Source organism: Hesperophylax consimilis, chromosome 20 (assembly GCF_061612785.1).
Source record: "Hesperophylax consimilis isolate HC1 chromosome 20, BYU_Hcon_1.0, whole genome shotgun sequence".
Classification (NCBI taxonomy): Eukaryota; Metazoa; Arthropoda; class Insecta; order Trichoptera; family Limnephilidae; genus Hesperophylax; species Hesperophylax consimilis.
This window is the reverse complement of record NC_142855.1, coordinates 11900047-11959893: the sequence shown is the minus strand read 5'-3', so window position 1 is coordinate 11959893 and position 59847 is coordinate 11900047. Positions and strand designations below refer to the sequence as shown.

At 36.9% G+C, this 59847-nt stretch overlaps 2 protein-coding genes across 2 annotated transcripts; one reads left to right on the top strand and one right to left on the bottom strand.

Annotated features, from left to right (window-relative positions):
- Positions 1 to 17819: 17819 nt before the first annotated feature.
- Positions 17820 to 35006, bottom strand: LOC149414093 (transmembrane emp24 domain-containing protein 5-like). Its single transcript, XM_089644318.1, has 5 exons — positions 34871 to 35006; positions 32325 to 32492; positions 26319 to 26495; positions 23749 to 24048; positions 17820 to 20420 (listed from the first exon to the last, which is right to left on the bottom strand). Exons 1-5 carry the CDS (start codon positions 34874 to 34876, stop codon positions 20340 to 20342), a joined length of 732 nt encoding a protein of 243 aa, XP_089500444.1. The 5' UTR covers positions 34877 to 35006; the 3' UTR covers positions 17820 to 20339.
- Positions 35007 to 36256: 1250 nt separating this feature from the next.
- On the top strand, positions 36257 to 57143 carry LOC149414092 (ribosome biogenesis factor Nop53). Its single transcript, XM_089643631.1, has 8 exons — positions 36257 to 36431; positions 39169 to 39370; positions 40991 to 41189; positions 42454 to 42617; positions 47225 to 47344; positions 53932 to 54140; positions 54823 to 55013; positions 56935 to 57143. Exons 1-8 carry the CDS (start codon positions 36292 to 36294, stop codon positions 57099 to 57101), a joined length of 1392 nt encoding a protein of 463 aa, XP_089499757.1. The 5' UTR covers positions 36257 to 36291; the 3' UTR covers positions 57102 to 57143.
- The last annotated feature ends 2704 nt before the right edge of the window (positions 57144 to 59847 follow it).

Below are 59847 nucleotides of genomic sequence, written 5' to 3'. Positions count from 1 at the left end.
TATTGTTGACGTCGGTTGATTTCCCGCCAAGCCAATCGCTTCATCCAGTTTTCGAATTTTAATATTCTACATAATATATCCTTTACACTAGCTTGTGATAGTTACTGGTAAGTCGATTGCTGATATTTTCTACACGAGTTCACTAATCACGCTGTTCATTTTGGTTTCGTCCTCGCTTGTTGTTCTAACTCTAATGCCCAATAGCCCAATTTCCACGCCAAACCTTTTAACAGCCAATCGATACACCTAAGTTAGAGAATCTATTTGAAGTAAAATTTGTACAGTGGTTTTTATTAATACCATATTATTCCTCAAAGTATTAATATGGAAACGCCAATGAATCCAACTATACTTATCCCATTTTTATGTTGTATACATTTGGCACATAATGACAAGCGGTCGCTCAAAACGTTTTACAAATTGGCCATAAAATGCCAAAAATCACTCGAGTGGAAAACAACTATTTGCCTTATAACAGTTGCCGTGTTTTGACCACCCTCAATGCTTTTGACAGATCAATGTTTTGTCTTTTTTGTGTTGAGTTTGAAGGTTAGAAAATACGCATAAATTATTCAAATAACCGGTAAATATTGGGGATCGCTTGGCATGTTAGTTGCTTAGTTAATTGTTGTAAATAATTCGTTTCATTCAACGAAAGCGCTATGATTAAAAATCTCCGAATTGCAGTTAGTTGCCTTTTATAATAATTAAGGTGAATCAAAACGTTTTATTTAAAAAAAATCGTATTAATCGTGGCCAGCGATCCTCCAATAATTACCAAATTACCCAAATTAAGAACAATAAACTATTTCGTGCGTGTTTAAACATCTCGCCCGACTAGTTTTATTCCAGTAGTAATTCAGTTGAAATAAATTGTCATCTTATCATTTGTTGCGTATTAAGCGCGAGACGGAATTTGACAACTTTATTGTAATGTCTTAACTTCAAGGTCAAGTTATGTCCACATTTTCTAATAGTAGTTACACACAGAAACAAAACATCTAAGCACATATAAAAGAGTTCCTTTTCTATACTGTGTGTTTCAGGTTTATTGTGTTGGGCTTGAAACAATTTCAATAATCGTACCACAGCAGTGCCACCAAATCCATTGAGATGGAACCAGGATCCCAGGAGGGAATGCTGTATAAGGATATAGAGATCGTCTACCTCCCGGAAGTGAAGAAGGAATGTTTGCAGTATTCAGAAAGTACTCCGATAGCCAGTAAGACGCATTGCATATTATGTAAAAAATGCAGGATGTCCATTTTGAAATGTTGCACAAACAGGACATGCTTGTTCACATCATTATCTCTTGCCGTCCATATGTTACTTTGGTATTTGCCTCAAAATGTATCTTTACATGAAACTACAGGGCTTTCCAATAAGAGGTGTTATTTTGATATTCAAAGAAAATGCCATTTTTTAATATAAATGATCGAATGTTTATTTCATTATAAAGAGGAAGGTATGCCGTTAATAGTGAAAAATAACATCAGTCAAATGACCACCTCAACCACGCCTACAGGGCTATATCCTTTTTATGAAATTTTCCATAACCAAATCGCAAAGTGGCTGCCTTATGTCCACGATAGCCTCACGATTTCCATCTTTGAGGTCTTGAATCGACGCTGGGCTGTTGGCGTAGACCTTCTCTTCCACGTGGCCCCAAAGGAAGAAGTCGCAAGGTGTTAAATCACAAGATCTCGGTGGCCAATTGTGATCACCTCTTCGAGAGATAACACGTTCCGGAAACTTTTCCCGTAAAAGATCAATGGTTTCGTTGCTTGTGTGGCACGTAGCGCCGTCTCGTTAAAAGTAAACGTTGTCCAGATCAATACCATCCAATTCCGGCCATAAAAAAATCATTAATCATCTCTCGATAGCGCAATCCATTCACCGTAACTGTTGCTCCAGCCTCATTTTCGAAAAAGTAAGGTCCAATGACTCCGCCGGACCATAAACCGCACCAAACAGTCACACGTTGAGAATAGAGAGGCTTTTCAACAATAACTCTTGGGTTTTCCGAGCCCCAGATGCGACAATTTTGCTTGTTGACGAAGCCACCGAGGTGGAAATGGTCCTCATCACTCAAGATGATTTGCATTTGATTCACTCAAGTGAATTTTAATAATTTCAATGCGTTATTGAAGCGTGTATCGTTCCATTTTTATTAATGGTGTAGTTTCTACTTGTCAAATGTCAAAAAATGACTGTTTCACAAGTAACATCTACCGAAATAGCGGGATATTCAAAATAACACCTCTTATTGGAAAACCCTTTATATGCAATTATATTTGCAACACATTATGTTTTAAATAACAGAAGTGTATGTATGATTGGATGTATGAATGTGAATGAAGCAATGAGGGTGTGGCGGTCCATCCAATCTGCCTCACTAAACGAGAAGAAAAATAAAATTAACAGAAATGTTGTTTTTTTCCAGGTAACTTTAATGTGGAGATTGATCCCATCAAGATAGAACCAGGACTCCGACAAGATGGAGCAGGAAGTTCTTATACGGAAATTGACATAGACCTCCCCGATGTTAAGACATGCTTCGAGCCCTCTGATAGAATCACCGAAGCAACGGGTAAAACTGACTTTTGTTTGTTAAAGTTAATTTCTCTCCTCATTTTTTATGAATTACTGTACTGACTCACACTATTTTTTTTTATTTTTTTTATTTTTTTTTTATTTATTCATTTATTCAAACAGTTTTTTACATAAAAAAAAACATACTCTGCACATCTCACTAGGGCATTCCTGTATCAAGATGTGCAGCTTTACAATAATATCATTTAAAAAAATACATATATGTAAACTTGAAATAATAAACATTAAATTTAAACTAAAAAAAGAAAAGTTTATGACACGTTCGTTTCGAGACCGGTAGACAAAATAAACAAAATTTTAGTAACAAATGTTGAAAAAATAAAAACAAAAATGTCAACAAAAGAAGCTTTGGTAAGTAAGTTGGCAACAATAATATTCTTCTGTTAACTAAAGTACAAGGTACCTGTGCTGGCTTATCAGACACAAGCACAGGGTAACCATACTAACAATTACAACATGGATAGTATGAATAATAAATTATAAGAAAAAATAAAATAACTAAATAAAAATAGGTAAATAATAACCGATAGGTAAGTAAATAATATTATAATAAAAGTAAGTAAGTAAATAAATTAGCTAGACAATAATTAAAGTAAATAATAATACGAGAATTAAGTAGATAATAATAATAATAAGTAACATAATAATAAATAACCAAAAGTTATTTTAGAAGTATGTAAGTACATGCGCAGTAAGTAAATAAGGATTGTATCGAAACAGAGCTTCCACAAGGAATTATGATATAAGCGACAACATGGGTGATCCAGAATCATCACTCTCAGCTAGTACGGAGATTTTGACCATTTTCTTGAATGAATTTAACGTACCTATAGTTTTTATATTTTCTCCCAGCATATTATATAGCAACGGAGCTTTATATGAAAACCTCCTTTGTCCGAAGGATGTTCTGGTATACACCGGCTGATACATTAAAGAAGAACCCATTCTAGTGCTGCGCACTTGTTGAGATCTTTTAGCAGTAATAGTGTTGTTGAAAAATTTACAGAGAGCCTGTATTATGTACAACTGCCTTATTAAACTTAATCTGTAATCTTTTTCAGACTTGTTGACAAACCTGAAGACGCATCCTCGGGGAAAACGTACCTATTCCCGCTCGGGAAAACGGGGCCGGTTCCAGGACATTTCGCGCCCTGTACAGTAAGTTCCGATGGCGGACGTCATTCTTTATACCACCGAACGCTTGGCGCCCACATTGTGGCTTCGCACAGCCCGCTTCTGTGATCAGACATAATGCTTTCACCGTTATTTAAGAGATGGCACTCATCCGTTTCCAATGAACTTATGTGTTTTAAATTACATATTATATAGCAGTGTATTTGTAATTGTTTGATATATATAACTCGTGTGATTTAAAAATGAGAATGTTTTTGACCCAAAAATGCCATTTCTGCTTCATGTGTTTTTACCGCATTTTGAGGCATTATTTTTTCAATCCTAGATAAAATTACTTCATCTATAGTTAGAGATGGCAAAATTTCGTTTTAACTAAAAACGCGAAAAAATATTTATGTTTCGAAAATAGGGCATTTATAAGTTTTCTTTGCGTTTCAAGGCATTTGAAAGTGTTTCCAGTGATTTCTATTTCGCGAATTAACGCGAAAAACGTGATTTTGGCCGTATTTCAGCTAAATTATTCTATTTAGCGAAATAGGCGCGAATTTCCCGAAAATACCGGGTATTAAAATAATATGTGAGAATTTAAAAGAATCGATATTTACATTACGATTTTTTATAATTTTGTTACTATTTTATGTGAAAATATTTAATATTTTTGTACTGTAGGCTAAAATTGCCTTTTGACATTACACAAATTGTGCGAAATAAATTACGCCTATTGATGTTAATCGCAATCTGCATTTGTTGTGTTTGTGTTCGACCCGTACTTAGAGTTTTCTTCCTTATTAATTTAATATTAAAATTAATTATTTATAATCTTTCTCATGGAAATACTTGCAAATGAAGGTAAACATATATTTTACCAAAAATACTTAAAATATGCGCTAAAAACATTCAGGAAATACATTTTTTTCTATTTTGCTACAAAACGCTAAATCATGCCTCAAAATGCTATAAAACGCTAAATTTCCAATTTTGCTAAAAAATCTGAAAATTAATGCTAAATTTTGCCATCTCTACCTATAGTATATTGTTCATAATGAAGAAAATTCATTTATCTGGAATTATTTTCAGCCTAGTAAATTACAATTTAATAATTAAGGCTTCGATATTAAAAAATATTAATATTTCGGTAATCGGACAACTCATCACAATGACTTTTCAAAATACCTTTCAAAAGTGATATAAAGTGATGATACATAAACTAGGTTAGTCACATCACTTTTTAAAGGTGTGTTGAATTGTCATTTTGTTGAGTTACCATAGAACCGTTCGCTATATCACTTTATTTTGAAACTTTGATTCAAGTTTGATTTTCAAGTTCTGTGAAGGTTCTATTCAAGTTCTGTAATTATTTCAGTTAACTGAATCAACTGGCCAATAATGATATAATAACAGAAAATGAATAGAACCTTCACAGAACTTCCCAACAACCCGTCCTTACTGTTGTAAAGTTCCTCTCAAAAGCATGCGGAGTTTTGTCACAACTGGTGACAGCTTGTCTGACAAACCAACTCAAGTGTGATACTAAAAGCAGTAAATTTCAAGTATGTCCACTGGACCTACTTCAGTGGAAACACACGCGTTGTCTCAGTCACATATCTTCACTTTTTAATTCATCTAAGGGTAAATGAAGTATTTTTAATACATTATAGTGTACCACTTACTGCGGTGGACGCTGTAGAGGAAGAGGGACAGTAGGGCAGAGGTTTATTATTTTCATTATTACAGTGCTGCGCCAGTACTGGTTGTAGGTGCCGGACCGCCAGCAGCCGGACGAGGTGCTGCAACTGAAGCTCGCTCTGAAGTGTTAATTTATTTGCTTTTCGCACAGAGATCCTGCTTTGCAAAGGGTGCGGGAGGAGCGCGTCAGGGCCCAAAAGGCGGTCAGGAGCCTGTCTGCTTCCCACCAGATGGAATTCCTCCAGCGGAAGTGGGTGAAGCAGGTGGCGCGCTCCTCGATCCCAACCGCACCCGAGAGGAGGACAAAAACAAGGTAATCCAGTTAGCAAGGTTTGTCTTCTCAGCTTACTTCTCGTTTCCGCTTCCTTCAGCTTTAAAACACAGTACCTACCCCAAATAGAGGAGCCACAAAATGACAAACCCATGATGGGGCCTTAAAGAGTCGGCGATGTGTGAATGTGGTGTGATGCAGACCACCGAACATGTGGTCAACGAATGCCCGCTCCATTCATTCCCCGGCGGGATTGATGAGGTCCACATGGCGACGCCTGAGGCCCTAGACTGGCTCGCAGACCTAGATGTCCCCCTCTGACCCCCCCACCATACGAAACAAGAAGAATAGATCTCTTGGATGGTACTTCGACTCTAATTTGTAACAGCAGAGCAACTAGTTCCTCTTCATTTTGAAAAAATAACCTCATCAGGTCAGCGCTTGTCAGAGGCTTGTCGCTGATCAGATGCTCATTTACAAAATTATTAACTCATAAGTCGATTGTCCGGAGCTGGTAAACAAAACAAATGTTCACGCACCGCTTCGGTAGAGCAGACAGAAAACCCTTTTCTGTATTGACAAATGCAACACCAACTCCAATCAAAACGAATTCATGAACAGAACCTGCAGTTGGTACTACAAAAACCTTGCAAATATAGACATACATGCTGACATATTCACTGCTAGTTACTATCGTTACAGAAGTTTATTGTATCACATTTTAGGTATGAATAGCACAAAATCATAATGATTTGATTAAATGTACCTTATTTTATCTTTAAATTGCTAATTTTTTAATTTGACTTGCGCGGTAACATTCCCTCATCCCTTTCCTCTCCCATCCCACTACAATGCCAAAACCTCCCACTCCCACATCCATCCTGTATACCAGGGCTTCCCTAACTGTGAGTCATCAACAGGGATCATCCCAGGGGCGTCGTGAGGCAATCTTTATAGCGTCTTCCACACGCACACTTCGGAGAAAAATTAAATGATCTCATAAGTCCTAGCAGGGAAATAATACTCACATATTACAACTGGCAGATAAAATCACTTGGTTTCAGAAGAAGTTGCTCTTATGGAAAAGAAAATTAGAAGAAGATCAAGTAAAAACTTTTTTTAATCAACATTAAAAAGTGTTTTTTTCAACTTTGAGGATTTAAAAAAAAAATCGCAAGTTGCGCCACAATACGAAGTATGTCAAAAAAATACAAATAAATAGTAGTATATCTGTGTGTAAGGATAGAACGGCCAACCTTATGATTCCAGAGATAGCCTCATTTTTAATGTCAGTGCCATACAAATTTTTCTTTAAAAAATGATAACTCCTTCATTTGTACACGCAATTGCTTCGTACGAAATTTTATAGCATAGTAATGATCAGCAGAATCCATTTCTAGCCAAAAAAAATACCCTTGAAAATTCAAGTCTCTATGTCTATGAAAGGCGATTTTCAGCCAACTGTGCGGCGGCCAGTAGGAACACTACGTAAGACAAAGTGTTTTGCGAAACAAAAAAACGCCCCGAAGTTTCCAAGACTGCATTTATTATTATTATTATGTGCAGAGCAGGCAGCATTCTGCTGATGCGCTCATATCTGATTTCACAACAAGTTTGCCAGTAATTGAGTTGTTTTAAGTTTGAACTAAGTCCTTTCTTCTCTCCAAATGTGAATCCAATAGAGCTTTGAATTGAAAAATTGGGTATTTTTTCTGGAACATACTTGTGTCGATCGCTACATATTTAATTAGTAAAGATACCTCAACACAGATTCTCCTAGTGAGGAGTTCACAAAACAACACCACTGACATATTTACATATAGTTACTGATTATTAACATTTTCTGTATAACTGGAACTTATTATCTAAGTAAACTGACATCTGTAAAATATATGTACTAGAATAGAAAGAAATAATAAATTAAAATCCAAATAATGTGATGTATATGTTTGCAGAATTCTATCTCCAGAAAGGAAGGCGTGTGCCTTTTCCCAAGGGACACCTTTAACCTTGCCTTCGCCCGCTGTCCCAAAACGGCAGGCCACTCCCGTACTGACCCAACTGACAGTGGATTGGGAGCCGTTACCCGGGCCATCGCGGGGTGAGGAACACTCCGAGCCGGAGCCTCCCTATCATAGAGCGCTGTGGCAAGACGTAGCGCTCTTTAAAGAAGAGTTAGCGATTGGGAACCGTAAGTTTTTATTAACCAGAGGCGGTCTGTAATTGAAATATAGGCGCATTAAATACATTAGTGGAAGCATGCAACAAACTTCCACAACATGTCATTGATGCTACTAACACAACCAATTTAAAGATTGATTCTTAATGCTGCCTGCTCATTAAATTATAATAGTAAATTAATGTGTGTTTTCTATTGTTTCAGAACTAGACGTTGACGAAGCGAGCGACTTGGATGACGGAGCAAGCAACGTGGGCGACGAAACGAGCGATATGGACGACGGAGCGAGCGACGTGGACGACGGAGCGAGCAACATAGGCGACTGTGCGAGCGACGCGGAATTGGAGGAGGATCTTTTATGCATGCCCCCAGCACCTTCTTCTCGTAGTATCGATGTCACATCACCCGCATTTGAAACCCTTGAACCCGAAATGAGCACAGACTTACAGACACTTCAAGACCAGGAAGATATAGAGGCAATGCGTGCGATTCTGCCACCTGATTGTTACTCTTTCGATTGGTCCAGTGATGTCTCGCGTTTTCATGGGATAAGAGAGACCTTCACAGGTACGCCAGGACCAACATTCAATATTGCTGAAATGGACAAACCTGTGGACGCTTTCCTTAAAATCTTTGACGCAGATTTCGTTGAACTGATTGCGAGAGAAACTAACAGGTATGCTGCTCAATGCATCGCAAAAAAAACCTTTAAGCAATTTGCGCGCGTTAATAAATGGGCTCCCACAAATAAAGAGGAACTTTATGTATTCTTGGCACTTTTAATGCATCAAGGTATCAGTCCCCTAATTGTTGAAAAAGACTTCTTCTATTCCAATAAAATCTCCTCCATGCCTTTTTTCAGTCGATTTATGGACTACAGTCGTTTTCTTCTCTTGAAGAAATTCCTCCACTTCACCGACAATGAAAGTCTTTCTTCCGATGTACCATTACCTGTGCGAAGGTTACAAAAAATTCAGCCCGTCTTGGATCACCTCTCGCAAAAGTTTGAGAGTTTATACCTGCCCGACCAAGAGATCTCTCTGGATGAGTCCTTACTCAGAAACAAAACCAAAGCAGCCGGCGCAGGTATAAAGTCGTGTGAGCTATGTGAGTCCAAGTCTGGCTATCTTTGGAAATTCCAAATTTATACTGGGAAGACCAACTATCAGGCTAAAGAGACAGAGACAAATCCAGATCAGGAAGACTTGACTGACACACAGACAGGGGCAGACCGTCTTAACAGACAGACACACGTTTCTGGTGCTCCCAAAAACTGCCCAGTTGGGGCTACCGCAAAGATATTACACGACCTGGCCCGCCCTCTATTTAACAAGGGGCATACGCTAATAATGGACAGTATTTATAATAGTCCATTATTAGCTCGATGCCTCAAAAGAAATGGAATGGACTGCATGGGCACATTGCGGTTAAACCAAGGATTTGTGCCCAGTGCTTTAAAGTCCAATCCCAGAAAAGAATTGAGGGAGGGGGAGGTGGTATTCTCCAACTGCGGAGACCTCAATATTATGGTTTGGCTGGGCAAAAATCTGGTCAGTATGTTGTCCACCTACCATAGGGCAGAAATGGGGGCGCATGAGAAGTACGTAACCTGGACATACAAACCCAACATGGTACTGGACTACAAAAGGGTGATGAAAGGTGTTGACCGAAAGGATCAGCTTTTGGCAGCCTTCCCCATTGAAAGACTACGAAACCTGGTCTGGTACAAAAAGCTTTTCAGGAGACTATTGAATGTGTCGGTTCAAAATGCATTTATATTATACAGCTTTAAGCTGCGCACAGAAAATAAACGCATTTTGCACCAAAAGTTCAGGGTTGAGGTTGCGGATAACCTCCTTGGACTATTCTGTCGCAGTCAAATTGACATGACTGTGAGGACCATCGGCACAATACCTGTTGGAAGGACTTTGCGACCTATCCTGAAAGGCAACCACTTCTTGGTCCATATCGGGAAAAGAGGAACATGTGCGTGGTGTAAAATTCTTAAGAAAACTAAAAGGTCCAACACAAAGTGTAATGTGTGTGATGTGACATTATGCTTCGACTGTATGATGCCATATCACACAGAATTATTGAATAGTTGAGGGCTTTTTTGTTTGTTTTAAGGTGTTATTATAATTTGCCTTGCTTTGTTTGAACATCAATAATGATGGCAACTGGGCCAAGTCCTGTCTTTCTGCATACTTACATCTCATGAAAATGTTGTAACGACAAAGCCCCTGAAGGTTCAACTTTCGGGTTTTATTGGAGAACGTTCGGTGGATATTTGATATATATATTTCAATTTTGATCTTTTAAATATACATATTAAAATATGCATATTCTCATGTTTCCCTGTATTGTACACATTAAAACATGCATAGGTATTCTCATGTTTCCCTGTATTGTACACATTAAAACATGCATAGGTATTCTCATGTTTCCCTGTATTGTACACATTAAAACATGCATAGGTATTCTCATATTTCCCTGTATTGTACACATTTAAACATGCATAGGTATTCTCATGTTTCCCTGTATTGTACACATTAAAACATGCATAGGTATTCTCATGTTTCCCTGTATTGTACACATTAAAACATTTATTTATTTATTTTTCATGTTCTCCGTAAAACGGTTATTCACCAATACATTATGGAGAAGATTACAAATTAGACAAAAAGTATAGCAAAACACATAAAAAGGTCAGTTTCACTACTTTGTGACATACGTCAAAAGATAATTGTTAAACTGCCTGTAGGTTACGTTAAAAATGTCGATGGTCAATGCAGACTCGTTGAGCAGTTCAGTCGCTCTGTTGACTGGGGCGTTCTGATAGGCAGAAGTCCTCGCTTTTGGAGCATAAAAAAGGGTATGGGACCTTCCACGAGTATACTTGTCTGGGACATATAAGTTAATCTCTTTCAAAATAGGTGGATTATGTATAGTTCCAGAGATTATCTTAAAAAAATGTTTTCCTAAAAATATTTTTCGGCGGGCTTCTAATGTATTAAGATCGAGCATTCCTGCTAAGAATAAGGATGGATACAGGAAAGGGTAGTACATATATTCCCTCATATATAGGTAACGCATGATACTCTTTTGTACTTTTTCTATTTCGAGAATATGGTTTTGCTCAGAAGGGGCCCAAATAATGGAGCTATATTCCAAGATACTGCGAACAAGTGCTTCATACGTTCTTCGGATTGCGATTCCGTTGGTAAATGATCTTGAATTACGAAGAACAAATCCAAGCATTTTGTTGGCACGGGAGACAATATCAGATATATGGGATTTGAAAGAGAGATTTGCTTTTTTTTTATTAAAACACAAATAACATTGTTTACATCACTTTATTTCGATACAAAATCTCAACATGTTTCATGAACCAAGTTCACTTCATCAGGAGCACAAGTATACTAAAGTTATAATTAAAATTAGGTCTAGAAAGAAGAGGTAGAAGGAGCGGGGAGGGGTAAGAGTGGGGGAGGGTTATTCAAAGTAGGAATTAAAATGTCATTAGACGGGAAAGACCGGGTAATTGGGAAAATATTTAAAATGGGGTTTATAAAAATTTTTTGTTTATTAATAATATCTGCTTTCATATTCACGTGTTTTCTTATTTCTAGGATTTCAAAATTATTGATTTGAGATACCTTGTAACCAGAATGTAGTATTTTAAAACCTGAATTAATATCGAAAGTATGGTCATTATTTAATAAATGATCCGCAAATTCTGATTCACAGTTTCCCTTTAAAGCCCTAAGATGTTCTTTAATTCTGATCTCAAAGTTTCTATTAGTTTTTCCTATATAAAAGGAATTACAATCATTGCAGTTGAGTTTATAAACACCTGATTTTTTAGTTTGACTATTAATATCTTTATTATTAAGAATATATTTTTTTAATTTGTTATTCGTATAAAACGCCGGTTGAATAGTGAAGGGAATGTTTTTATTTATAATTTTGGAAGTATCATTATCTACAAATAGAATTCTACGCCATTGTTTGTTTGTATCTTTATAAATAGGATAAATATAAAGTTTAAAGAATTTATGTTTAATTTTTTTATTTAGTATTTCATCTATCAATTTATTAGGATAGCCGTTATTAGATGCTATTTGTTTTATGATATTTAATTCTGAGATATAATTAGGATCCGACAAAGGAATAGAAATTAATCTATTAAGCATAGAATGGAAAGCTGCGACTTTTTGAGAAAAGGGATGATTTGATGAATTATGAATGACAATATCAGTGTACGTATCTTTACGGAAAATATTAAAATCTATTTTATTACCTATTATTGTTAAATTTAAATCTAAGAAATTTAAACTCTTATCTATACCTATTTCTAATGTAAATTGAATATTTTTGTGTATTTTATTTAAAAAGTTTAAAAACATGTTCAATTGTCTTTCTGTTCCTAACCAAATGCAAAAAATGTCGTCCACATATCTCTTCCAACAATATAAATTTTTAAGTAACAAGGCACCGCTATTAAAAATCTTATTTTCTAAATTATTAATAAAAATGTCTGCAATCAAAGGACTCGTACTGTTCCCCATGGCCAAGCCATCCTTTTGTTTAAAAATTGTATTGTTAAATTGAAAATAATTTTGTTTAAAAATAACTTTCAAAAATTACGCCAAGGTCTCGAATCTCATTTTTACGTGTTAATTCATGTTTATTAATGTGGTAGGGGAACAGGAATGTATCTTTGGACCTTGTAAATGTAACGACACTGCATTTCTGAATACTGAAGGGTAAGTTGTTCAGTTCCGACCATTTGACAAGAGAATCAAGATCGTTCTGCAGAAGAATGGAATCGATGTAACTTTTGACTGCTTTGAAAAGTTTTATATCGTCAGCAAAAAGGAGATATTTTGAGTGGTTTATAGTGTTGCCAATGTCATTGATGAATAAGAGAAAGAGAAGGGGTCCTAGATTTCTTTCCCTGGGGAATCCCGGAGTTAGTTTTGTATTCGTGAGAGATATGGTGTCCGTAACTGACATACTGACGACGATTGCGTAAGTAGCTAGCCACAAAAGCGAGGAAATTCTGAGAGAATCCGATGTCACTTAATTTTTTTAATAAAATATCATGGTCGACTTTATCAAATGCTTTCTCGAAGTCTGTATAAATCACATCAACAGGTACAAAATTTTCAAATGAATTATTAATATAGGTAATGAGATTCATAAGATTCGTTGAAGGTGACAGTGTGGGACGAAATCCGTGCTGATTTTCGGTGAGTGCGTGTTTTGTTTGGTTATATATCTGTGAATAAATTATGGTTTCTAAAAGTTTTGCGGGTGCTGACAACACAGCTACAGGTCTGTAATTATCTATTTCTGACTTTTTTCCTTTTTTATGTATAGGCGTTACTTTCGTTAGTTTCCACATTTCCGGAAAGATATTTTTGCGAAGTGATAGGTTAAAAATATGTTTTAGAGGTTGAACAAAATAACTTGCATATCTTTTGAGGATTATAGGTGGAATACAGTCTGGGCCGACGGAGTATTTAGGTTTTAGCTTATGGAAAGCTGTAATAATATCGTCATCGTTAATTTCATGAATTTGTACAGGTAAAGAGTTAAATGACGATGAAGCTATAGAGGATATGTCAAGTTTGGGGATATTGTCGCTAAATACTGATTGAAAATAGTGTGCGAAACCTGCGGCGATCTCAGACGATCCATCATATTTATTGTCTTTGTAGTCCATGTGGTTAAGTTTGTCACAGCCGCGGCGTTTATCGTTAGTGTAAGACCAAAATCGAGTTGGGTCTGTTATTATACTGTTCTCGGCCTCACGTGTAAAGTCAGTGTAGGCCTGACCAATTAACCGTTTGATTGATTTTCGCAAAGTTTTAAAGTTAGCTAAGGCGTGTTCGGATTTTGTTTTTTTCCAAAGATAGTGCATTTTAGTTTTTTCTCGTATGAGGTGAATGATTTCCCCATTAAACCATTTCGGATATTGTCTAACATCTTTGAGCATAGGTATTCTCATGTTTCCCTGTATTGTACACATTTAAACATGCATAGGTATTCTCATGTTTCCCTGTATTGTATATATTAAATCTCTTGTTTTATTTTTATGTTTTAATTATATTTTGTCAATTTTTTTTATATCTAGTAAATTGGCATTTTTCAGATCTAGTTACTAAACATAACTTGGCCATTTCAAGCAATGATTAATTCTGAATGGTGGTCTCTCACCAGGGTAAAACTGAGAGTATCACTTTGGAATGAGACAAAATGATACTATAAATTGATTTATTTAAATTATATGAGAAAAACCAGTACAAATTGAATAAATTTTTGCTATAAGGAAGTTCGTTTTATGTGTAAACAATTTAATTCTCTACCATTGTTACTACACGACTGTTATATTAATTTGATAAATGTAAAAGCTCGCTAGTGCGTAAATAAATTTATTGGTTTTGTCAATTGTTTTCCTCCCCACAACTTTTAGGTGTAAAATTACCACTTGACAATTGACTTTCTAAAGCTCATACAAATAGTTAAACCTTGTTTCTAGTTCTGTTACATAATACAGGGTTTTCCAATAAGAGGTGTTATTTTGAATAGCCCGCTATTTCGGTAGATGTTACTTTTGAAGCCGTCATTTTTTGACATTTGACAAGTAAAAACTACGCCATTAATAAAAATGGAACGATACACGCTTCAACAACGCATTGAAATTATTAAAATTCACTTGAGTGAATCAAATGCAAATCATCTTGAGTGATGAGGCCCATTTCCACCTCGGTAGCTTCGTCAACAAGCAAAATTGTCGCATCTGGGGCTCGGAAAACCCAAGAGTTATTGTTGAAAAGCCTCTCTATCCTCAAAGTGTGACTGTTTGGTGCGGTTTATGGTTCGGCGGAGTCATTGGACCTTACTCTTTCGAAAATGAGGCTGGAGCAACAGTTACGGTGAATGGATTGCGCTATCGAGAGATGATTAATGATTTTTTATTGCCGGAATTGGATGGTATTGATCTGGACAACGTTTACTTTCAACAAGACGGCGCTACGTGCCACACAAGCAATGAAACCATTGATCTTTTACGATTGAATATCAAAATAACACCTCTTATTGGAAAACCCTGTATAAAGACATGTCATTAATATCCAGTATTAGGTGACAGTTATTTATAAAGCTGAACTGTTTTTTACATTGGGAATTAGGCTAATTGTGTAAAACGTTTAATTAAACTAAGTAAAGCAAGAATACAGATTATTCTTATAGATAATTGTAGACAGTGTGTGTTTCTTTTAATGTAATACCAGTTTTTTTGTCGTAAATTTATTAATTATCTATATGTTAAATATAATCTAAGGAAATGGTTATTGGATAATAATGATCTATACTGATGCCCCTGAAATGGAATTCATATTCTTAGAAAATGGAAAAACAATTATTTTGTAATACCTGACTACCTACCTCTATTTATGAAACTATTGATGTACTTGTTGATAATACTAATTTGTTCATACATTTATTTTTACTTGCTTATTATATAAGGCTTTTATGCTGCTATTTAAACTTTTCTGCAATGTAACCAATTTATATAATTATGTACCGTTCAAATTGTATCTTATGAGTGTATAAATGTTGTCTCTATGTCCCTGCTGACAAACTACATAAGTAGTTTAGCGGGTTTAAATGTGAATAAATAAAAAATCATAATTTAGTGCATTCAATTTTAACAGTCCAAAACTTTAAAATATTATTTCATAAAAAACTTTTAAATGTTTACGATTAAAAATGATGTCTCCAAACATACAGGGTGGAGCAAAAGTAATCACCCTATTGGGAAACGCTATAACTTTTGCAAATGGCGCCAAATGTCAATTCAGTTTTGACATTTGTGAAGTAAACAAACGCAGAATACAAATCGACAAGACATGTGGGGCAAAAGTAATCACCCTATTGGAAAACGCTATAACTTTTACAAATGGTGCCAAATGTCAATTCCGCAAGAACACAGAATAACAAGCAGTAGCAAAGTTTATCATAAAAAAAAAAATTACAGCAAAAGAACATTGGGTGATTACTTTTGCCCCACCCTATATATTTGTATCTGATTATTACGTAGGCCATAGACAATATAAAGAGGCATCAACACAATGCAATATTATTTGACATAACAGTTTTGGATTCTGTCGGCCAAGCACGCATTGTTTGTCAAAGTGTATACAGTGTTATCGCATGACTCCAGTACCCCTAGAACCTCTCATGAGTGATCTGCCGGCCGCTCGGGTGAACCAGGTTAAACCATTCTCCAGTGTAGGCTTTGATTACGGTGGTCCATTTCATATCAATGCAGGTAAACACCGCGGCGCGAAGATAGACAAAGCTTATCTTTGCTTATTCATCTGCTTTACATCTTGAAGTCGCTTCTGACCTGTCCACCGAATCTTTCATAGCAGCGCTACGTCGATTTGTGGGTAGACGGGGTCGTATAAACGTAATACACTCAGACTCCGGTACGTATTTCGTCAGAGCTAAGACTCAGCTTAATTCTTTATTAATACTTCACAGTCAGAACGAACCCCATTTCGGTGGCGTATGGGAGATTGAGGTTAAATCTCATCTGTATCGCATAATTGGTAACCAAACGTTAACTTTCGAGCAGCTTATGACTCTATTTGTACAGATTGAGGCCGTGTTAAACTCTCGTCCTCACTGCCTGTCGAGTTCTGACCCAAACGATTTGAGCGTGTTGACTCCAGGTAATTTTTTGACATTAGAACCCTTGACTTCCGTGCCGGACCAGGACTATAATGATCTGAAGATCAATCGTCTGGGTAGATGGCAACTTATTCAACGTTTCCAGCAGGATTTTTGGAAGCGATGGAAGAATGAATACCTTCAATCTTTGAATCAACGTGCAAAGTGGACCAAACATTGCAAATTATTGTGTGTGGATGATGTGGTTTATAATCCGAAGCGACAATACTGTCCCTTTGCACTGGCCTATCGCGCGAATCTATAAAGTGCAGACGGCGTGATGCGTATCGCTACAGTCGTACATCTAATGGCTCTCTTCTCACGAGACCATTAATCAAACTGTGTCCATTGCCTAGTCAATGTGACTAATCATTATCGCTTTCATTTCATCTTTGTAGTTACGTCCTAAGTTAGTCATATCATCTAGTTTCAGTTCGTTTTAGTTTTTCTTTGTTCATGCAACGTTTCATAGCAATGCATACTTGGTTAAGATTAAATTTTTAATCCTCATTAAAAAATTACACTTAACTGTATTTTGGTGGGCAGTATGTTTCATTATGACATTTTTCTGGCTACACCACATTATCTGCTTTGTTCTGCTCCCACCAACCATAAAGCAGGAATTCAAACTCCGCGCTTGATTTTGTTTATGGAACGGCTTGCACCTAGGAAAAATAGCGGTAAGTAACAATTCAACCGTCATTGAATAAAGACCAGAGAGAAAACTGCCGTTAAATTATGTAGAAAGAGTTCGGAAAAGATGAAACGATTGACATTGAGCAATCTCACCATTGAGCATTGAGGTTGTAGCGATCGTAGAATCATCTAGATTATGTCGCTAAATGTAAACAACACGACCTACCTGTCTACGAGTACCTACTTGCGAGTGAACTACCTACTCGCGACGTCCAGAGCTACCTACGACAATACGTTGCGAGTTGGTCTAGCACATTACGCGAACTCACTAGAAGGTTCTAGCCTGTTGCCTAGGAATAATTTCAGCGCCAACGAAAATTCCAGTAGCATCCTGACTCAGCGAGTTGTCTCCATTTTACTTGCGATCTCGCATACCTACTGATGCCATCGGCCGGTCTGTATAAATAGGCCCGACTCAGCGAGCAGTCAGCCAGTCAATCATTAGTCCGTCAACAAGTCTCGCGAGTGATAACCCGCGCACCTCCACCGCGCGTAGGACAATATACCCGGCTCTGCACGGTCCAACCATCGACTCCATCGGGATATCATCATAGCGCCTTGGCCCCGGCCATCGTTTCTGGCCAGCGCTACACCGGATCACAGCGCCCTGGTTCCAGCACACCTGACCAGCGTTACATCCACGCGTCTAGACCACGCGGCATAGTCGCCGGTCTATGCACCTCCCGTACAACCGCCTACAAGGTCCACCGCACCTTCGGCTTGCCTGTCAGCACTGGAGTACCCGGAAGACCCACGCTCTTCACCAGTTCCTGATCGTCAACGAGTCCCGTCACCAGCAGCGGCGTCGACTCACTGATCCGCGCTTGACAAGCACATCACCGCCTGCATCCCGAGTGTTCAACATCGGTCCTAAGTCATCTCACATTCGGCAACCTGACTCAATAAAACACTGACCTTCCCCAAAAGGTTTTAGGTCGTTGATCTAAAAAGCCCTGGACGGAGCAATTCGAGGACAATTTGTCAAGCCGCGGGGTGAGGGGGGAGATGTATGGAAAATGCTAAAACCTATGTATATCATTATTTATTTATAACCTGTACCTGACTCATCAAATACTCAAACAAATCATCTGCATTAACAACACAAACATAAAATAATAGTTCATTATGCAACATTTTGCATACAAATCAGTTCAAATGTTAGTCATACAAGATGAATTTCCCCTTACCCTAGATGCAGCGGCATATATAGGGTGTATTATAAGTAACAGATTTGTGTCATTTACATTGTAAAGTATATAAGTGTCTATTGATGTGTACAAGTACTTGAATATTCAAAGTCTTTACAATGGCGTATTGTTGTAATATGCTTATAAAGAATGGTATGACACACTTGCTCCACTCAAAAAGGTGACCTTTAACACACTGTTTTTTTTTACTCCAGAAAAACATGCAATAATACAAAATATGACATAAAATTTTCTAATACAAATGATTTTAAAAAATAGTTCTTTAGTTTCAAAGTTGAAAATTGTTCAAATTCACTTCATTTTACCACCATGAGAGTGTAGAAATTTAATAAAATATACTCAAATTTTTCATTATTATGGCATCATCGATATTAGAACAAGTTACAGTAGTTGCGAATGTGAGGTTACACGGGTAAAATTTAGTAAATATCTCAAAGCCATATTATTTCTTACAAGAAAGAAGAGAAAGGTGTGACTTGATCGACACTTTTATCTGGACATTACAGTTGCCCTAGCATCCAAGAAATCTTCACTACTAATAAAAATATAAATCTCCGTGGACACTATTACCAAAACGCCTTTTGCATCTAATCCTAGAAAACACTTCCTCGCAAATAGAGTAGTGGATGCTTGGAACAAACTCCCACAACATGTCATCGATGCAACTAATATAAATCAATTCAAAGCTCTATTGGATTCACATTTGGAGAGAAGAAAGGACTTAGTTCAAACTTAAAACAACTCAATTACTGGCAAACTTGTTGTCAAATCAGATATGAGCGCATCAGCAGAATGCTGCCTGCTCTGCACATAATAATAATAGATTTGAAATAATAGACACTTTGGAATTATCAATAAGTAACAAAATGCATTCAAAACTTCAAAGCTCAACGCGCTGCGCCTCACCTCACCACACCTCAACGCACCTCAAGGCAGTCATCATTTCCTTGGACTGCAAATCTAGCCAGCCGCACAGCATGGGTTAACATCTAATAAGTGTTTAATATTAACTTTCCTTAAAACATGATGCAGAGATATCCCGTTCCGGTACCAGTAATTTGTGAACACCGTTTGATATTGATGTGAAAAATATGAATCACGGTGCTTTTTAAAGTAACATTATTTTACCTTATAATGTATAGTGGCGGTTTTCTCTTAAGTGCGTTTGTGCAGTGAACACCCATTAAAAAGATAAGACAAACTTGAATCATAGGAATATTAGCACATTATAAACAGATATTACCAGGTTGTGTTTTATAGAATCAGCACAAAATACTATACAAAAAACTAGAATCCCACTGTCGGTGAAATCTAATGACTTATGCCAAAACAAGACTATCTTTGTGCGCCGCAATAGAGAATGTTGGATGCCAGATGACAGTAGATTATAGTAAATTTTTATTTTCTTGTTCTCCAACCATTTTCTTTTAATAACATTTGTAAATCTACTAGTAAAACAGATTGTGTCTTAGTTTTCTTAAGTAGCCAGTAATGCAATATTGTGTTACGCTTTCTCTAGTTTGGTTTCGACTTTCGACTAGAAAACAGTTATTCCTGTTAGTTATACCTAATATTGTACACTGTCGAAGTCAGTGTGAAAAGGGACTTTTGATCAAATAGACATACAAATATAATATCTTCTCTCGATGTTCTGAACACCCAGTGAAAAAACCACGAATCGCCGCGGCTTATAACCATCTCGGTGTGGCAATTTAAAACCGTTTAAACGATTGCATCGCCCCTTGACGGCGTTTGCATACATAGTACCGTTTGTTTAGTACGTTTATGGTTTGTTGGGACATGGGTTAGTTTAGGATCTGCCCAATGGAATCTTCTTCATTAGGCCGTGCAGTCTGGACCTCTCATCAAATAGACTCCTCACCAGTACAACCTGCAAATTAAACAAAATAATGTTAACTTCCAAAGGGAGATAGTGCAGCATAATCAATCACAGCAAAGGAGCATAATTACGAGTTCAAAATGACCATTTCTGATAACGTCGGACTAAATTACGGGAAACTGGTCGTAATTATGACCAGGATATAAATATCTACATCAAAAAATGATTATAGGCTAAAAGGATAATCTGAAAACTGACACCTAACTGTATTATTTGCACTTTGAAAACATGTTCAATCCAAAATGTCAAGCATCAATATGTAAAGCTGTATATATAGTAAAATAAATAAACGAGATTTAGGTGAGTTGAAATGACTTAGTTAGAAGTATTGCAATCACAACTTTACATCCTTCTCGGCCCGCCAACAGCCGAAAGGAAAAATACCTTAGTAATTCACTCCCCATGAAAGGGGAGGTTCACATATGTAAACACCCGACCTAAGTTTGCCCTATAAATATAAAGCCAGATTCAATGTCCCACCTCTGAAGAAGAAACAGTTCAGCTAAAAAACCAAAACTAAGGGCGGCTTGCACGTAAGTTAAATTTGGTTTAAATATCATTTTAAACACATTATTTGATTTAAGTCGACTTGGCGTCTTGCACCACAAAATTTAAGTCATTTAAAGAACTGTCAAAGTTAAATACCCAAAAGGGGCTGTTTAACCGAGTTAAATGTGTTTAGCCCTACTCATAAAGCAGTAGGTATTGTCAATTTTTTTTTAGGTTATCCCATCGATTTCTGATTGTGGTTAAAATTTATCTCTTATCTAAGAAATTATAGAGTTTATAAGTAGACCGTTTATAGTCAGAGAAGTAACACGAGAACAAATTTATTTGAAACACTCAGTGCCAAGAAGTTTCAGAGAAGATTTCGTCTCAGTAAAGAAACGACATCATTATTAGTGCAAGAAATTGAACCTCAGTTAAAATTTAACACCAATAAAAACATCAGCGAGGTGCTCGTAACTTGGAGCTAACACTCCTTATCGAGGACTACTTTGCAAGCTTGTTAACTTCTAATCATACCTCATTCTTATAATACTTTAACCCATTGGCCTCTGAATTGTTTGGCTAAAAAGTTGTCCTTCACATCCGAATTAATTTTGTACCAAAAGTTTTAAGTGCAGTAGTGTACTAAATCTTACATAACTTTTAAACTAAACATGCAAACGAAACAATCTTTTTTAATTTACTTGTGCATTGAATTAAGATATGTAAAAAATATATGCATTGTTAAAAAAAATAAAATAATATGATTAAACGAGGATATGAAAATTTTTTTTTTTCAAAAACCAATTTTTTTCTTCGTTTTTTTATAATTGGATTAAGAAAAGTTGTACATTAATCATACTTATTACCATAATATATATTTTTTGCCATTTGGGCTCTTGTTAGCAGCCCACCATGCGTTTTACGAACAAGCTTGTCAATTCCCGAACCTCACGCCATTTTGAAAAAATTCAATGAAGCTGAAATATAACAAAATTTCAATCGTAAATATCAGGAAAAAATTGTACCAACGGAGTCCTGCCAATTACTACGAAATAAGTGCGTAATTATCTACAGAGCGATTGGCATTTAAAATTTTAAACACAGATGTCAATAATGTATCCCTTTTTCGTTTTTAAGCCGACAGATATCAGACCCGCCGGGACGGCGTCGTTTGATTTTAAGACACATCGCCGTACACACGCCAGGACGGCGTCGTTTGAGGCCAATGGGTTAAAACAATATAATATGTAAAAGAAATAAAAAAACAAAATTACTCGGATAATTGTTTTATTTTTAATTCCAACAACAGAAGCTCTTTTTGTCTTATTTCATCATTATGTCTATTTGCTTTAACTTTTTCTTCATTTAATAAATGAACACACTATTAAACCACACACAATCACGAAATACTTTGACACTTCAAGTAAAATGAAACATCGTAGCTCTTTATCGACTCGTTAATGGGGGTAACCACGCGGTAACTGTTTTACCAATGCGTTAATGACGTTTAACTAAAATTGCCACCGAACTGCGTGGTGCAGGACACAACTAAACGCATTTAACCACTCAGAACATTAGAACGTCAAAAGACGTAAATATGATAATAGCGGTCGAGACATTAGAACGTCTTTTCACGTAAACGCGCGAGATTTTACAAAAATCGATTTATTTCCATCACTAGTATACGGATTGCCATGATTTAAAAAACAGAGTATCGATAATGAATAACGCTACGCGTCTGTATTCAAGAATATCTATGGAACGTAGAAGTGCATTATCTAAGCCGATTGAATCTGTCATCTTGTTCGTTCATAATTTATTGCGTTTCTAAATAATTTATTAAAAATATTTTAGTTTGAACGGTTAATATTTTGAGGTGACTAATAGTTTTTAATTATATTTCTTCAATATATAAAGTGTTATTTCTTTATGATACTCAGAAAAAAGTACATTTTTCACGGCTTTGAAATAATGGTAAGCGATTCTTACATATTTTTGACGTTTTCATAAAATGTATATTTAGAAACGCAAATATTTACGTATAAATACACAATGCGATAGTGGATTTCATAATCTTTCCAAAACATTTTTTAGAATGAGGCTACGTTTCCCAAAACGTGAGTTATTAAGCTTTTAGCAAAACTCGTAAATAACACAAAAATTATCACGTTTGGACAGTTCTCAAAGGAACACATAGTAAATAAATGTCTTTGTCTGAGAGGTTAAGTTAAATGTATTTAGGGTCTTAAATTCGTTTAGTTACATAAAATTTAAGATAAAATTTGCGATAGTTGGTGCAAGCCGCCCTAAGTCTCCGAGTGAAATATTTAACAGTGTTTTATTCCCAGTTTAAAATCAGTTTTGCCTAGTAGTAGATTCATGTGTCAATTCAGATTTACAATTAAAGTCTTTTCTGCAATTGACTTAGCTTCCCTTCATTTTACGCCACGCTCCCCGAGACTGATTACCTTACAAATTGTGTCCGGTCCCCTATCGTGAATATCTGTACAGATTTTCTGACTGTCTCGTACAATATATTGGTCTATAATAACCCGTCTGATTGAAGCTAACTGGACGAGCGAATGATATTTTACTGTTATTCCAAACATGCATTTTTTATTTACCGTTGTAAAAATCCCACCACGCGCACCTTTTTACTGTCGTTTCTCTAAATACGCAGGTGTTCTCACCCGCATAGCTTTGAAGGCCGTAACTTTTAACATTTCAGGAAGTCTATCAATAATAATATTTAATACATTTCACTATAGTAAGGTAGGTAAGTGCAACACGGCATGATAGCTAAAAAATAAATCACGGTAATTATTACCTGCAGAGCGCCTATGGCCACCATGACCAGCGCCTGGCCCGCACTTACGCGGGTCACGCGGCCGAGCGTCGACTCGGCGTAGTGCATGTCGCGCGCCTGCAGCATGGAGCATGCCTCCTGCAGGCGGCGCGCGTTTCCCAGGTGTGTGTGCATGGCCGCCAGCAAGTCGGACATGCGGCGGTGCCAGTCACGACCCAGCAGGTTCATGTCCGCGTCCAGTGGGTCCAACGAATCGCCCGTATCAACGTCCTCTTCTTCTTCTTCTGAGTCGGCATTCTCGATCATCAGGTCGAAGTAAACCTGAGAAATTAACCTTTTGCGTTCAAACCTAGTTAACACTTCCTTGCAAATAGAGTAGTGGACGCATGGAACTAACTTCCACAACATGTCATCCATTCTACTGACATCAAATACTGTAGAATAGTTGTAATACCACCAACTTCTGACAATTCCCATTCATTCTGATGGCAGTATGCTACAATAGCACCTCCTAGCGGCATGAGTTGTATGGGTTGGTTTACTTTCATGCATTTGTACAGATGATTAGGCCATTCAATTCAGTTTATTCATTTTAAAAACATTATTAAATTGTTAATTTTAATGCGTTTTTAAAATACATTTGGTCATAAAAATTCTTACATTAACATAAACAGTGGGTATATCAACTATATTAGTAATAATAAGGCTTGCCTTTTAAGGCAGCTTCATTGATGCTAAAAATGTCAATATCTGAATTGATTCTGTTCAACAGCAAGATTGCTCTCCCCACAGGCATGACCTGCAGGCAAGTTAGTCCTGCAGGCCGGGAGATAAAATAGTCTATGTTGTCGGTGACGGAGATAACCATCGGGAACATAGAAATGAATGCTCTCCATGATGAGCGAGTTTTCAAACCATCCACGAATCAGTCTAAAGAAATGTGTAGCAATGCGCACATCTCTCCTGACCAGTAGATAGTTCATTCCGAGCATACCCAGAGCCACGGGTAGTAGCCATACTCCCTCATGTAGAGAAATCTCAAGAATTTCTTCTGAACTCGCTCCAAGACGAGAGAATACTTTACCTGGTGTGGACTCCACATCACCGACCCACTTTCAAGTCTACTCCTTACTAAGGAATTAAATAAAACTATAAGCACCCGGGCTTGCAAATCAATGAGAACAAAACTAAAATCATGATGCAAACCAGAACCCCACACCGCAGAATAAAAGATAAAGTGAATTTTAAAAACTCCTATAACTTTTAAGTGGTCGAAGAGTTTGCCTACCTGGGCTCCATCATAACGCAGGACAACGAAGACCCAGTAGAAGTAAGAAAGCGCATCACAGCCGCTAACAACACTTACTTCGCGTTGCTGCCAGTGTTCAAATCCCGAAACGTCCATAGGAAAACCAAAGTAACCCTGTATAAAACAATTATTAGAACGGTCTTGGCTTATGGATGTGAGGCGGGAACACTGACAGCAAAGTCTGCGGAACGGCTGGACACCTTCGAAAGAAAGGTACTTGGAAGAATCTTAGGAGCGGTGCGAGAGGGAGAGGCATGGAGAATCCGCCACAATAAGGAGCTATATGACATCTACCAAGCTCCCAGACTCTCTACTCATTTACGGCTCCAAAGACTAAGATGGGCCGGACATGTGCACCGAATGCCAAGCACACGTGTACCAAAGAAGGTTCTAACAGGACACCCGGGAGGCAAACGAAAGGCGGGCAGACCTAGGCTGAGATGGGAGGACGATGTCAGGAAAGATGCCAGAGGACTACTCCATGTTGCAGATTGGAAGACGACGGCCGAGGACAGAGGGCGGTGGAGGCTCATGTTAAAGGAGGCCAAGGCTCGAAATGGGCTGTAGCGCCATTGAAGAAGAAGAAGATAAGCACCCGGGTATTTCTAAAACTCCTTGCAGTGCGTAGAACAAAGTTCCCAGAATTCTCAGTGAAGTGCTACTGAACATGCTGTCACAATATGAGCATGAAATTTATTTTATTTATTTGTAAGAAACAAACAGCTTTTACATAATATACAATGATAGATATAAATATACAAGTTAACGGAAGTTAAGCCACAGAAGTTTCTTATGCTAAAGTTCATTGGAAATGAAGTTTTAATATCTTAAAATTAATTTGGTGTTAAAGGAAGGGGAGGGGAAGAGGAAAATAGGAAGATACATTCCACACTCTCATATTAATAATCGATCGTACGCATTACTTCATTTCGATATTTCTTTAGTTTATTACCAAAAATGTCAATGCTGTAAAATTTTGTATTATATTGTGCACATATACGAGGAATTGGGGAATTTTTTCGAATGTTTGTTCTACACGAGGGTAGATAAAATAAATCAGATTGTCGGGTTGATCTAGATGGAATATGAAGATTTATTAAATTGTTAAGTTCTGGTGAGTCCAGACCATTATTTAGGATTTTAAACAATAAGATTTGATCAAAAATTAGACGTCTTGTTGGGAGGGAGTTAAAATTTTGAAATTTAATAGATTCGGTATAATTTGAAAAGTGTAAGTTTAGTTTATAATTTATTTAATTTAAAAAATGAAAATGTCTCGTACCGTCTTGTAGTTGAAGGTGCTGTGGGTGTTGTCGAAGCAGAAACTGTAGTCGCCCGTGACGGGGGCCGTGTCCCGGAAGGCCCAGGACTGACGGCGCCCGGGGGCCTGAAGCACCCGTCCACCGGGCGCCGTCAGCAAGAAGCCAATGTCCAGCGAGCCCAGGCGGCCATCTATCACCTGCAACGGAATATATATTTGCAACTGGAGTAGCAGTGACGGTGTCCATTTGATATATTGAAACTAATTTACAAGGAGTACCAAAATGAGACGAGACATCAAACCGTAAAAAATAATAAAATTTCAAACTGTTTTAAAAACCTTCCTTTCCAGGGAGTCCGCATTACTGACCTTGCCAGATGCCGATGGGGTGGGACTGACATTTACTTTGTATATGTTGTAATTTCGTCCGATTTCAGAGAAAGGCCTACAGTTTTTTTTTTTTTTTTTATATTAACTCCACACAGGAGGCCCTGAAGAAAATAATTTCTCTCAGGGCCTATGTCATCTTTGGGGATGCTGTGTGGAGGGTCTTTTTGTGGAGAGGAAGGAGTGAACATGGGTCTTGAAGAGTCCCATGTTGTAGGAGGGAGGAAACACAGAGGCCGGCAGTTCGTTCCACAGCCGAGCTGTTGAACTTAAGAACGAATCGTAGAAGCGACCCGTTCTCATGTGACAAATGTCAACCGTGTACAAATGTTGGGCGCGCGTTTGGCGTGTATCCCGACTACGCACCGGTGCCGAAGGGATCAATGACGCTAGTTCCTCAGAGCATCTTCCATTGTAATACCGATAGAACAAGGACAGCATACCTACCTGACGCCTGTGCTCTAAAGATTGCAGTCCGTTTGTTAAGATTGGGGAATCTATCAAACGGACCGCCCGTTGTTGCACAGAGTCTAGGGTTTTTTTCAGGTATTTAGGGGCTCCGGACCAGAGATGGCTGCCAAATTCGACAGTAGGGCGCACTTGCGATTTGTACAGGGTCAGCAGTTGTGTACTATTAAAGTATCTGCGGGCCCTGTACAGTACGCCCAGCTTCTGAGAGGCCAGCTTTACTCTGGCTTCGATGGAGCCCCCGTACCTGAGCTGGTCACTTATAGTTACACCAAACATATCAATGGAAGGCCTGTTCGGAAGATTGCTTCCGTTGAAGGTGACGGCGATCTTCCGCACAATGGTAAACCCTACACAAGTCGGCCATTACATTGAGCCACCTCTGGGCTGGGGCCCTCCAATACTTGATAAACCTACATGATTCTGTGCAATTCTGATTGACAATCCATTGTTAACAGACCATCTCTAACGCCAGATGCAATGTCGGCATGCGGACTCTGTTCTTCAGCTTTTTTAATGGAGCCTGCTTAAGGAGCTAGCAGCATTGATCTCCGGTGCACCGGTGCACGTATATTAACACATTGTAGTCGGGTGCTTCAAACAATAGACTCTAGCCTATAGCGGGTGTTTTTCGCGATTAGCGCAAAAATATATCACTTTCTTAAAATTGATACAATTTCTATACCAAATAATATTTTCGATTGAAATTTTCAAGAAATCATATATGACATTTGATCATCAAAAATAAATTATAATTGCTTTGATTACATCATAATTTCACCACATTTCAAAGCTGAATATAAAAACCTGATATTAATTCAGTAAATAGCATTCAATATTCAATATTTGAAAATTCCATGTAAAAGATAACATGTTTATTTATATCATATAGTTATATAATAAATAATAATATAAATTTGCCATGCCCGCAATTTTACAATCGCTGGATGTGTGAAATCTGATTGCGTAAATATTGAACAGTGTCGCCTAAGGCAGAAGGCGAACACTCAATAACTCATAAGTTTAATTGCTTCTTGTCAAAAAAGAGTCGGTTGGCTCGCCTAATTGAAGAGCCCATTCCACTTATGAATGATAGTATTTATTCTTTCAAGGAATCAGTACACTTCATATGTTGATAATCCATCACACACCATAAGTGCATGTATCATTGGCTTGTAAAGACATTTTTGTAGGGATAAAATCCTATACAATGCTAATATATTCAAATAATAAAATACCAAACAGTAAACAAAACAGTGCGAGCGGTATGAAAAATAGTCCAATACGTGAAATGACTCAAACTAAACTAGAGATTGAGATTGCATAAAAACTGTAGATTTGTGGTGACGCCTTTATAAGCGGCACACTAGCCAATCCGGACAAGGCATCTCAAATAACGTCGACAGACTGTGGCCTAGCACGCAGGTAGCCAATTACCCTTCAAGGCGTTTTATTTCACGCTGATAACAAACCGTTGCTGATAAAAGACCGACAGTCGACAAAAACGGCAAATGCCGTGTCCCGACGACAATGTGTTAAACTCTACGTACACAAGCGGAACACGGTTGATGAGAACGGGCCGCTTCTTTGACTCATTTTTGTGTAAGACAGTTCTGCTTCATATAATCCGGGCCTCTTAAAAGCACGCATTAATAAATCCCTTACTACAGCCTCTATCTGAACCCACCTCACAACGCCGCCCAACCGGGTGATGACGTAGCCCTCCGCCTTTACACTGTGCAGACAGGGGCGCACTTAAAAGGTGTCACATAAAAAAAAAATTAAAAAATTGAAAGTGACATTTTGTGCGATTGCCGTTTGCCATACTTGACATTATTATGGTCATAAGTTTTATATCTACTATGTATTGTTTATGAATGTACAGAAATTAACTTGTTTGAATTTTCATTAATAAAATGATAAAATTATTGATTCGTGGAAAAATGGCGTTATTTTTTTTTTCTTCTACGATTTTTGTACTAAAAAAGTGTAAAAGTGTTGTTTATTAGATGACATAACTTATCTTAATCTCTCAGACAAAGACTTTTATTTACTATGTGTTCCTTTGAGAACTGTCAAAACGTGATAATTTTTGTGTTATTTACGAGTTTTGCTAAAAGCTTCATAACTCACGTTTTGGGAAACGTAGCCTCATTCTAAAAAATGTTTTGGAAAGATTATGAAATCCACTATAGCATTGTGTTGTTATACGTAAATATTTGCGTTTCTAAATATACATTTTATGAAAACGTCAAAAATATGTAAAAATCGCTTACAATTATTTCAAAGCCTTGAAAAATGTACTTTTTTCTGAGTATCATAAAGAAAAAACACTTTATATATTGAAGGAATATAATTAAAAACTATTAGTCACCTCAAAATATTAACCGTCCAAACTAAAATATTTTTAATAAATTATTTAGAAACGCTAATTATGAACGAACAAGATGACAGATTCAATCGGCTTAGATAATGCAACTCTACGTTCCATAGATATTCTTGAATACAGACGCGTAGCGTTATTCATTATCGATACTCTGTTTTTTAAATCATGGCAATCCGTATACTAGTGATGGAAATAAATCGATTTTTGTAAAATCTCGCGCGTTTACGTGAAAAGACGTTCTAATGTCTTGACCACTATTATCATATTTACGTCTTTTGACGTTCTAATGTTCTGAGTGGTTAATATATATTAGTTGAAATAACTTATCTTAATATATAAAAATTCAGCCGGCGTATGTTTGTGCTTGCAAAATTCGAAAAGTAATCGATCGATATTGCTGAAAATTTCAACGTTTGTTCTTGTTAGTGCCGGGAGTGATTAGAGAGAGGTTTGAATGGCAGAAGAAGTCGGGGACGCCCGAGAAAGACATTAGCAATAGCGGAGCATTGCAGGTTCTACAATACATTAAAATTAAATGTTTTTGAGCCAATATCTCAAAAACTAACTTTTTCACATAATGCTATCTTCCCGCGTAACAACTCAACTATTCTGAAGGGTCGTTTTACGGCCGCTGTTCCCAACTTTTTAATCGTTATCCAAGTTCAAATCTTTGTTTTTGCTCAGCCAAGCGATTTTTAAGCATTTTGTAGGGAACGTTCGATTTGCGTTGTTCCCAATCATTTTATCTTTGAAAATCTTAAGTAGCCCCACACACTACCGCACATTACCATAGACAATAAAATGACATCAAATTAAAAACTTTCTATGTTAAGTTAATATGAAAGAGTTAATTATTGTAGCTGTTATTAATACACATTACTTCTTTTATACAGGGTGTATCGGCACTAACCCGACAAACTTTAACCAGCTATTCCTTAGCACATTTGGAGTAAAAAATGTTATGGGCACTTTGCTGTCCGGTAGCATTTTTTTTTCAATTAAAAACAAAATTTTTTAAAATTTCCGCACTACATCACTGTCATTGGCATTGCGTTTCGTGTTAAACAGCTGTTATTAGCAAGTGTGTCAAAAAGCGTCTTCGCTCTTTCGCACACACTAAATAATAATAGTTAAAAATGAGACGAATGGTGCCGTGCTATTTAGTTGTGACTGTAAACGTGCGCCAATATAGGTACACACGTGCATTATTCAACGGAATTCGAATAAAATATTTGCCAGATGGGTTTTCAAACTTTATCAAAAGATAAAACAGTGGTGACATGTGGTGAAAATATGAATAATAAATTTTTTATTAAAAAAAAACGTTACCGGACAGCAAAGTGCACATAAGATTTTTTACTCCAAATATGCTAAGGAATAGCTGGTTAAAGTTTGTCGGGTACGTGCCGATACACCCTGTATATACCGTTATTCATAAACTGGTATTTCATATTTTTTAAACTAACGTAAATAATATATTAAAAATAAAGTGACAACTTGAACGTGATGCCACAATCGGGACTTCCCATTTGATTTGGCAGATCGACGTAAGTTTTTTCTCCGTGCGACAGCAAAACAAACCCAAAAAAACCTTAAAATGGAGATCAAAGCAAAGCGTGCGAAGAACTTCACACAAAATGATAATGACAAATGCAACACAAAAAACTGAAAGGAGCGCGACTGTCGATTGTCAAAGTGACATTTGATCATTGATTCGCGGTATTTTTTCACTCTGTCGACACTTTTTGTAATTAGTTTTTTCCTTACATATTGCTTATGGCTAATCCAATTGTCCGGCTGGCTTAGACTGGGCGGCTTGCTTAAGCAATTATTGTGTGTTGGAATTACGTAGTGCAGTGGTGATTCGCTTAGAATTTGATTATTAGGATTGGGAACAGCGGCCGTTAGTGACTGAGTTGACAAATGTGTCTGTTTTATTTTAAGAAATTTACATAGAACTTTTTCAATGGATTCTGAAGGGATTTTAAAGTGAGGGCGCAATACCTTCACACAATGGTGTCAACTTTCACCCTGCGTGCCGCTTGAAGTCCCGAAAACCGTTCTAGATGGAAGGAGAGAGGCTTCACGGTGTGGCAGCGTGAGTGTGTATGGGCTGTACTTGTTTGTAATTTACGGCGGCTGCCCAAACCGTAAATTGTGTTCAGGAGATGGGAGATTGAAACGAGCACAATTGCACAATTAATTTAGTTTATTCGTGAGGACGAATATTATAATTTTTACAGAACGCGGTGACGGTGGCAGAAAGAGTGGAGATACTGGCGGTTGAATCGAATGTTAAAACAGGAATGGAGATTTCTCTTCTCATGCTCGCTTGCGTATAGCAGCGGATTAATTCGCGTTAGTATTGCCACATGTGGGGGGAAATAAAGTAGTCCCACAACGGATTACCCCTCACTCCTGAAGATAGGTGGAAACTTGAGTGGCAATCAGCCGACGTAAGAAATGCCCATCTCGTGCACGACCCCACTGAGAGACAGCCTGGTTATACTCTGGATAAGGCCCTCCCGTAGACGCTGTGCCCACATGACGCACAGGTGAGGCTGTAGAGAGTCGGCGATGTATGAATGCGGTATCACCGAATATGTGATCAACGATTGTCTGCAGCATTCTTTCCCGGGCGGTATTGATGAGGTCTACAGGGCTATTCCTGATGCCCTAGACGTTCCCCTCTGACCCCCCACCACAAGAAAGAAGAAGACAAATGAGGGTTCCAGATATATATTGGTGATATTCTTAATGTGAAAGTGTCTTCCATCGAGACTGACCTGGTACTCAATGTCGATGAGCTGCCCCTCGGTGGCTTGCTGGAAGAAGCAGTCAATCCTGCCGGCGGCCACGTTCACCGTGAGGTCGCGCTGGAAGCTGCTGGCAGCAGGGGACGGAGCACCACAGGATACCACCGACACAAACACCAGAAGGAACAGGCAGGGGAGCTACAAGAAAGTCAGCGTTATAAGATATAAAACCGCGTACAGATTTTGGCAACACAACATGCAATGCGACAAAGGTTGAAATACTGGCATATTTATGTATTGTGCAAAAACAGCGAATCAATTACATTTCACGAAATTTTCCTCACAAGAGTCCCAACTGCTCCCAACCGTCTGGAGCAAGTAAGACTATGGCATTCCCAATTGGGGTATGTTGTGAAGGAAGAAGGTGGGGGAGTACCTGCCTATTCAGATCTAGTCACCAAATACGTCTAAAGCCATTTCAATTCTTAATGGTGGTCTAACACCAGGGTGATACTGAGAGTATCTTCCACACTGGAACGTGCCGCAAGTATACTATATATTATTTTAAATTAATAAATTGTGAAATAACACAAATTCATCCATAAAAAAAATTACTTGGGCAAGTCAAGATTTGAACCTGCGACCTTCGGATTGTTAATCGAGAGCCTTGCCTCTCCGCCACATTAAAATTACATTTATTTCATCAGTTGAGTTTATTACAACATTGTGTTAAAAAAAATATTTATTGCAATCTTGAAGTCACTGAAAGCTGAAAAATGTCCACCTCAGAAGAAAGATGATTTAAGAGTGTGGTCATGATGGCATGATCACTGGTAGGTTCGTCCTGCCTCTTGGAAAAATAAAACCCTGTGCTGTCTAGCTCTGGTGAAGTTATCGGGGATATAAAGCATAATACATTGCAGCAGATCATGCTTATGTACTACTGACACCATTAAAGTTTTTTTCATAACATTTAGACCAGTGGTTTTTTTTGAGTAACCCTTTGAGAAAGAGCCCAAATTCGCATACTAATAAGAATAAAATTCTGTACGAAGAATTTTACCACTGGAATGAAATGCTTGGGAAATATTCAAGATCGTTGACCATTCTTAACCTATTGAACGCGTTAATCTGTTCCGTTTTATCTATACTCGTACGCGGTACATATTTTTAAATACCTATGCACGCAATTAAATGTCAAATTATAGCATTCTGGCATGATTTATTGGACTATATAGACAGAACAGATTATTCTCCACAATATGATAGCAAATCCTCGTGTGTCAACACTCTTAGATGTTTATAAAAACAAAATCATAAAATTTCATACAAAGACGTACCGTATCTTTTGAATGTGGTCCCGCCATTCACTCGGCGTGTGTGTACTTAGGTGATAGACACAAGTGGGACACCATGATCACTTATCATTTTTAGTTATGAAAAGTTGTGAATGATATACTAGTACTAACGCCATCCGTTGACAAAAATGTAAACTAATGGATTAAAAGGCGCGAAGAGGCGCACTTGATTATCGATCTTTTTTTATGAAATACAATTTTATTTTCGAGAAATTCTTGTAGATGTCAGCATCGTGATAGTTCTACGAATGTTCAAGCAAGCGGGAAATAAATTTATGTCAAAAGACCGCTGGAATATCGGCATTCAAAGTTTCCGTATCAACTGTTGATACAGCCGCGTGTGAGTATGGACTTTTTGCCGTAACAACAGTTGATACGGCCGCGTGCAAAGAGTTAATTAAATTATTGTAAACTAGCTGATGTGTACGCGGCGTTGCTGGGAGTTATCCTGAGGAGATAGACATTTGGCATCCAGGACTTTTCTGTAGACCTTTTTAAGGTATACAATTCCTTAGTATATTATTTTGATGTATCTCATAAGGTTTAGCCAGCTTTAGCAATGTAAGAGCCTGAAAATATTTTTTTTAACGACTTAATTACAAAACATTGACTTTTATCTAGTTTCTGTAAACATTATATGCGGAAGAAATTCTCTAAACGGCAGTGAAAACTGTACCAATATCCGTTGCGTAGTTTAGAAGAACTAAGCGCACATACATACAGACGCAGAAAGCGACATTATTTTACACTATTGAAGATTAAAATTTCAAAAAATGCAGATGGTTTTTTTTTATAGTAATTGAATATTTACCAAATGTTTTTCCTTGAATAAAATTAGCCTAAGTCGCTTACCAGTTCTCCAAATATCCCTATGAAAAAAATCACGTAGATCGGTCGCTCCGTTGCGAAGTGAAAGAAGAACAAACAAACAAAAATTTCGCATTCACAATAGCAGTTATGACACCTACATAATATAGGCATAAATCACGTATGATCGAATTATGAATGGAAAAATATATTAATATATTATAACCTAGCAATATTTGAATGTCTTCTACCACTATCATCATAGAGGAAAAGGGTAGCTTGTGCAATGACGGATGACTTAATGATGGATGGGATCGAACCCGTGATGCCACAGGAACGGAGGAAGCAAGCAAAAACCGACAATAATAACTATACAAATAATAATATATCAGAGGAATAGTTACGACAAACCTTCATTGTTATTGCAAGTTGAACGGCGCAAACCTAACCGTCAAATTGCCAAAGCGGCTCTGCAGTTCATCGAAAACAAATTATTCTATTAAATGACAAATTAAAAATGTTATTACAACTAGGCCATAAATAAATGAACCCGGCTATTTGAATTTTATTAGAAGATTGACAGTCCTTGAAATGTTAAGTTCTTATTGTTTCTATGGCTATTTAACGTATTTTTTTGTTGCCTATAATCTCGACAAACGATTTTTTTTTCAGTTCTTACTGATATTTTTGAAATGATACGAGATTTTCCAAAAATACAAATGTTATTGTTTATAATTATATATTACAATTTTGTTGAATGGAGTTCATACTTGTCAACGTGCTTTCAAGTGTCATTCAACTAAAAGTTGATCAACAAAAACTTAAACGTCTGAATAAGACATAAGGGTAAAAAACCGATCACCCTACACAGAAAAGCAAAGTTCATTTCACACCCTTATAGCGGTTTAGACATTTCAATTTCACGTGATTAACTATTATGAAAGACAAAAATTGTTCGAAAAAACTTTTTCAACTTTCTTGAAAGAAGTTCACACACTAATTGTCAATAAGCTTTCAAGTAGTTACAAAATGACACATCCTTCATACACATAAGCCTACCTTTATTATGGGTCTAACTTGTGTACAAATTTAACCTCTCGGAGAGTGAGCTTTTTTTGTAGAAAACTGTATCCCAGGAGTGAGCATTTTTGAAGTATACGAATTAAAAAAAATTAAATGCAAAACCATAGTTTTCTCAATATCTGGCAATGTAAAAATATTTTTAAAAAAAATGAAATAATTACCATATTTTTGGTAAATTATGTAACATTCTTTTTTATAAACAAATATTTAAAAAAAAATGTCGTTCAACAGAGAGTTACTAACCATCACGCCGTTTCCCAGCAGGGTTAGGTAGAGAGGACGGACCGCCAACCAACTCGGTTTTGGCACACATTCTTGCCTCAATCACATTCATACATCGTCTCATATATACTTTTCTATTATTCTGACACTTGGTCGTGCCACGTCTTCCTCGGGCGTCCCCGACTTCTGCTACCATTCACATAATATTCTCCTTACACTCCTTTCTTCACTCATTCGCTTTACATGCCCAAACCATCTAAGCGTCCCTTTCTTGATCTTACTCATAACCTTGCACTCTTTGCGGATCTCAGAGAGTTAATCAACTATAATTGAAATGTCTGAACTGATATTACCGAGATAATGGGACGACGGGTTTACCAAAACAAAAATGTTGCACGCGGTCGGCAGCTTACTGCTTCAGAGTAATAGCTGCGGATAATCTTTATTAATTAGTTTATAATATTATTTGCATTTTTTGTCTCTGGCATTCTTTTAGTTTTGACACACACGTGCTGTCAAGTGTCAAAATGGTGTCTTCAGAAAAAGTGGAAACTACGAAGAAAAGAAGACATTTGTCCAAGAAAAATAAGATTTCTTGGCGTAAAAATGTCGACATCCAGGATGTGGAGGACTTCCTGGAGGACCAGCGACTCGAGGAGCGACTCGGGTGAGGCAACTGATATATTTATAGGTTATGTTTTTGTTTTTATATCGTGGCTGCGACTTATCTTGTTTCGTTGATATTCATACGTAAATCTGTAATTTCCCCATTTAAATCTAATAATTAATTGGATATTCGTGGGTTTCACTCCCTGCCATTATCATGCCACATCCCTGTCATATCCTAAAACGTATTTATTCATTTTTTACTTCGTATTCTTTCCTATGATTGTGAAACATTAACTGGTCGGGTGAACAGCGGTTTTCATGGCTGGGAGTGTGTTTAATATACAAATATCATAATTTACTTCTGAAAATATGAAGAAAAAAAAAACAATAAACAACATCTACGAAAATATAGTCTGATTTAGAATCCAGGGAACCAATTTGAAATCTTCCAGTTGAAGGCAATAAGGGTTGAATTTTGGTAATTATTTCCCCAACCGCCGCACTTTTTGGCATATATGAAAATTACTACAAGAAACAACCATTTATATTCACAAAATAGGTTCTTGGCTTGGGTAAATTAAGTAATTAATTGTCACTCCATACAAACGAAAGTTCAAAATGGCCGCAAAGTGATCGTTTTATAAGGTGAAATTTGATTGAATAAAATTTTTTCGAAAATGATGCTGGAGCAACAGTTACGGTGAATGGATTGCGCTATCGAGAGATGATTAATGATTTTTTATGGCCGGAATTGGATGGTATTGATCTGGACAACGTTTACTTTCAACAAGACGGCGCTACGTGCCACACAAGCAACGAAACCATTGATCTTTTACGATTGAAGATCAAAATAACACCTCTTATTGGAAAACCCTGTATAAACCTTCAGGCAGAAATTCTCTAAATGCTAGCGACAATCCTATCAAAATCTGTTGCATAGTTTAGTAGAACAAATGGCACAAACAGATGCGGATAGCTACTTTGCTTTGTACTATTTAGAGATGTTGTTATTCCTTTTTTTTATATTTTTTATGTTTCTCTTTAACTCATTGCACGCGGCCGTATCAACTGTTGTTACGGCAAAAAGTCCATACTCACACGCGGCTGTATCAACAGTTGATACGGAAACTTTGAATGCCGATATTCCAGCGGTCTTTCGACATAAATTTATTTCCCGCTCGCTTGAACATTCGTAGAACTATCACGATGCTGACATCTACAAGAATTTCTCGAAAATAAAATTGTATTTCATCAAAAAAACATCGATAATCAAGTGAGCCTCTTTGCGCCTTCGAGTGCTATAGTTTACAATTTTGTCAACGGATGGCTTTAGTCAAATTTTGTTATTATATTATGTGACATAAAATTTAAGTGTTCAGATTTAGAAAAAGTTTTTATAACTAAGAATGATAAGTGCTCATGGTGTCCCACTTGTGTCTATCACCTAAGTACACACGCGCCGAGTGAATGGCGGGACCACATTCAAAAGATACGGTACGTCTTTGTATGAAATTTTATGTTTTTGTTTTTATAAACATCTAAGATTGTTGACACACGAGGATTTGTTTTCATACTGTGGAGAATAATCTGTTCTGTCTATATAGTCCAATAAATCATGCCAGAATGCTATAATTTGACATTTAATTGCGTGCATAGGTATTTGAAAATATGTACCGCGTACGGGTATAGATAAAACGGAGCAAATTAACGCGGTTAAAAGGTTAAATGTGACACGTTTTTATATCTCATGTAATTATGGACAACTGGGATTGTGCTCCCAGTCCCGCTAAATTAGAAAATTTATTAAATTTCACAGCTGATTTGGTGACCAGCGTTTATGGGTTGTGGGCAACGCACGCTCTAATTGTTTCATTGTGTGTGCGGCACATCAACTTATCTGTGCAAAATATTAAAGAAAGAAAGAGGCTAGTGCGCAAATATCACGAAATAATTAATTACATTTTTGTAATATTAATATGTACAATATCTTTATAATATGTTCGCGCTCGCATAACTCCAAAAGTAGTCGATCGATATTGCCGAAAATTTCAAGGTTTGTTCTTATCGGTGCCAGGAGTGTTTGGAGAGTGGTTTAAATGGTATAAGAAATCAAGGACACCCATGGAATACTTAACGCAATATCTCTGCACCGGAATGATATACGGAGTCGAATTAGTCCATGTATTGTAATTTTTGAACAGTAACATTGTGGTATACAGTACTTAGTGAATGGTGGAAGAAGTTAGAGACGCCTGAGAGCGATAGCGATGCATTGCAGGTTCCACTTGTTATTTTATAATATACTAACATATCGTCGGAACCCTGACAAACTACCATAAAACATCAGTTATTTATGTGTGTATTTGCGTAAAACAAATCACATGAAGATGAAAACAAGCGTGTGTACAATTTTTAACAAAGGTGCGGCCGCACACATGCACCCCTTAGAGGGAACGATGGTTGTGGGTTATGACTTCTTCTTCTTTATGTGCCGTATCAGGCCCCCCCGACGTTGGCGATCACTCTAGAAAATGTCTCTTTGTCTAGCGCTGCCCGGAATAGCTCCTCCACACTTTTAATGCCGGTCTACTCTCGTATATTTCGCAGCCAAGACATTTGTCTCCTACCAGGCCCTCTGCGACCCTCTATCTTGCCTTTCAATATTAACTGGAGCAAGTGATACTTCTCCCCTCGAAGTACATGACCCAGATATGAAATATTCCTGATCTTTATTAATCTAAGCAGTTCTCTCTCTGGGTTATGACTATGTATCAGAATATTGCTTTTGATTCCAGGACGCCATTTGCTCAGAAAGACGACGCGGAACTGTTTGTGATCGACACATTGCCTTCGTCCAAGAGCGCCAAGTCCTCCAGCAAGGCCCTCGGCAAGGGAGTCCCCGCCAAGAGAGCCCCGGGGCTAACAGCCAGACAGAGCAAGAGGCTGGCGCTTCAGGAGCCCCCCAAGTGCTTTCAGCCACTCCTCAATACTTCTAAGGTTAGTTTTGTGGCAGCAATGTGTGTGTGTGTGTATTTGTAATTTACGGTGGCTGCCCAAACCGTAAATTGTGTTCAGGAGATGGGAGATTAAAATGAGTGTCTGCACAATTAATTAAATTTATTCGTGAGGATGAATTTAAAATTTTACAGAACGCGGAGACGGTGGCAGACAAAGTAGAGATGGTGGCGGTAGAATCGAAGGTTGAAACCGGAATGGAGATTTCTGTTCTCGTGCTCGCTTGCGTATAGCGGCGGATTAATTCGAGTTAGTGTTGCCACATGTGGGAGGAAATAAAGTAGTCCCACAGTTTTATAGGTTGAAATTTGACATTATTGATGTGAAGACGGTCTGTATAGTTCTTGTGCCCAATATTTGCCCAACCGACGCACTTTAAACTCCTCAAACCTTAGGCCTATTACATCAGAAGATCCGAGTTTGCATATAAAATCCAAATAAATGGAATATTTCTAAATCTTTAAAATTTTATTACTGGAAATAATCATTTATTTTTTTAAATATATAAATTTTGAATGGAAATGTAAAAAATATATAAAATGTCTCACTTAACATTTTTTGCAACACAAATTACTGATATAAAAAACATATTTATTTGATTAGACAAATGTATTACAAACATTACTGTTACCTCGCTTTTTTGGCATTTCATATAAAAATCTATATAAATACAATTGTGGATGTTCGTTATATCTTCTAAAGTTCTTCACCAATTGCTTTGAAATGTTGATACAACATTGCATTTTTGTGACGCTGATTGTATATAAACCCATTATCTAGTAAGACGATACAATTTTCAAAAGTATTGTTTTGCCAAAAACAAATAAGTTACTTACAAGCCATTAAACTATTATACGTATCTCTAGTAAGAAGTCTAATTGAATATAACTCAGTAGTTTGGTCTCCATCTTACAAAATTCACATTAACAACATTGAGCGAATACATTTTTACGTTTTATAAATTTTAAATTAAATATCCCTGTCGAAGACTTAAAATACAATTTCTTATTAAATACTCTAAAAATACATACATTAGAAGATAGATGTAAAATAAACGATTTAACTTTCTTATTCAAAATACTTAACTCTAAATTCGACTGTTGTGAACTCCTGCAACTTATAAACATACATACACCCACAGTAACAACACGACAAAATACAATATTCTACAGCAGCACACATAAGCGTAACTACATTGCCCACTCTCCGATACAACGACTTCACACCATGGGAAATCATTACTTGGGTGATGTTGACATATTCAATACCAACTTGGCAAGTTTTGTGGATCATTTAAAACATTTATTTCAACAATACTCCTAAAAACATCATGTAAACCTACAAATTGCTGTAATTTTCTGTTTTTGTTTCTTGTGTTTGTATGACTTGTTGCATAGCTTTTATCAAATGTAATTTTATTCTTATTTTTTATGTTTCAAAGTATCTGTCAAATTAAAATTATACTACCGACCATGTAAAAGCCCTCTGGGCGTTAAATAAATAAATAATATTATGAAAGTAGTGTAGGCCGGCACATAGTGGGCCGCTTGGCGTTTAGCCGGCATAGTAAGGGTTAAATTGATTTGTTTTGTAACTGTCCAGGTCGGGGATCCGTCCGGCAAACGCAACCACGTTCGTCCGGTGGTGGTGGGCAAGCAGACGGAGCTGAAGAGACAGCGCAGCGGTGCGTATCGCAAGAAGTGGGAGGCGGCACAGAAGAATCGCGCACAACACCGCCAGCAGAAGAAGGAGCTGCAGGAATGTCGCACAAACATCACGCAGGACCTCTGGGGGGAACAAGGTGAGCATGATTCCATGATAACTCAACACAGTGACAATTCAACACACTTTTAAAAAGTGATATAAAGTCATTATAAACGATAATTTTTTATTTTGTTTAACCTTTCCCTTACTGTGCTAAAAAAATACACGCGTTACGGTGCTGTGTAGTCAATACACATCTCAAAATAAGCAATTTAATATCGGAAAAATATAAATATTCATAGCTAATCGATTATGTTTATTATATTTTATATCAAAAGTGATAATAATTGTAATTTAATTGCTGAAAACATGAAAAAACCATCGGCAGATGCTAAAAAAACGTGCGAGAGGTCCACATCTAACGACGGTTCGCGGCCAACTGCCTAGCGGCGCGGCTGGCGGCTGTCACAGACACAGCTGTGCGGTCGTAGGTATAGATAGTCTAAATCAAAACTACAACTGCAGAAGTGTGGATGTCTCATGTTCCCGCATAGCGAATTAAAGCGGGACATCAATAGCGTGTCATTTCCTCTCACACTCTTCGCGTATTTAGTATAGCACGGTTGATTGTATTGGTGTATTTGTTCCCGATTTTTAACAAAAAACTCTGATTTTCAATTGAATTTGAAAAATATGTAATATATTATTTTTTAATTCAGTGCATAAATGTATAACGGAGGAATACCTAAAATCTGAACCCAGAATTTATTATATTTATAGAGTTATTAAAGTTATTAGAAGCAATGTGTAGTAAATACACACCACAGATGAGGAAAGGTTAACCTAACCTACTTAACCCAGTTAATAGTTCAAATATTGTTACAATATACTGTCAAATTACCCATCTGGTAACACATCTAATACTTATTTTTTCTTTAATTTTGAAACACTTTGTGTTTGTATGTAGAATTATTTTATGTTTATGATTACTCTTATGTTTGCTTCACTCAAATGTAAATTGTTAACCTCGATACAGGCTTAGTTCTAGTGAGGTTGATTTTTATGTGAAAAAAAAGTGTTTTATGTATAGTGAGATGCAATAAATAAATAAATAAAATCAATAAAGTTTTTGTTTCATCACTTTCCATTATTTTATGTAACTTTTTAAAGATGTGATGATTTATCCGGTCACCGATTAGCATATATATTTTGCACAGTTTTCATACAACTATTATACACCAATATATTATAGAGATTACAAATGTAGTATACATAAAGGTGCAAAAAATGAAAAATAGTAAATTTAAAAAAATATGTTTATGTACAAAAATGTTAGTGTTAATTATTGTTTACGTTTGTAGAGGTGACACGGACGGCGCCCGTGCCTGAGCCCGAATGGCTCTCCAGAGATACGCGTGACTGCAACACCCTGCAGATCCGCCCGCCACGTCCCCCGCGACATGCCGCCAAGTCCAAGCCTATCGTCGCACCGCATCCCGGAGCCAGTTACAATCCCAACTTCAAGGTGAGCCCGCTTCTGTTACATTACCATACTAATTTCTATTTAAAATAAGTTAATCCTTCCTTCTCTGCAAATAAGAATCCAATGAAGATTTAAATAGGTTTATGTTAGTGGAATGGATGATATGTTGTGGGAGTTAGTTCCATGCTTCCACTACTCTATGTTGGTAGAATGGATGACGTGTTGTGGAAGTTAGTTCCATGCTTCCACTACTCTATATTAGTAGAATGGATGACATGTTGTGGAAGTTAGTTCCATGCTTCCACTACTCTATATTAGTGGAATGGATGACATGTTGTGGAAGTTAGTTCCATGCTTCCACTACTCTATATTAGTAGAATGGATGACATGTTGTAGAAGTTAGTTGCATGCTTCCACTACTCTATTTGCAAGGAAGTGTTTCCTAGGATTGGATGCAAAAGGAGATTTACATTTGTGTTGGTGGTGAAGATTTCTTGGATGCTAGGGCAACTGTAATGCCCAGATAAAATTTTGAAAGTCTCGATCAAGTCACCCCTCCCTCTTCTTTCTTTTAACATCACTAATGTTAGTTCTTTGAGTCTATCTTCTTACTGCCGGTCTATCAAAAGCTCTTATGCTCTCTCTATTATTTATTTATATATATTATACGCCCTTATGGGTTTTTACAAACATGTGATAATATAATAGTAAATATTAATAGAGACGATGGAGCTAAGCTCAGTAGTTCTTGGTATCCGGTAATTGACGGCTGCACCAGAACTAAACGCAGAAAACCACTTTTAAATTATACGTCAATGTCAGCCCTTAGAGGGTTGGAGCTGTGCAACATGGTATCGCATCTTCATACATAAGGACACATTTCACCAAAACCTTAGATAACACATCTGTCCTGATGATGGACACTGCAATGCTGTCCGAAACGTTCGCTAAAGAAGGAGGTAGCGAGACATGGCATAATACCCCAAAAACAAATCACTATAATGTGATAATATGAACATAATAATTAAGTATAACCACAATCAAAAGTAACATATTTTCTTTTAAAATTACATAGAACCCATGCAGAAGAAAAGTATTATGTTATTATACCCTTCTTGTAACTATATTCTGTGCAGTTGTTGTATTAGATCTATATCTTTTGCAAAATACGGACTCCATGTGTGGAAAGCATTTTCCAGGCAAAAAATTATATTTTCACAAATTAAATAAAAAATAATTCAAATCATCATAAGTGAAATTCTTTAATTACAATAAGAAAGACAAAAATAATACTTGCTCCCTCCACGGTGACTGAATAAGTACTGACGTTAACCACTCAGAACATTAGAACGTCAAAAGACGTAAATATGATAATAGCGGTCAAGACATTAGAACGTCTTTTCACGTAAACGCGCGAGATTTTACAAAAATTGATTTATTTCCATCACTAGTATACGGATTGCCATGATTTAAAAAACAGAGTATCGATAATGAATAACGCTACGCGTCTGTATTCAAGAATATCTATGGAACGTAGAGGTGCATTATCTAAGCCGATAGAAAGTGTCAAGATGTTCGTTAATAATTTATTGCGTTTCTAAATAATTTATTAAAAATATTTTAGTTTGGACGGTTAATATTTTGAGGTGACTTATAGTTTTTAAATATATTTCTTCAATATATAAAGTGTTATTCCTTTATGCTACTCAGAAAAAAGTACATTTTTCAAGGCTTTGAAATAATGGTAAGGTGATTTTTACATATTTTTGACGTTTTCATAAAATGTATATTTAGAAACGCAAATATTTACGTATAACAACACAATGCGATAGTGGATTTCATAATCTTTCCAAAACATTTTTTTGGAATGAGGCTACGTTTCCCAAAACGAGAGTTATGAAGATTTTAGTAAAACTCGTAAATAACACAAAAATTATCACGTTCTGACAGTTCTCAAAGGGACATATAATAAATAAAATTCTATGTCTGAGAGGTTAAACAAAATGGCTGTTACAAAAGGTATCGCCAGCACAATAGTAAAATTGACTGTTTAGTTAGCTGTTGAGGCCATATTGTGACATGTGATATGAAGCAACGTCTATTGATGTCACTTTAGAGCAGCGGTCGGAGAACTTTTTTAACCATTACCCCAAAATATTTTTGCGTAAGTCGATATTACCCCTTCCCCCATTTTAAAAAGAAGACAATCAATGTATATTTAAATAAACATTATTTATTGAATTAATTTACACGGAAAATAAAAAAAAAGTTACATGAAAATAGTAAGGGGGTATTTCACTATCTCTGATTATGTTCTGACCAAGCACTAATCCGCGGATTAGTCATTTTTTCGTTTTCCACTATATCTGAATAACGCTAACGCTCGGGTTAAAGTTCGATTTGACTAATCAGTGCTCGAACCTCACGTTAGGCGCTATTCCTCGAATCAAAGATGGCGTCAAAACATTCCGAGTTTGACAGCTGAGAAGTGAGTCGAATTTTGTTGAATGAATTTGAATGCTTGTATGATCCATCCTGAATTATTTGATTGTAAAATAATTCAGGATGAATTATTTTACAATCAAATAAGAAACTCAAAATAAGAAACAATGTATTAATTCGACACGAATCTATCTAAAATGACCTGATAATCAACATAACATAACCAAAAAAATGCAGACTTTGCGGTGTGCGGACTGTGACGCATGACAGCCGTGGCAGTAGATGGAGTAACTGCAAACATTTTGCGATGTTGCCAGACTATTTGGAGTGTTATCTATCCGGAAGCTCGAAATAATGGTGAAACGGTCGCCGTTGAATAACGAAGTTATTCTGATCTTTAAAGCCAGCCAACGGATAGCTAGTCAGATATTTAGCCCGACATAGTGAAATACCCCCTAAGTATGTAATAGACAAACAAAATAAAATTCTCAAATTGGATCAAACAAAAATTGAGATTTTCAGGTTTCCTTTTCAGTTTTTGGAGAAATGATGTTACTTCATGTTTGATACAACTACTTCAAAATTGGGACTTTTTGGTGTAAGAGCAATTTGAATACAGTCTTCGGCGTTTAATCGATTTCTGTTCTTCGTTTTTATGTTCATTAGAGTGGAAAAGCCTTGTTCAGAAAGATAGCTTGTTGCAAATGGCAGCAACTTTTTTACCGCCTCCTCAAGTGTAATTTTGAAAGCCTTCGTTCGTAGCTTTTGACATCCATAAAGACGACAGATTGGCTTTTCTCTCAAATTGAATACGTGCTTCAGTATTAGATGGAAGTTCAAGTATTGTTTCTGCCAAACCCGGAGGTTCTTCTGGTATGTTAGCAATTTCACATTTAAAAGGATCTACAACCCAATTGAAAGTATGTATATCAAGATCTGGAAAGTAGTCAGAGAACCGCTCTCTGAGTTTTGTAAGATGTTTTATAACTGTATCCTTGATGTCATCAAAAGTAATCTATTCACAGTCTTCTAAAATAGCAAACTGGAAAAAATTCCTTATTACCCCAAAAAAAACATTTTTACCCAATTCGGGGTAATTTACCCCGGTTCCCCGACCGCTGTTTTAGAGGATATGTGATACAATGCAATTACATACATTTCCATCTTTTAATCAGAGATGCAATACGACACAATGGACTGGGAACAAATTTAGTATTGCAGTAGTATGTAGCCTTTCTACTTGTGCCACAATGCAAACACTTCTAATGTCACACCCAAAGATGATAATTAATTGGTAGTTGGAACATATAATAGAGAAGATGCACCTAGTCACGTCAACACTACGTTTGTGTATAATATATATATATATTATAGTCATGACTTCACAAAATCCGCTATTCTGCCAGTATAGAATGAATGGTGAAGTACTAACACGCGTAAACATCATCAAGGACCTTGGGGTGATCTTTGATCCCAAGCTGACATTTTCAAACCACATAGTCCAGCTTACCTCGGCTTGCTCCAAAACTCTTGGTCTTGTAATTAGAACTTGCAAACAATTCAATAACATAGAAGCAATGACCGCCATGTTCAACGGAGTGGTCAGAAGCAAGCTGGAGTACGCCAGTACTGTCTGGATACCTTATCAACTTAAATACATAAATATGATTGAACAAATTCAAAAATAATTCCTAAGGTATATATATATATATATCATACGGAATATATCCAAAATTCATGCATCACGTGGAACTGCTAAAGGAGACAAATTACCAAAGCCTGGAGACCAGGCGTAATGCCAGACTCATGGTATTTGAATTAAAGTTACTAAAAAACCTTATCGATTGTCCATATCTCCTGTCATGCTGTGGCTTATTCGTTCCTGATAAATACTGTCGAAATCGTAGCTTCGACCTATTCTGTATACCGCAGGGTCGGACAGACGTCATTGCCCAACATAGCATGACAAGAGGTATGACCTTGCTAAATGCCCTACCAGCGGATATAGATGTGTTTAATATCACTATACCATGTTTAAAAAAAGTTATGTACATGTATTGTTAGTTATAATAAAATTGTACCATAATTGGACTTACCTGTCTGTCGTACAAAAAAAAATAAAATGAAATAGTTCACTGTTTTTCATACTGCCTACTGATTAAATACTCTGGGCGCGCCACTAAATATGTGTGTTGTTTGTGTTGCAGGACCACCAAGACCTGCTGCAGGATGTGATAACGCAGGAGCTGAAGGTGATGAAGGAAGAGGAGCATCTCAACAGAGTCACCTCCGCCATGTTCCGCAGAGTCAGCCCCAGAGAGAAAGCGGTAAGCATGTTCCCTGCCGTACTTGACAGTCATCTTAAAGGTTATGACTCTACCGCATGTAGTTTAGTGTGGTCCACACGGAGAGAGAATCTTGGCAGTTTCGTAGGTGGATCCACGACGAGGTGCTTGTTTTACACGTCCAAAGTCCGCCACTGGCTGGCCGAATGCTGAGAGGAGTATCGTGATAGAAGCAGAGTTTCGCCTTCCAGTGCAGAAGGGTTTCTTGGACGTGTGGCGGCTGCTGTTGGGAGGTTTGAGGTCATCTTGAAGTTGAGTGTTGCTATTCTAGGCGTTTTTGTATTCATTTATTTATTTATACGCCCATTGGGCTTTTACATACATAGTTCATAAAAAAAAACGTAAATTAGTTAAAAAGAAATTTAATGTTTATATGTACATACTAGGTAGTGGCAGCAGTAACATGATATCATACGACACACAGTGTTCCGTAACGCCGATTGATTTTGACAGGCTGTGTAATAACCAATCGTATCGTCAGAATTTAAACTGTATAGTTTAAGTTCGCACAAGTCAGCTAAAACGACGGAGACCCGTGAGCCGAGCCAGTTGCAAAAACACCGTTCGTCCTGTCAAATCTCGATCGCCGGTTGTCTAATCGGAATAATCATAAGACGTATTTTTATCGCAATTTACTTTAAAACAACGAGTGCTAAAGAACCACAATTCCGTTCCAGTGCTGACAGATGAGGCTTATGCAGATTTCACCATCATTTCACCGGTAAGTTGATTTGTGAAGTAACTTTACGCATTGTGTTTCCGCATTCGCCTGTCAAAAGCCATATAATTAATTTATTTGTTATCTGTGTGGAATAGCCCTTGAGTCGGCTATTCCAACCCTTGTTCGTTCCTCGAACACACAGTGTATGAGGTCTTTGAATTAGAAAGTTAACGAAATAATTATTGGCGGTATTATTAACAAAATATAGAGCGTTTGACAGGTTGTCGTGGCCTGTTAAATCGAGGGCGTTCGGTCTGCCATTTTACATATATATTTTACATAGTTTATATAAAAAATATTGTGAAGATTATAAATATAGAATAGTAAAAGCAATAATATAACCTTCACCATTTGACATAAAAGCAAGCAAAAAGCAAATGTAAACATGATAGTTTGTAGGTATAAGCCTGTTGTAAGAAAATAAGAATATGCCTACTTCTAAGGTATAAAGACGAAAATTGTTTAGTTTATATGTACATGCTAAGTAGTAGTTGTATTAACATAATATCTATGCGACACATAAAAGCTAGTGTATATATTTATTAATTCATTCAATTATCTATTCTAGCGGGCTCCATAAGCCAGCCAGTTCGTAAATTGATAAATAAATAAAAATAAAATAACATTTTTGCTAAATGATTACAGTAATTACATGTGAAATAATAATGCAGTTGTAGTAATTGCAAGAAGACTACACCTATAATTGTGTCAATCTTGAGGAAATAATTCGATAAGAGGTTCAATAGCTAGATGTTTATTGTTTTATTATAAGAGTTCTAGTATATGTATTGGTTTTAAATTTCGAAACGATAGACATCGATTGAACTATATTTGTTTCCAAGTGTATGAAGCCTTTGAATTGGAGAGTTTACGAAGTAATTATTGGCAGATTTGGTAACAAAATATAGAGCATTTAAACGGGTATTGCGGGTAGGTATACGCAAATTAATTAAGCTCTTTAACCACTCGGAACATTAGAACGTCAAAAGACGTAAATATGATAATAGCGGTCAAGACATTAGTACGTCTTTTCACGTAAACGCGCGAGATTTTACAAAAATCGATTTATTTCCATCACTAGTATACGGATTGCCATGATTTAAAAAACAGAGTATCGATAATGAATAACGCTACGCGTCTGCATTCAAGAATATCTATGGAATGTAGAGGTACATTATCTGAGTCGATTGAATCTGTCATCTTGTTCGTTCATAATTTATTGCGTTTTTAAATAATTTATTAAAAATATTTTAGTTTGGACGGTTAATATTTTGAGGTGACTAATAGTTTTTAATTATATTTCTTCAATATATAAAGTGTTATTTCTTTATGATACTCAGAAAAAAGTACATTTTTCACAGCTTTGAAATAATGGTCAGCGATTTTTACATATTTTTGACGTTTTCAGAAAATGTATATTTAGACACGCAAATATTTACGTATAACAAAACAATACGATAGTGAATTTCATAATCTTTCCAAAACATTTTTTAGAATGAGGCTACGTTTCCCAAAACGTGAGTTATGAAGCTTTTAACAAAACTCGTGAATAACACAAAAATTTTCGCGTTTTGACAGTTCGCAAAGGAACACAAAGTAAATAAAAGTCCTTTTCTGAGAGGTTAAATAGAGGGCGTCCAGGCAGCCATTTGATGCAACACACTGATGACATCATTAACAAAGCCAATAAAATGCTGGGATTTATAATTCGCATAGCAAAACCCTTCCACAACATGAACACTCTATATTCCCTTTACACCTCATATATTCACCCGCACCTGGAACACTGTACACCGATCTGGACTCCTTTATACCAAGCCCATATCGAAAGAATTAAAAAAATATATATTTTATTATACATATAAGTACATGTCAGATTAGAGATTTGTTGGCTAATTTTACAATCAACGAAGCAACGTTTCTAGCATCCGGTTTTGTTTCATGTTTTTTTATTGGGTTGGCAGTTCCTACACTTCCTACAAACAAACGCGTATTATGCGCGAACCTCATATCCGTGTTCTGTCAAAATGGTGCGAAATTATTATTTACGTAAATAATATTAAATATCAATATTTTTTTAAATCGTAAATGCAAAGAGTTGTTGTTTATTGTCATTAAGTTGAATCAAACTTTTTTTTTCTTTGCGTATTGAAACAGTAGTTTGAATAGATGAAATTGTACGTATTTGTTATCGAATATTTCAAATGAAATTATTCGCTATTATGTCGCCATAGGTGCGCTCTGTCGGGCAATAGGGAAACTACTCCAGCGGCCGGTGAAGCAGGGATTGACATTTTCAAGGAACTCTAGAATGCGTGATATTTTCCTATGCGGAATTTACCCGAAACAAACGATTTAAATGCGACCAATCAGAGGGCCTAAACCGTCCAGACGCTGGCGTAATAATACTATCAGATATTTTTATTTGTATTTTTTTTTTTTTTTATGTGACACCTCACAAGAGTGTCCCTGCCTGTGCAGTGTACAGACAGGGGAACTATGTCACCACCCGGTTGGGCGGCGTTGTGAGGCGGAATAAGGTAGGGGCTGTAGGAAGGGATTTGTTAATGCGGGCCTTGAAGAGGCTCGGATTATAGGAGGGAGGAAAAACAGATGCCGGTAGCTCGTTCCACATACGAGCCGACTTACACAAAAACGAGTCGTAAAAACGGCCCGTTCTCACGAAGCCAACGTCAACCGTGAACGGGTGTTCAGTTCGTGTCCGTCGAGTTTCGCGCACGTGCACCGGTGCATCAGGAATCAATGCTGCTAGCTCCTTGGAGCAGGCTCCATTGAAATACCCGTAGAACAGACACAGCATGCCTACATTGCGTCTATGCATTAGAGAAGGCAATCGGTCTGTTAACAATGGATTGTCAATCAGACGGATCGCTCTCCTTTGCACAGATTCTTTTTGGAGGCCTGATTTACTCGGGCTTCTATGGATCCCCGATACTTGAGCTGGTCTGATATAGTAACTCCAAGCATTTCAATGGAGTCTTTATTGGGGAGAGTGCTCCCATCAAATTGCACCAGACAGTCATTGATCTCCCTCTTTGCCGAAATCAGACACGCTTGGGTTTTCAGTTGCATACTGTTGCGGCAGCAGATAGAAGGGGATTGGAATTCCGGAATGCCGACTTACCGTTTCTGTTCTTCTTTCGGTTTAAATACACTTTATACCACATAATACACATTTTATTTAATTTGCGCATATTTACTTGTTCAGTCGAAAATGTATGTCTGAAGAAGTAATTTTGAATATATGGAAATATACAATTATATTCAATTAGTTACATTTTACAAATAATAATCAAAATTTCTTTAACCTCTCAGAAAAGGACTTTTATTTACTTTGTGTTCCTTTGCGAACTGTCAAAACGCGGAAATTTTTGTGTTATTCACGAGTTTTGTTAAAAGCTCCATAACTCACGTTTTGGGAAACGTAGCCTCATTCTAAAAAATGTTTTGGAAAGATTATGAAATTCACTATCGTATTGTTTTGTTATACGTAAATATTTGCGTTTCTAAATATACATTTTCTGAAAACGTCAAAAATATGTAAAAATCGCTGACCATTATTTCAAAGCTGTGAAAAATGTACTTTTTTCTGAGTATCATAAAGAAATACCACTTTATATATTGAAGAAATATAATTAAAAACTATTGGTCACCTCAAAATATTAACCGTCCAAACTAAAATATTTTTAATAAATTATTTAAAAACGCAATAAATTACGAACGAACAAGCTGACAGATTCAATCGACTCAGATAATGCACCTTTAGATTCCATAGATACTTTTGAATGCAGATGCGTAGCGTTATTCATTATCGATACTCTGTTTTTTAAATCATGGCAATCCGTATACTAGTGATGGAAATAAATCGATTTTTGTAAAATCTCGCGCGCTTACGTGAAAAGACGTACTAATGTCTTGACCGCTATTATCATATTTACGTCTTTTGACGTTCTAATGTTCCGAGTGGTTAAATGACATTTTGACAAAAAGAAGTATTTAAAATTCCAATATTCAAAATTACACGGTCATTTGATTTAATTAATTTTAAAGTGTTACAAATCTAGATGAATAAATCGTCGGATAGGAACTTGTATGCAACGAAAGTATGCAACGATAATCTTCTATATAAATAAAAATGTTTGTTTGTCCAAAATCTTGTATATCCAAAAGTTCTTCACTGATTGCTTTGTAGTTTTGACACAACTTTGCATTCGAATACGCGTGTGTTTTTATATACCTATATTATATAGGTGTCACCTATGACAGGTAAAAATTATTTTTTTTTAAATCTGTTGTACAATGACCGGGTATGTTATCAAAATCACAATTCAACACACCCACAAAAAGTGATATAAAGTGATTTTAAAAAAAAAAAATTTTTTATATTAACTCCACACAGGAGGCCCTGAAGAAAATAATTTCCCTCGGGGCCTATGTCATCTTTGGGAATGCTGTGGGGAGGGTCTTTCTGTGGAGAGGAAGGAGTGAACGTGGGTCTTGAAGAGTCCCATGTTGTAGGAGGGAGGAAACACAGAGGCCGGCAGTTCGTTCCACAGCCGAGCTGTTGAACTTAAGAACGAATCGTAGAAGCGACCCGTTCTCATGTGACAAATGTCAACCGTGTACAAATGTTGGGCGCGCGTTTGGCGTGTATCCCGACTACGCACCGGTGCCGAAGGGATCAATGACGCCAGTTCCTCAGAGCATCTTCCATTGTAATACCGATAGAACAAGGACAGCATACCTACCTGACGCCTGTGCTCTAAAGATTGCAGTCCGTTTGTTAAGATTGGGGAATCTATCAAACGGACCGCCCGTTTCTGCACAAAATTTGATGAAACAAAAACTATGTTAAATAGATTACATAGGTAACTTTTTAATTTTGATGAAATATCATGCAACCCTGTTGGACAAACATTCTAAAACAGCGCCATCTGCTCAGTCTGTCGTGTAGAAGCAGGGTTTCTCTTTCTGCAAAGACAGACTGTGCCACAGCAATGCGTGGCGGGGTACAGCGAATATCATATTATTTTTTCATTAAAATTATTAACAAATAAGTATGTAATTAATGTTAAATGTCTACCTGATCTTGTGCAAATTTTATTATTACCGTTGTGTGCCTTTATGACTTAAAGCATTCAATTTTTTTTGGTTGTTTTTATAACTGGCAATACCATGATAGTTATAAAAATATCAAAGTTAACGTATTATCTGTAGTATTGTTTATTAAAAAAAAATATTATTTTAAAATTATTGAAAAAAAAAAAATTATACTACATGATATATGTTCATAATTAAGGCGATGCACTACGTTGTGTAATATTTTAAATTGAGCCGCTATCAATAATAACTCTTACGTAGATGGCGATAAGGTTTAAATTCCCGCTTAACACCATCCGCCTGTTTTGATTTATGGAAGAAAAAAACATGGCCAAAAAGTGCCTTTTATTTTATTTTGTGGATGTTCAGGCATAAATATTTAATTTTTTTTCGAACATTTTATAAATAACTTAATTTGCCACATTATACAATAAAATCATAACCAAAAATGGGTTCGTAAGTAGGAGATTTTGAACTTTAAAGCAGTTTTCATAGGCTTTATACATTATTTTTTTCTGGGCTTATAAAAAGGCGTATCTAAAAAATACTCGATTATTTTAAAGGCCAAGATGTATTCTACTCGCAGTATTTAATTAAAGCACCTGAAACATTTCTGGGGACTTCCAAGCAAGCTCTCTGCACTGCCCTCTATGAGTGCAACTGTGAAGCTCTTAGCTAACTCACTTCCCAACAGTTTCATATATTGATTAGTGGTCTAATATCCCAGGAAGAAGACTTGAAGGAGCTGCGTCAGGGGCTGGACGAAAACGGGCCCGACTCGGAGGGAGACGGACAAGACTACCGCGCGGTCAATCCGCCTGCGCAACGCCGCAAGAAGGACCTGCGGAAGAAGAGACACATGCGCGAAGAGAAACTCGCGCAGGTCACCCGACTCGTCGAGGCCAAGGAGAAGAAGAAGCACTCGGACGTCTACAAGTAAGTAATATTGCAAAGTTGGCTGTTTGCCATTTTTGACAACAGTCCAAGCAAACCGGGTTCTTGTTGATTGTTATTTGACTATGAATAAAGGCTTACACTTTGATTAGTAGTAGCAAGTGATTAGTGACAAGTCGTCACCTCAATTAGATGACGCACTGAACAGTTAGTTATATGTCACACTGCAGTATTAACTTACTGTATAGTAAGATGACGCACTGTGGTGTTAACTTAACTATACAGTTATATGTCACACAGTAGTGTTAACTTAACTGTATAGTAATATGACGAACTGTACAGTTAGTTATATGTCACACTGCAGTATTAACTTAACTGTATAGTAGGATGACACACTGTTGTAGTGTTAACGTAACTGTACAGTTATATGTCACACTGTTATTTTTAAATTAACTGTATATGAAGTAAGATATCAAACTGTGTAAATCCGCACAACAGTCCCAACTGCTCTCAACAGTCCGAAGCCAGAGGGCTACTCACGTGAGGTTGAATGTAGTAGGGAGGGGAAGGATATGGAGAAATGAAGGCGGGGAGGTACTGGCTATTGAGATCTGGCCACCAAACATGACTTAAGCCATTTTTCGATTTTGAATTGTGATCTTTTACCAGGGCAATACTGAAAGTATCGAATAGTGTAAGTAAAGAGCGTTCGTTTTGTTTTCAGGCTGCGATTCCTGCAGAAAGCGGTGGTGACCCGAGAGGTTCAACAGAAGACGGAGCGTGCGCAGAGGGTGAAGAAGCGGCTGGAGGCGCCTCCGCAGCCCAGGATCAACTCTGTCGGCTACCGAGAGCCACCGCCTGACTTCCTCGAGGCCCAGGAACTGTCGGGGAACCTGAGGAATCTGAAGCCAAAGGGTAAGCCAACAACCAGCGAAAAAAAAAAATATATATGTAAGAGTCTCTTCCTACTAAACTGCTTCCAACCGTTTGGAGCCAGTGAGACTATGGCATCCCCAATGATGTCAAAGGGTAAGCCAGTCACGAGCCTTGTCTGTTTCCGACTTTTTAATTTTTTTTAATGGCTTAAACGCCGGCTTATCTAATATAAACAACTGATAACTAAAGATGGGTTGTTTCGGAGAATTTGAACAATTCATCAAATTTCATTTTCGGGTTTATTTAACCTTTTGAACGCTTTAATTTGCTCCGTTTTATCTGTACCCAAATATTTTCAAATACCTAATAAATGTCAAATTATAGCATTCTGGCATGATTTATTGGAATATACAGGGTGTATCGGCACGTACCCGACAAACTTTAACCAGCTATTCCTTAAAAATAAAATATTCCTAAAAAATCTTATGTGCACTTTGCTGTCCTGTATCGTTTTTTTTTTAATAAAAAATTTATCATTCATATTTTCACCACATGTCACCACTGTTTTATCCTTTGTCAAAGTTTGAAAACCCATCTGGCAATATTTTATTCGAATTCCGTTGAATAATGCACGTGTGTACCTATATTGGCGCACTTTTACAATCACAACGAAATGGCACGGCACCATTCGTCTCATTTTTAACTATTATTATTTAGTGTGTGCGAAAGAGCGAAGACGCTTTTCGACATACTTGCTTATAACAGCTGTTGAACACGAAAAGCAATGCCAATGACAGTGATGTAGTGTGGAAATTTTTAATTGTCGGGTTAGTGCCGATACACCCTGTATAATAGAGAGAACAGATTATTCTCCACAATATGAAAACAAATCCTCGTTTGTCAACACTCTTAGATGTTTATATAAACAAAAACATAAAATTTCACACAAAGACGTACCGTATCTTTTGAATGTGGTCCCGCCATTCACTCGGCGTGTGTGTACTTAGGTGATAGACACAAGTGGGACACCATGAGCACTTATCATTTTTATTTATGAATGACATACTAGTACTAAACGCCATCTGTTGACAAAAATGTAAACTAAAGGATTAAAGGCGCGAAGAGGCGCACTTGATTATCGATCTTTTTTTATGAAATACAATTTTATTTTTGAGAAATTCTTGTAGATGTCAGCATCGTGATAGTTCTACGAATGTCCAAGTGAGCAAGAAATACATTTATAACGAAAGAGCGCTGGAATATCGGCCGTCAAAGTTTCCGTATCAAGTGTTGATACAGCCGCGTGTGAGTATAGACTTTTTGCCGTAACAACAGTTGATACGGCCGCATGCAAAGAGTTAAAATGCCCTTTCAAGTTCTGTTATTATATTATTATAGGCTAGCTGCTTGACAGAACTGAAATAATAACACATCTTAATAAAAAATCTTTCACAAAACTTTAAAATTAACTTTTAAATTTGAAGAATTGTTCGAATTCTCGGAAAAAATGCGTGTTATAAAGTAAAATCAATTGAATATTGTGATTCTACAGTTAAAATTTGCGTTGCGTGCGTAGGACGAGTGTGTACGTTGGTCTGGGAACATAGTAATGCACACGTTGCGAACGTGAGCCCAGTGTGTCCTAACCTTATCTTCTCGGGCCTCTGCCATAATTTGACAGAAAGTCGCAGTATTTCTGCTTTGCAATGAAATATTTTTAACTTATTCGAAAACTAAAAACTGCTTTTGAAATGTGATAAAATACGCTTTCAAATTGTATTGTTGTAAATTAAAATATATTGCGAATGCGAACATAAAAAAAAAATAAAAAATGGCTCCCCTTATGTTTTTTGTTACTAAAATGAATGATAAGGAAAAAATACACAACTATTTCTGACCAGTTCAGTTAAAATAAGACATGACATGGTCTGCTGTAACTGATGACACGTCTCTTTGGTAGGTGGTGGTCTGCTGGACCACTGGACGTCGCTACAGCGGCGCGGTCTGGCGCCCGTGTCGAGCCCGCACGTGCTGAAGGCGGCCAAGAAGAAGCGCTACACGCTAACCTCGCACAAACTGCCCGAGGAGATCAAGGAGGGACCCGCCAAGCGCAGCAAGAGGAAATAGTTCTGTCGTATTTCCTAAATTATACAATACTATGCATATTTATACATGTTTTATTATTTCTTCAAACACACACAACTTGATACCCAATTACCTGTCCCTGTCTGACAGTGTGGAATACCTACACCAGTGACATTTGCAACTATTTAGTTGCTATTTAGTAACATTTTTAAAGGCGGGTGGAGAAGCAGTCGATTTAAAATTTAAAATTTAATTTAAAATTAGTGTAAATTAATTTTTTAAATATAAACATATATGAATTAATTATTTTTTGATATATATAATGGACAAAAGAGATATCTCTGGTCAGTTTTGGATAGATTTAACTCTGCAGGTAAGTGATGACAAATTCCACTTTTGCATTGATCAGTTGGATTCATCCGGATTGTATCATTTGTCAAAAGAAGTCTATGTAAGACAAAAATGATTAAAAATATTTTTTTGTCACAATAATGTGCAGTGCGTATTATTACAATGTGCTGATTCATCATCATTAATAATTCTACTCTCTTGAGAGCTGGTGACATATTATAATCTCATAGTGCGAACTCAAATATATTATTGTGCTGATTGAAGATCAAGGAGCAAAACTCATTGCAAGTGGGATTCTCTGGTGAGTCTTTCTGTTTATATGTATTTGGTGGCTGGTTTATAAGTTGTCTTCTCCTGCAGAATGAATTCATTGATCAATCCATTTTTTTTCATAGGGATTTAAAATATTCCCTGATGGTCTGTGCTATTTACAAGCCAGATTATCACCAGCGGGTTTGGGTACCACTGCCCTGGGAACCATTTATTGGATAACCAACACCTCTGCCATAGGTCAACCCAAGTGGCAAGCTACGTTTAGTGAAGTGTGTTCAGAATGCGCCTGCCGCGTGGCGTGCCAGATCGGGAGTGGCTGATTTGGGGAGACCCTTTGACCTTTCCAACTGGTCTCTCGACCCATGGCCTTGCGCGCAGTGGGAGGGATATATTCATATGTCCGTCGCGCCTGGACGCCTGATCCCTAAATTCCTTCCTAACCCTCATACCTTCCCAAAACTTCCCCTCCATAAAAAAGATTACAGAATCACAAAAGATGACATAAATATTCTGAGAGAAATTACTTTCTCCCTCCGGGCGTCCTGATTAGAGTTAACCCTTCCGGCTGAATTGTTGGCTTTCGGGAATAACTCACACGGTCTATCTATATATCCATATCGAAAGAATAGAAAGAATTCAAAAAAAAAATTTTAAACACATAAATTATAAACTAAAATTACACTTCTCAAATTACAGAATCCATTAAATTTCATAATTTTAACTCCCTCCAAACACGACGTCTAATTTCTGATCAAATCTTATTATTTAAAATCCTAAATAATGGTCTGGACTCACCAGAACTTACCAATTTAATAAATTTTCATATTCCGTCTAGATCAACCCGACAATCTGATTTATTTTATCTACCCTCGTGTAGAACAAACATTCGAAAAAATTCCCCAATTCCTCGTATATGTGCATAATATAATAAAAAATTTTACAGCGTTGACATTTTTGATAATAACCTAAAGAAATATCGATATGAAGTAATGCGTACGATCGATTATTAATATGAGAGTATGGAATGTATCGGGAGCATCTCCTATCCTCTTCCTATTTTCCTCTTCCTCTCTCCTTCCTTTAACACCAAATTAATTTTAAGAAACTAAAACTTCATTTCTAATGCACTGTAACATAAGAAACTTCTGTGGCTTGACTTCAATTAACTTGTATATTTATATCTATCACTGCATATTATATAAAAGCTGTTTCTTACAAAATAAATAAATCTCCCTCACTGTCATGGAGAGAAATATGATCTTACGGTGTTAGAAAGAGAAAGCACAACACTTTATATTCAAATCTAGAAATTTACTACAGGAAAACATTTTATGAAACCAAAAGTTCCAAACGCAATTAGAAAAAAAGGATATGAAACTTTGTGAATTTTTGATGAATTATTTTTGTATGAAACAACAAAAAATGAGGTGACAGTAACGTTTGTAATACATTTTTCTAATAAAATGCAAATATTTTTAGTTTTCAGTTTTCATACAATCTGTCAAAATATGGCTGAGACCTGAGGAAGTATGTAAAATACGTCTTCAGTCTGTTATAAAAAACCCGTACAGTGAACACATTTTTTTTTTTTAGTATTGTACGACAAATTATTAATCCATTTACAGTACGATCTTCTAATTCTGACACAAGCTAAGTATACTAAAAAGTCCTAAGGCTGGTAAGTTTTTAGATTTTCACGGCCAAAAGCATTTTTGTTGTTTGTTTTTGGGGTGTTATGCCGTGTTGCGCTAACTCCTTCTTTAGCCGACGTTTCGGACATCGTTGCAGTGTCCATCATCAGGGCAGATCCGGTAGATCCGAAGATGTGTAATTGTTGGTTGTCGAGTTTGTGCTTATTTACTTGGAAGCGATACCGTGCCGCCAGCTTCAATCCACTACGAGCGTGTAGGTATTACAGTACAAGGGAACTGCAATTTAAGTGAAAGCACAGTATTTACGTTAGCCTGGGGCCCGTCCAAGTGCGAAATGCCAACGGAAGTGGCGACATCTTGTTGCGAATTCTAGAATTAGAAAACCGATTGAAAGCGGTTAAAGCAAATGTACCCAGTATCAAGGTATAAATACAATGGTTTTATATTGTATTATTGTATGATTTTAGAGTATACTTAGACATGTTATTTGCGTTTAGCTTTGGTGTAGCCGT

What these genes read in the sequence shown, in the direction of transcription:
- LOC149414093 (XM_089644318.1), bottom strand. An exon ending in TCATCGACATTGAGTACCAG is followed by an intron (nt 26,496 to 32,324) that starts GTCAGTCTCGAT and finishes ATTCCGTTGCAG; the next exon opens with GTGATAGATGGCCGCCTGGG. An exon ending in GCACCTTCAACTACAAGACG is followed by an intron (nt 24,049 to 26,318) that starts GTACGAGACATT and finishes TTAATTTCTCAG; the next exon opens with GTTTACTTCGACCTGATGAT.
- LOC149414092 (XM_089643631.1), top strand. Translation starts at nt 36,292, where the DNA reads ATGGTGTCTTCAGAAAAAGTGGAAACTACGAAGAAAAGAAGACATTTG. An exon ending in CGACTCGAGGAGCGACTCGG is followed by an intron (nt 36,432 to 39,168) that starts GTGAGGCAACTG and finishes TTTTGATTCCAG; the next exon opens with GACGCCATTTGCTCAGAAAG. An exon ending in GAGGAATCTGAAGCCAAAGG is followed by an intron (nt 55,014 to 56,934) that starts GTAAGCCAACAA and finishes TCTCTTTGGTAG; the next exon opens with GTGGTGGTCTGCTGGACCAC.